The 72,089-nt window shown below is 34.3% G+C and overlaps 1 pseudogene; it reads right to left on the bottom strand.

Moving 5' to 3' along the window:
* Positions 1-51,819: 51,819 nt before the first annotated feature.
* On the bottom strand, positions 51,820-51,979 carry LOC116638415 (annotated as a pseudogene).
* Between the last annotated feature and the right edge of the window lie 20,110 nt (positions 51,980-72,089).

Here is a 72,089-nt window from a genome sequence, read left to right as displayed (position 1 = left end):
AAGAGAAAGGTCTCTAATCTCTTTTTTATCTTTTCTATATATTAGAGAACACACACACATACATACATATGCTGATTATATGCTATATATGCTAATTCTCTCTCTCACTCTCTTTGTCCATACATAGATATATATATATAACATATATAAAGGCATACCTCATAGATATTATGAGTTTGGTTCTAGACCACTACAATAAAGCAAACATTGCAGTAAAATGTGTTGAATGAATTTTTTGGTTCCCCGGTACACATAAAATTTGTTTACACTATACTGTACTCTACTAAGTATGCAATAGCATTGTGTCTAAAAAACAATGAATATACCTTATTAAAAAATACTTTATTGCTAAAAAATGCTAACCATCTTTTGAGCTTTCAAGAAGTTGTAATCTTTTTGCTGGTGGAGGGTCTTTGCCTTGATGTTGATGGCGGCCGAGCAGGGTGGAGGTTGCCGAAGATTGGGGTGGCTGGGCAATTTCTTAAAATAAGAAAATGAAGTCATCTATGTCAGTTAACACTTCCTTTCACGAACAATATCTTTCTGTAGCATGTGTTCTGTTTGAGAGCACTTTACCCATAGTAGAACTTCTTTCAAAATTGGAGTCACTGTTCTTAAATCCTGCTACTGCTTTATCAACTAAGTTTCTATAATATTCTAAATCTTTTATTGCCACTTCAACAATCTTCACCAGGAGTAGGTTCCATCTCAAGAAACTACTTTCTTTGCTCATCCATAAGAAGAAAGTTATTCATTCATTCCGGTTTTATCATCAGATTGCAGCCATGCAAATATAATAATGATGAAAAAGTATGAAGTATTACAAGAATTACCAAAATATGACAGAGTTATGAAGTGAGCAAATACTGTTGGAAAATTGTGCCTATACTTGCTTGACACGGGGTTGCCACAAACCTTCAATTTGTAAAAAAAAAGTGCAGTGTCTGTGGAGTGCAATAAAAGGAAGTGCAATAAAATGAGGTATGCCTATATATACTGTACATATTGCATATATATGTATATAGAATATAGAATATGGATTATGTATGCAATATTGTTCTGAGGGAAAACATACAAGAAATTAATGGGAAACTAACTTTTGGGAAGATGCTACTTGTTTTATTTACCTCAGTTTGAACTGGAACTGTCTGTGTGACTAGTTTTCATTATGGTAATCTCCATTTTCATTCCTCTTTAGTTGTATTTAGCTGCAGTTGAAAGCAACCCTAATATAAATATTTTGATCACATCATGCTTCCGCATGATTATTTTGACCAGTTTCCTCATTTAAAGAATGAATGTCTGGCCTAAATTATCTCCTTATCTCCCTTAAAGTCTATATTGATGCAAGCTCTATATCGTCTTTAAATACAAGATAGTCACCTGAAAACAGGCATTACTTTTCATCCCACGTACACACTGTTAAGAAGAATGTAAAATGTATCAAGTCCATTACATCAAGAATGGAATTGAAGAGCCTAAACAGATCAAACATTCAATGAATTTTTGAAAGACTTAAAGCAGATAAGCATATTACTGTAGAATAAGCCAGAGTTGAAAAAGCTGAGATCCACACAAGAGAAGGCTGCAGGAAAGATGAGAATCTGACAACTGGCAAGAAAGAAATGTATGCTCAAGAGAGGTACTGACTTTATCTTTGGGAGACACTTGAACTTGTTTAATTATTGATGGGGAGGATCCAGCTGCAAGAGTACGCTCAAATAAACAGAATACAAATTGAAAAACCATTTAAGGTCAATGTTAAGAAGTTTATGGTGCCACTGATACATTCTGTTACACAAATTTCTCCACTTATGGTTAGACACTCAGAAACCGGTGCAGAAAACAGAGATAGCAGGGATCATCCAGGTTTGAGTTTTTGCTGAGTAAGTGCAATGAAAAGACAGAAGATGGAAGTTGGTTATTGGCAATGATGTTCTTAAAATGCTGGATCGTGGGACTAAAGTGACATAAAGATATAAAGACAGACAGATACGAAAAAGGGGAGAAAAGGAGGGGTGATGGATTTGGACAAAGCAAAAGAGTTAATGAAGTGGAGGTTTTGTGTGTCTTTGAAGAATATAATTCTAAGAAGCCTCCATGACTAGTCAACCAAGTATGAAGGCAAATTAGTGAGTTTCAAATATGCAACACGTTGGAAATTGTACTCTAGCACATCTTTGTTAAAAAACTTATTTGGGGGCGCCTGGGTGGCTCAGTTGGTTAAGCGACTGCCTTCGGCTCAGGTCATGATCCTGGAGTCCCTGGATCGAGTCCCACATTGGGCTCCCTGCTCGGCGGGGAGCCTGCTTCTCCCTCTGACCCTCCCCCCTCTCATGTGCTCTCTCTCTCTCATTCTCTCTGTCTCAAATAAATAAATAAAATCTTTAAATAAAAAAAAAAAACCTTATTTGGTGTCTTCTAATAAATTTAACAAGGAATCTACGGAACTCAGTATCATAAGGATGTAGGAAAAAATGAAATTCACCCAGAAACATAAAATAATTCCCAGCTTGACAATTTGGCCACAGGTCTGAAATGTAAAAGAGAACAGGAAGCCAGGGGGTTCTTTGTTGGATATTTTCATAAAGAAAGAGAAAACTTTTTTTAAAAAAAGTATGATTAAAAATCTGGACATTCTTGGTTATATAATGAGGAAGGCAACTTTCTTGTCTAAAAAAATTACAAAGACAAAGAAGTTGATTAAAATTGCAGGCAAAACAGAGTTTCCCGAGATGAATCAAATATGAATAAGATGGAAATACAGCACATATTAAATATTTAATATATGCTACTTGATTCTTCACTGGATAATATGTAAAACAATAATATAAATAATGTATGCATTTTTTGAGGTCTATGAAGTTAAAGAATAACAAAACAATATATATGGTGTAAGATTTGACAGTGTAAAGTAGTATAGATAATTGAAATGTGTCTGGGATGAAAAGGAGAGTACAGTAGATAGATGAGACTATAGTAAAAAAAAATTTAAAAAACAGGTTCGATTTATGACTTAAAATATAGATACAGTTATTAGAAGAATTAAAAATAGTACCATAAGTAACCAAACTTGAAGTAAGGAAATAATGAAAGTAGGAAGTAATATATTTCATCTCACTTCCTCATCTTCCATGTAGAAAATGTATTAACATGATCACCTAGGTTTCCGCAGTCAAAAAGTAATATGTAGAATAATTTTTTGTAACTGACAAAATAAAAACTAAAAACATGACACAGGAAAGGAGACAAGGTGTGACACTGAATCTTACCTTCGATTACTACTTTTTTGGTTTTGGGGCATGTGTTTACAATCTATTTATACTCAAATAAAAAGATAGCATGCTTTTTTTTTTTTTTTTCCTTTGTTCCTTTTTAAATTTTCACTCTCTTTTAGTTTATTGCAACCCATTCTTTCTGGTACTCTCCCACAAATGCCACCCAAAACTTAGAGGTGGAAAATGGAATGACTGAGTACTTGCTCAATGGTTTAAGTTGTACTAAAGCTCCACATTAAGGAATAATTGTCCATTTTGCTTTAGATACAATGCACAGGGTAAAACTGTGTTTCCTAAATCCCTAACTAACTGGGTCCTAACTGCTTTTGAGACTGGGTTCCACACAAGGTTCACTTGAAATATTATGATTAGCTATGCTACTAACAGTTCCCCAATTCCATCCTTAGGGAGTTAGAGACAGGCTATCTCCCATGAAGGACCCTCTCTCATGACTGCATCAATCAGTACTCTCCAGAGAAACAGAACATACATAGGATGCACATATATACATGCATGTGTGTATGTGTGTGAAGAATGAGAGTGAGAGTGAGAGAGACAAACAGAGAAAGAGAAATTGATTTACATTAAGCAACTGGCTCATACGATTATGAAGGATGGCAAGTCCAAAATCTGCAGAGCAGGTGATCAGGCTGAAGACCCATGCAACAGTTGATGTTGCTGATTGAGTGCAAGGCAGCCTGGAGGTAGAATTCTTTCTTCCCTTCCTTTTTTCTTAAGGCCTTCAACTGATTGGATAAGGCCCACCCACATTATGTGAGGTGATCTGCTTTTCTTGATGTCTATTGATTTAGATGTTAATCTCATCTAAAATATATTTTCACAGTGACATCTAGATTGGTGTTTGACCAGATATCTGGGTATCATGGCTTAGCCAAGTTGACACATAAGTTAACCATGACAATGACAATTATTATATATGACTACTTTAACTTTCAAATTACCATTTAAGATATCTACCATAAAAGGCACAAACAAAGAGACAAATTAATTATTGCAAATAGAGCACTGAATTTCAGCAGTTATCATAGACAGCACCAAAATACCACAAACATGCAACTGGCGTAAGTCTTGCTCCTGGATATCAAAAGAACATATATATATATTTTTTTATTTATCCACAAAGATTATATTAGCCCCACTTCTCATGACTTCTGGATAAATTTGTAAAGGCTCTTTGAAAATGAGCAAAATGAACAAATGGAAATGTGTCCCACTTTTTATTTCCCACTGTAACTTTTATAAGGTTCCCATGCTTGGTTTCTCAGTCTCTTTTTCTTCTATCCTGTGTAAAATTAGCTAGTAAAAATTTGTGCTTAGATCAATTCTATCTTTTGACTTTATCTGTTCCTATATAATGCCATTTTAAAGTATATATACTTAAAACAAGTGTAGTATAGTTTAACTAACACACTTTCCTAACTTCCATTGTACAAATAAATTTTCACTGTAAAAATTTTACTTCTTAATGTGAAATGAGCAAAACTATTCCAGCAATAAGTGGCTATTATTTTTTTCCATTTGGTAGTAAATCTGACGAAAATTCCCACTGACCTGCCAGCTTTGTTTTATGTGCTAACACTGAAGCAGAGTTTGATTAGAGATTCTTATTTACTTACCCTCAATGCTAACTTATGTGTTCAGTTAAATGGATGTCATGTTCTGATTCTGGCTCAAGGGAATATAAGTTTTAGGGGAGTAAATGAGAGAAAAATGTATGTGCATACAAAGTATGCACATTCTGTGTGTGCATGTGTGAGTGTGGTTATGAAATACATGTGTAACTATACTTAAAACTACTTATGTAGTCTCCCCAGCCTCTATAAGATGCATGTATTCCATTTGTGTGCACACATTTGTGGAAAAATTCCACTGTTCCAAACGATTCAAGAAAGTATGATATTAGTATATAAATCTCTAGAGAGAGAGAGAAAAAAAATAGAACAGGCACCCCATCAGGTTTCTAATCTGTGTATGATTTATAATTTAGGACATAAAATTATTCAGTGAAACATTTATAAAAGGTGGAAGTTTGTAGAAAATACACAAACTACCTTGCCAAAACCATTCATCTTTAAGCCAAGGACTCTAAAGCTTATAAAAGTTGCATGATTTGTCCATGATCATACATGGAGTAAGTGGCAGGATTGGAAGTAGTGGCCCACTTTCTTGAAGATTAGTTCAGATCCACATCCCTATTCTGCTGAAACCAATTTTCATATTATGCTTCATACTTGGGAGATTTCTTGTGCAAAGAGATTTAGAATCATTCTAAAAGAACTTGGGGGAAAAAAAGAAACTGTCTCCAGAAGAACAGATACAATTTTTGTTTGATTCTTTAAGAATAAAGAAAAGATTTGTCAGATATATGATATAATTAATAAAAACTAGTGAAATCACATGCGACATATCAAATAGGAAATATCCAAGTGGAAAGATTAAAGCAAATCTTTTGTTTGTGTTGCCTGTTCCATTGTGTTACAGAAACAGTAATGCCTGTTCTGACTCATAAAATGATGATATCACCCACTGTCCTGAGTAATAGTCAGCTCTTCCACAAGAGGTGTGAAATTTAAGGTTCTACAGCCAAAAAGTTAGCTTTGAAAGGCAGATATTCATCAGAAAGCTGAAAATGTTATTATTAGTCAAGAAATATACCTTATTTTGATTTTAAGCTCTGAAAAAAACTTTCAGGAGTGAATAATCATAGTGGCAAGTGGACCAAGGGCCCTCATAAAAAAAAAGGGTGACCAGCTATTTTCTAATACCATATATAGGACATGTAGTTTTATGAAAATATAACATAATAAAACATATTTAAGCAATACCATGAGGGCTTTGTCAGTTACATGAAAGACACCAGTAATAGTAGTGTTTATTAGGTCTTATATTCAGAGAAGAAAAAAAGACTCTTCCGAGGTCTTCAAAGTTGGAAGGGAATTGAAAAATTGGAAGAGAATCTTGGTATGAGGAGGATTAAACACGGTCTGCTTAAAGGTATGACAGATGCCTCATGATCCTTTTGACTCTATGACTGCACCATACTTGAATAGTATTATGTCTCAGGAAATGCTTTCCAAGGTCTCAAATGGAAACTGAACTTTGTATGAACTGAGACAAGTTATTAAACTTCCCGGGTCTCTGGTTTTTCATCTGTAAAATGAGGAAGTCAAGCTAGATTGGGATCTTCAAAATGTGTCCTAACCAACTGAGTGAGGTTCACAGACTCTCCTTTATCTCTACTGCCTAATCCTAGCTTCTGGAAAAACTAATGTCTGAATTTCATTTAAATAATGATCTCCAAATTCCCTTGCAGGGGCAGTAAAGTACAGTGAAAGGAGTTCTGACTCCAGTTACAGACATGGATTCAGATGCACTTTCCAATGGTCTGAAATGGGACATAAGCCTTAACCTCTCAGAGTCTTGGCATCCTTGTCTATAGGTACCCATAACAGCATCTCTTGATGGCAAAATGCCATAACAAACTGAGAATCTCTTTACTTCTAGCCTTACAATCTATGATGCATCACTTGTGCTTTTCTCTTTGTCAGGATCACTAACATTTCTCTCAAATGTGTGAGGAAGAAGGGTTTTTTAATCCAACTGAGTAAAGGAAAAAAAAAAAAAGAATGTAACATCTTCTATAATTACAAGACCTGGACAAACACTGTTTGTTGGTGTAAGAATATATATCCAACGATGTTAGAATAGCTTTAAAATACAGTCTTTGAGGTAGAATGGGACCATCTTAAATATAGTGTAAAATAAATCTTTGAATTAAGTATTATAAACATTTATTCAACTACAATACAGCTATGGAATGGATTATATTATATTATTATATTTTGTCTGTGTATATAAATATAATATATATGTATACACATACGTATACCTCCTTATTGTCTCTCACTTTATTTTCCTACTTCTCATTTGCTTGAAAAGTTACACCTCAATTTTCAAGTACTTGAAGCAAAAGGGAAAGTAGACAGGGAAAAATGTATATTATTGGTAACAGTGGAAACCCCAAAAGTACCTTACTCACCCATCCTTTGTGTTATGTTTCTTGCTACCTCAAATCAGCTCTTAATGACTACTTGTGTTTAACTACACGTCTTCTACAACCTGCTGAAGCTTTAGTGAGTCATGAGTAATTAGTGCATGTATTATCAAGCATGGATTGAACAGAGAGAGACTAAAATTTCTGAGCCACTTGTTAATTTTAAGGGGAAAAAAAATACTCAAGCATTTTATAGAGGGCATAACCATTCTGAATAACTCTAACAGGTCATCATAAAAAACAAACAACCCAAAAAAATTTTTTCCCCAAAACTATGAAGGAAGATATTTAATAGAAAATAGTAAGAAATAACATGTCTTGAGGGCCTAAAAGAAACAGCATTAGTCTAGAACTCCTAAATTTTCAGGAAGTGTAAGAGAACCTGGGGTCCTTGAAGCAACCAACAATGGGATCTCCATGGACTTGGAATTGAAATGTGATTGTATCACCCCCAAAGGTGGCCTTACTACTAGAATTGTAATAAGTGGACTAGAATTTTTACGTGACTATTTTGATAAATGTTTTATTTCTGGTTTTGTGTGTGTGTGCACTGAGTTTAGATAAATTTCACTAATAATAATCTGACATCGATAATCTTCATGGGATAGTCTCATTTCTGTGAGTTTCTACCTGGATTCTGAGGAGGATCAGTGGATATGAAAGCATTTTACAAATTCTGGCTGACAATTCAGCTAAAAGGTCACTTCCACAACCACTTCAAATTCAGTAAACCATGTATCCTTCCTTTCAGCACTGGAAAATTCAGAGCCAGGCATATGGTAAGTGTTTAAAAACGTAATTGTTTCAGAACATAAATAATTATTATTCTGCTAATGTTTTAGATTATCTTTCCTCTAAAATAATCCAAAACTAACTTCATTATATAAAAACTATGTAATGAAATCAGAAAAAATTTTGGAAAATAGAAAAATGAGAAATCCTTCATAATTTTGTTTAGAAAACAAAAGTAGTGCACTTTTATTATTTGAATGTCAGTATTTTTTCATATGACTCTTCCCAGAGTTGGAGAGATAACACAGTAATAATTTCTATTTCCAGTTTCTCATTTTGTGACATCATTTCTAATATTATCATTTAAGTTTTCTATTATGCTCTAAGTGAATATTAACATTGTTTATTTCACCGTTGCCAAGAATTTTGCCATGAATAGATGCGTCTTTAGCTTTTCTTACCTGTACTGGTTTTTCCATTGGATATATTTACAGAAGTGGAATTATTAGATTACAATGTGTAAAAATTTATACAATTAATGACGAATAACAAAATTACTTTTAAAATGTTATATATTATTCATCAGCAAAGCAAATGAAAATGAAATCCCAATTTCATAGAAACTTCACAAAGACTGAAAATTACTTAAATTTTCTTTACTAATGTAACTGGAAAAAAATGCACTTTGTTACTATAACTCTATTTCTTTGGTTACCATATTACAAAATATTTGTTATTATGAGTTATATTTTGTCTATGGTAATTTATATGGGTGGGTGATGTATGTGTTTACCAGAAAATAATAGTTAATATTCATAGTTAAGAGGTTTGTATGTATCACCTCACTTAATCTTTACAAAACCCTATGAAGATAGCACTTTTTAAATTCATTTTATAGATAGAGACACTTAGGGATGTAAAGTCACATAGTTCATACATGTTGCAGCTCAGATGATTCAAAATTATCCAAGTATAGAGGATGGGATGGGAGTTATGTGTGAGGACACCTAAACTGAGTGAGGCTAGTTGATTCCTCATGGAGTCCTAGATGTCTTCTGATGACTTTTATTGTTTTGTTGCATTTGGTGTGTTTGTTAGTTTCACTGTTTTAAAGTTCCTTTATAGGGGTGCCTGGGTGGCTCAGTCGTTAAGCGTCTGCCTTCGACTCAGGTCATGATCCCGGGGTCCTGGGATGGAGCCCCGCATCAGGGTCCCTGCTCAGCAGGGAGCCTGCTTCTCCCTCTCCCACTCCCCCTGCGTGTGTTCCCTCTCTCGCTGTCTCTCTCTGTCAAATAAATAAGTAAAATCTTTAAAAAAATAAATAAAATAAAATAAAATTCCTGTATACTCTACAATCATTTCTTGAAACTGGCATGTCATTTGATATTCTAAAGAAACCAACATACAAATTCTCTTTACCCTCAGAACCAGTACTGTACTAATCTATAGTACCTTCTAGGTGGCAGAAACCTTAGTGATGGTTAAAGGTCAATGTAGTTACAAATTTTCAGTTGAGTAACTTCAGACCAAACAGGTCAAGTGATTGGCCCAAATCTCAGTAAGTAACAGAGCTGTGACATTTTGTTACCCCGCATTTCCTTTGTTGGCTTGCTATTGATTCTTCTTTGTATGGAAATGTTTGCTTTGATGATGGCAAACACAATGTCAGAATCCTTTCTCTATGATATGAATCAAATTTTATACACTTTTCTAAGCAAGCTGCTAACTTCCCATTATTCTATGGCCTCACCTGCACATTAAATCCTCATACAGAGGCATAATGTGGGAGTGTAACACATGCTTCCAAAGATACAATTAACCCCATTCCTATTTGTACTGCATGTCACATGGTCACATTAAAAGATTTTATTGTATTGCAGATAAAGATTGTTTGAGGCATCCGACTTTCATCTTGAATTATTCATGAAATATCATTATTTATTCATTAGTTCCTGAGCAATCTTGCTTAGCCCAAGTACCTATACTCTTTTGTTTCTTATATGATGTGTGAGGATATTAGCCTTATAGGAGACGTACTATATTATAGGGCAGCATCTAAACATTTAACGTGGCATGGATACTTAGAGACAGGACTCACTGGCAAGGAATATATAAAGGATGTAAGATATGGGATGCTAATCAGAAGCAAAGTCAAATCTTTTTGCACTAATGGGCAATTGTTCAAATGCTAGTGTCTCACAATTAACAGTGCTTATTTAAAATCTAATATCAGATTCTCTGGAAGGGCTGGAGAAACTCAAAATATTAATTTTGGATAATGAGAGTATTCAAAAGCTTTAGCTAGGAACATATTAAAATGCTCTCAAATAATGTTTTATCAACCTGTTGACTTGAGAGTGACATAGGAACTTTTGGGGGAGAATATAAAATAGAGTTTTATGAAGGATGATATACCAAGAAATGGTCTATGTGAATAAGAAATTAAGCAGTGATAAGGAAAAGAATACAAACAGAAACATAGGAAAAATGAGGTGGAAGGAGGCTTACAAAGGTGTTTTTGAGTTAGAAGATAGCCCCATTTATGAGAATAGGAATGACAGGATGACTCACACAAAAACCAAGCAAATGAGAACACAGATGGAATAACCATATACTATATTTTCCAAACCAGTCTCTTTTAAGAGTGAAAGGAGGTGCTCTATTACCCTGGGATAAAAGGCATAAACTAAGACTGTACTGAGTAAATCAAGGCATGTCATTATACTAAATACAGAGGACTTAAATGAATCCTTACAATAAATAGTATTTTGTATTTATCATGCCACACCGGAAGCTACTGAGTACTTTCAGGGTATCATACTTTAACAGAAATTAATGCTCAGTAGACTACAGTTAAAGTGAAAAGTCTAGAAAAAATATATATATATGCAAAATGCCTGAAGGAACACAGAACATTTAGCCTGGGCAAATAAAGATGTGAAATAAATAATCTTGATAGTCATTTTTCAATAGTTGAAGGCACATCACATTATCTGTGGATGAGATTTACTTGGCCTACCTACATAGGGTATGACTGGAACCAATGTCTGGGTGATGAATGAAATATTTCAGTAAACATAAAAAAAGTTTATGATGTGGTTTCATGTTTTAGGGAGTTTGAACTGACTCAGGTTGGAATCACAGTTTGGCTGTTAATTATCTGGATGATCTTAGGGAAGTTATTATCTGTGTCTCAGTTTTCTTATACTAAGAGAGTGACTGCTCTAAGGCTATATGTAGCCTTCCTCTCATATTCCCTACTACTAGCCATATAGGGAAAATCATTATATAAAGAGACACAGGTAGAGCATCAACACCCACTCTTGGCTAACAAGATGCCACTGGGGTATCTCTCTCTAATTACAGTTATCAACACACACTCCTTAGAGTTGGACACATTGCTTTTCCTTTAACGTTTTATCCCATATGTAAGTACATGGTCTTAGCTGATACAGGCTGGACATCTATACAAAACTTGAGTAAGGGGTAGATGTTAAAACAAGTAAGAGGGAATAACATAAAACAAGGTAATCTAGTTTTTAGGAAATTGGATATAGGTTCAACTTGGAGCCCTACAGTAAAAAATTCTCAGTCTTCCTTCATTGGAAAAATGCCATCTTTAACAAGACTATGTCTACCTCTGGCAGTGGGCTTTACCCTCTAGTCTCAAAAAAAAAAAACGGTCATTATTTCAATATATTATAAGGCAGAGTTTTACAAACTTTTTCAACCAAGTATCTCCGATAGAGCAAGAAACTAATAGGGCTATGTGTGTGTGTAAGCATGTGTGCACATGCAAATTTTGGGGAAGGATTATATGTAACAGTATGTGTGTTTGTGTGTTTATGTTTTATCAGGCTGAACTGGTCTATCAAAAGCATATTTCTTTGGAATCTTAAAGCTTTCTTTGAAATCCTTAAAAATATTGTATGTACTCTCTATGCTTTCAAATAGATATAATTATATAAAATAATGAGTATACAAAATTTGATGATGCAAGAAGATGTGCAGTTTTTTTTCCCCAGGGAATCTCATATAAGTTACAGTCCTTACCACTTGCATTGTGTCTGCTTAGTCAGTTAGGGTTGCTGTAACAGAATACCACAGACAGAGTGGCGTATGAGCAACAGTTCTCACAGTTTGGAAGGCTGGAAAGTCCAAGATCAAGGCACCTGCTGATGTGGTGTCTAGTGAGAGTTCATACCCTGGTTCATAAACAACTGACTTCTTACTGTGTTCCTCACATGGCAGAAGCAATGAGGGAGCTCTCTAAGCTCTCTTTTATAAGGGCACTGAGACCATTCATGAGGGCTCTACCCTCAGGACATAATCACCTCCTAAACACCCCATCTACAAAAAAATCTTATATTCTGATCTTCTTGGTCAAGTACTCTCAAAAATCTAGTCTTAGAAGTACATCCTTCGTTCCTGCCAATACATTCCGGCTAAATCATTCAATTCTTTAAAGAATAGTCTTTATCGTCTCTTATCATGCCCAGCACATCCTCAACCAAATTATGTTGGGATTTAATCCTACTTTTTGCCTGGCCACCATGAGATCAGGCAAGAACAGTTTCTGAGGGGACTATCTTTCACTTGTGGAAGAGAGACTACTGCAGCATCTTCTAGTACAGCGAAGTGTTAAGTCATACTAAGGAAGGGTGGACTATTTCTACAAGGCTTCAGGGTCCGGGAAAGTTGCAAAGTCAACATCCTTAGGGACATACAAACTCATATCTCCATATATTTCAAGATATCAGATTTCCCTCACTCTTTACAAAACAGATCCATTTTGCTGAGCAGTCAAATGTCTCTAGAGCTCGTTAGCCCTAACAATTAGGTCTTCAGTCTGCTGCTCATCTGTGCTAGCCTGTCCACTACAGGAGATAAAGCCCTTTGTGACTCTTACCACCTTAACTGCTAGTTAAAAGCGCTCAATCTGTCATTGTCCTCTGCGGGGCTTCAATACAATGTAGCAGTAACTAGCAACTCCACTATCTTTGTAGGCATTGTTACTTTCATACTTTTCAATTTTCCACTTTATACCTCCCATTGCATTCCTTTCATGGGGCAATTTCCCCAAATTACTGTTGGTAAAAATTTCAACAATTGAGCCACCACATTTTGCTGGGTAATATACATGCTTTACCTATCAACCAAAATGTCATCTTGCCTGTTGAGCAGTGAATGAGTCATTCCCAAATCCCAATCTTGTAGCCTGCTTTCTCAGACTATCCCAGGAGCTGTACCAGTTGTTAATCTAGGTCTTTCAAGAAGCAGACATCAAGATGAGATTAAATATATAAGAATTTCATTAGAGGAAATATCTGTGAGAAAAGACAAAGATGAAGTTTAAAAAGGCTGGGAGATCCAGCATACCACAGTACGGTTCTTATCCTAAGTGAAGGAGAAAGGAAAGGAAGGTTGAATGGAAGTATCAAATATGCCAAGAAGTTTAAGAATGATTTAGCAAGCCAAACCATGGAAAGAGCCTAGACGTCCATCAACGGATGAATGGAAAAAGAAGATGTGGTCTATATATACAGTGGAATATTAGGCAGCCATCAAAAAAGTGAAATCTTGCCATCTGCAACGACGTGAATGGAACTAGAGGGTATTGTGCTAAGTGAAATAAGTCAATCAGAGAATTGATTCCTTATATCTCACTGATATAAGTCACTCAGAGAATTGATTCCTTATATCTCACTGATAATAAGGAATTTGAGAAACAAGACAGAGGATCATAGGGGAAGGGAGGGAAAAATGAAACAAGACAAAACCAGAGAGGGAGACAAACCATAAGAGACTCTTAATCTCAGGAAACAAACTGAGGGTTGCTGGAGTGGAAGGGGGTAGAAGGGATGGCTGGGTGATGGACATTGGGGAGGGTATGTACTATGGTGAGCGCTGTGAATTGTGTAAGACTGATGAATCACAGACCTGTACTCCTGAAACAAATAATACATTATATGCTAAAAAAAAAAAAAATGAAAAAAAAGACTGATTTAGCAAGACTTTTCAGCCAAAGTTCACCACCAGAAAAAGTTTCCTATTTTTAAGATTGGTCCAGTGTTATCACTGATCCTCACTGTGCTTAATTACTGGCCAATTAGAACAGTGGCTGGTGTGAAGCTGGCCTTGTTGGAAATAAGGCAGTGGATTTAGAGTGCAGCAATTGAACCTTTAGACAATGATTCTCACTGGTAGTTGGTGGTTTGTAGGCAGTCTCACACTGCCACACTATATAGGGTATCATCAATTCAAGTTTAGCAATTTATTTTTAAAATTGATCAGGTTAGATTTATTATAGAGGTATGAGAGTATTTCAACTCCAGATAATGTATTAATATATCTAATTAATTTAATAAATTAAATAAGAAGTCAATCATGCCAACATTTCTTAATATAATATACACTATAAGAACAGAAAAAATGAATATACATGGAAAGCAATAATCTTATATGTCATTTCAAAGACAATTGAGATTGTCTATATAGATTATATAAATTACTAGACTAGTAGTTAGACTAGATTACTAAAAAGAGAATTTCACTCCAATGACATTTTCACAAAAATAGATCAAATAATCCTAAATTTTGTATGGAACTTCAAAAACTTTAAATAGTCAAAGCAATATTGAGAAAGAAGAAATCTGGGAGCATCACATTCTCTGATTTTTTTTTTTTTTTTTTTACATTTCCTCGGTGGGACCAGCCTGAAATAAGGCTCTAGTGACAGTTAGAAATGATTTGTCATTCCATAGTGTCCATATAGTACTATATTTTAATAAAGAGTCTTAAATGACTTTAGCTAAAGGAGTGGGTAATAAGGGGATTTCATGACCTGTGGCAGAGCAGGTGGGGTAATTATTTTAAGTGAGCAGTTTGATGACATCTCTCAGGTAACATCTCCAAGGTGGCTTTCTCTTCTACTTATTCCAGCACACACTCCCAGATTTTAAACTATATTATGAAGTTATGGTAATCCAAAGAGTATGGTATTATGTTAAAAAAAAAAGACACAGGGGTCAATGGAACAGAACAGAGAGCCCAGAAATAAACCCATGCATATATGGTCAATTAATTTATGACAATGAGTACAAGAATATTCAATGGGGAAAAGAAAGTCTCTTCAATAAATACTGTTGGTAAACTGGACAGTCACATGCAAGAATGAAACTAGACTACCTTCTTACCCCATACACAAAAATTAATTCAACATGAATTAAAGACTTGAATGTAAGACCTAAAACCATAGAGCTAGAAGAAATCATAGGCGGTAAGCTCCTTGACATCAGTCTTGGTGATGATTTTTTGTATTTGACTCTAAAAGCAAAGGCAACAAAAGCAAAAATAAACAAGTGGGACCACATCAAACTAAAAAGCTTCTGCACAGCAAAGGAAATCACTAACAAAATGAAAAGGCAAACTGCACAATGAGTGAAAATATTTGCAAATCATATATGTGATAATGAATTAATATACTAAATATATAAAGAACTTCCACGCAACTCAATAGCCAAATAAAAACACAAACAAACAAAAAATCTGTTCAAAAAATAGGCAGAGGGTCTGAAAAGACATTTTTCCAAAGAAGACATACAGATGGCTAACAGACACATGAAAAGATGCTCAATATCACTAATCATCAGGAAAATGCAAATTAAAACCACAATGAGATATCACCTCATACCTGTTAGAATGGCTATTAACAAAAAGACAAGAAACAAGTGTTGGTGAGGGTGTGGAGAAAAGGGAAACCTTTTGCTCTGTTGGTGGGAATGTAAATTGGTGAAGCTACTATGGAAAACAGTATGTAAGTTTCTAAAAAAAAAATTAAAAATAGAATTTCCATATGATCCAGCAATTCCACTTCTAAATATTTATCCAAAGAAAATGAAAACACTAAGTTGAAAAGATATATGCACCGATATATCTTTGTTCATTGCAGCATTGGTTATTTATAATAACCAGGATATGAAAAGAAACTAAGTGTTCATCAATGGATGAATGGATAAAGATGTGAGATATATATCTCTATCTCTTTCTCTATCTATCTATCTATCTATCCACCCAATGTAATACAATTCAGCCATAAAAAAAGAATGAAATCTTGCTACATGTGACAACATAGATGGAACTTGAGGGCATTATGTTAAGTAAATAAGTCAGACAGAGAAAGATAAATGCCATGTGACCATACTTAGATGTATAATTAAACAATAATAACAACAACAACAAAAGCAAAGCTTGTAGACACAAAGAATGGATTGGTGACTGCCAAAGGTGGTGGAATGGGAACAGGTAAAATGGGTGAAGGGGGTAAAAAGGTACAAACTTCCAGTTATAAAATAAACAAGTTAAAAAGATGTGGTGTACAGCATAGTGACTATAGTTAATAATATTCTATTGCATATTTAAAAGTTGTGAAGATAGGGGAACCTGGGTGCTCAGTTGTTAAGCGTCTGCCTTTGGCTCAGGTCATGGTCCCGGGGTCCTGGCATCGAGCCCCACATCAGGCTCCCTGCTTGGCGGGAGGTCTGCTTCTCCCTCTCCCACTCCCCCTGCTTGTGTTCCCTCTCTTGCTGTGTCTCTCTGTGTCAAATAAATAAAATCTTTAAAAATAAATAAATAAATAAAAGTTGTGAAGATAGTACATCTTAAAACATCTCAGCACAAGAAAACATTTGGTTTGTAAATTTACATGGTGAAAGATGTTAACTAGACTTATTGTGGGTTATCAGTCTGTGATATACACAAATATCAAATCATTATGTTGTACACGTAAAACTAATATAATGTTATATGCCAGCTAAAGCTCGATTAAAAAAGGGAAGAAAATTTAGCAATTTTCTATTAGGTCTATAATAAAAAATTCAACTTGTTCCTTTAGACACAAAATAATTAGAAATTATAAAGTAAATTCATGTAAGATTTCAAAAGTAATTAAAACTCTAAATAGGAAATAAATACTAAAAAATTCAAAAACTTTTATAAAGAAAATTTTACTTTTATTGAAAGATAAGAAGACCTAAATAAGTAGGAAAGGGAAACCATGTTCACAAATAGGAATACTTCATATTATTATATTTCTCAAATTAATCTCAATATTAAATGTATGCTCAATCAAAATTATAACAGATTTTTTATGAACATAGGAAAGCTAATTTTACATTTCATATAAAAGCTGAATAAGGTTATGAATTAATGAAACTAATTTTAAAGCAAAATAAAAGCAAAGAGAATTGCTCTATTAAGTTATCAAATATATTTATAAATTTATAATGGGAAGAGAGTGTGGAATTATGTAGTGATACATAAATGGATCAATGATTCAGAACCAAAACCACACATACGTGGAAACTTTAAAAATTAGAGATCTTCCACTTCTGGCTAAGAAATAATAACAGGGACTGGATTTATCCTCTGTTCCTAACACAACTGTAACACTGAAAAATACATAAGAAAACCATTTTCAGACATTAGGTAATACAGGACAGTGATCCCCAAGAGAGGGAAAAAAAAAAAAAAGGTGAGCCCTTTGATTGCTCAAACTTAATGCCTATAGGAAATATCATAGAGGCAGCAGGAAAAAGAAGACCCTGGTGGAGACTAGTAGTCTCCTTAACTTGAAAAAAAATAAATTTGTGAGTCCTAAGGGGCTGAAGCAGCCTGAATTGATAAGTCAGAAGACCAGAAAGAAGAGAGCTACATTAAGATAGAGTTCTATAGGACTACAGAAGATCACTCTTAAATTTTCACCTGAGTACTGATAAGAATTTCTGATCAGAAATTTCCTGATGCCCAAGAAATAGCCATCTAAAAAGACTGGAGGAAACAACCCTTGGAGCTAACCATCAACCAACACCAGTTTGTTTTCCATCAGCCAGAATGGAAAAACCTTGGAATTAATGAGTAACCAGGTAGTTATAAGTATAAGTATACTTATAACTATAAGTATACTATATAAGTATACTACTTATATAACTATAAGTATACTATAACTATACTTACATACATAAGTATATGCCTTACTAGTGAGTTAAATTTAGCTCTAACTAAATGCTGTCCTGATCGTGATCCTAACAACAAACTTAAATACAAACCTTGAAAGGAGCAAAGAGTTTCATGTAACTTAACTGCACACCAAGAAAAGGTTAAAGAATATTTATAGGAATTAAAAAATACCCATACCCAACAAGGTAAAATTCACAGTGTCTATATCAAATAAAAATTTTCCAGGTGTGGAAAGAAACAGAACAATATGACCCATAATAAAGAGAGTAGCTATTCAATAGAAATTATTAATTAGTAGGCAAGGGTATTAAAACAAATTATATGACTTATAAATTCCAAATGCTCAAAAAGGTAAAAATTGATTATGTTAAAAATAGACATGAAATATATGGAAAATCAAATATCTACAGATGAAAAATAAACTGAGATGAAAAACACACAGAATAAGATTAACAACAGATTGAATTTGCAATAGAAAAATTAGTAAACCCAGGGGCATCTGGGTGGCTCAGCCGTTAAGCGTCTGCCTTCGGCTCAGGTCATGATCTCAGGGTCCTGGGATCAAGCCCCACATCGGGCTCCCTGCTCCACGGGAAGCCTGCTTCTCCCTCTCCCACTCCCCCTGCTTGTGTTCCCTCTCTCGCTGTGTCTCTCTCTGTCAAATAAATAAATAAAATCTTAAAAAAAAAAAAAATTAGTAAACCTGAAGACACTGTAATGGAAAGTTTTCAAAATGAAACATAGATAAAAAGCACTGAAAATAAATGCATAGACATCAGTGAGCTGTGGAACAACCTCAAGCAACCTAATATACATGTAATTGGCTTCCCTGAGAATAAGAAAAAAATTAGGGAACAGAAAAAAAAATGAAGCAGTTGTCTGGGGGCAGAGTGGGCAAGGAAAGTTTAGAAGGAGAAATTACAGCGGGCCATGAAAAATTTGGGAGTCTAGTTTTATCTTTGATTTTAGTGATGATTTTATGAGTGCATATATACATACATATATATATATATATATATATATATATATATATATATATATATGTGGAAACTTAATTTACACCATTTAAACTAAATACATTTTGTTACATTTAATTACTACCCGAATACAACCGAAAACTTAGTGGGGAATAAGTGGTCTAATATTTTGGAACACCTTGTCATAAGTAAATAAAGATTTATTCACTACCTTAGTTAGCATTAAAAATAAATACTAGGCATATTTAATATCTAAGATTGAAAAGTAAAATTTGAAACATCAAGAAGAAAATATCTTTAGGATGACAAAGTAGAGATTAATATTTTTAATAAAGCTTAGACAGTGAAAACCGTAAGAGTAAAATATTTTTACACTGATTTAAATGAAACTGAAATATTCCATGCATCAAAAGACTTCATAAAAGGTACAAAAATAGACTGCAAAAAACTATTTACAGTGTAAAGGATTAATGTACAGAATAAAAAGACAACTTCTTTCCGAGTCATAAGACAAAGAGAAATTGCACTTACTAGATAAAAAATGAGTAAAATCTTAAAGTACTTGATTCATAATAGAAGAAATTAAATGTCCAATAAGTATAGAAAAGATCCTCAACCTCACTAGTGATCAAAGAACTGTAAGTTAAAATGACAGTGAGATTCCAGCTGTATTTCAATGTGTTTGAGAAAATGTTAAAAATCCTGATGTTACACATTATAAAAAGGTTTCAGGAAAACTATAAATGACATTACACGGCCAGTGCAAGTGTAAATTGGTTAAACACTTTGCAAGGCAATTTTCTGATAGCTATTAAAGTAAAAAAAATCGTAATACATATACTTTAACTTGAACTTCGCACCTAGTCCTATAGCACAGTGAATATTTCATGCATAATTTATCAGAAGACACTTAAGAATGCTTACTTCACTAATGTTTATAATAGAGAAAAAACAAAAAATACTCAATGTCTATCAGCAATAATGGATTTTAAAATTCAATTTAAAATTGAATTTATACAATGAAATATCCTACAAAAAAAAAGATGAACTAGTAATGTATAGCAACACAGAAGTCTCAAAGGTATAACAAGTTCTCATAAATCAAGTAACACAAGAATATGTAACCACAATAATAAGTAAATAATACTTTATACTTTCCCTTTATTTTCTGAAAAATATTTTTCTGAGGTATAGGATTTTATTTCATTTTATTTTGTAAAGACTGATTTATTTATTTGAGAGAGAGAGAAGGAGAGAGTCAAGAGTCAGACACTTAACCAACTGAGCCACCCAGGTGTCCCTGAGGTATAGGATTTTAAATTGACCTTTTGTTTGTTTGTTTCATTTTGGTACTTTAAATGTCAATTCATTGTCTTTGGGTTTGCATAGTTTCTGAGGACATGTTATTTGTATATCTTACTTTCATTTTCTCTCTGGCCACTTGCAAGATATTCCTTTTATCTTTTTTAAAGCAATTTGAAAATTTGAATATTATGTGTATATGATTGTGTATGTGTTCCTTCCTATTTATCCTGCTTGGGTTTCCCTGGGATTCTTGGTTTTGTCATTTAATATCTTTCATTATTATTAGAAATTTCTTAGCTATTATCCCTCAAACTTCTCTTCTTCCATATTCTTTCTCCCTTTTCTTGTGAGGCTCTAATTACATGTGTGAGACAATTTGATATTTTATTTCAAATTGTGTGCTCTCTTGTTTGTTAGTTTTTTTCATCTCATCATAGCTTTTGGATACTGTTTTTCTTTTTCTTTTTTCTTTGTGATTAAGTCTTGATAATTTTATTGTCTAATTTTCAATTTTAATTACTTTCCTCAGCTGTTTTGAGGGTAAGCTTTTTGAAGGTATTTTTCACTGCTGTTACCTTTTCCTTTTATTTCTATCATTTCATTTAACTCTTCTAGTTCTCTTCTCTCTGTTAAAATTACGCATTTGTTCCTGCATGATACCCATCTTTTCAACTGGACCCTTTAACATTTTAATCATGATTATTTTAAAGTTCATTCTGATAATTGAGACATCTGGATCATATCTTTGTTAATAACTTTCTTTAGAATGGGTGAATTTTTCCAATTTTTCTTTCTTTTTTGTCTTGTAATTTTTCATCTAGTGTGGATCATAATGTAAAAACAGTAGAGACTGAAAAAAATAGTATTTTGCCTGCAAATGAACATAGATCTTCTTTCAGGCTGGTAGTTTTAGCTGTTTTGTTTATCCATCTATCTACAGCCTGTCTGCCCACCTATCTATCTATCTATCTATCTATCTATCTATCTATCTATCTATCTATCTATCCATCTATATCTATTTTCCATTACTACCTCCAGGACACAAAAAGCTTCAAATTTCTTTACTGGTGAGGTTCTGTTGGCTGAACTTAAGAGTCAGAAGGATTTTCTCATGGTTCTTGCTCCATCCTGAGCTTTCATTCTTACTTACATGCTTGTGCCACAGACGTGGTCTTTCCACTCTCTTGCTTTTCCTGTGTGATACTCTGCTGTTGTTTGTTACTAGATGATTGCTCAGTTGATGGTGAGGAATAGGGACTTTTATCTGTTGCCCTGGTTCAACCTCAGTCCAGGCAGGCCTGTGTTCTTATGCCTCAAAAGGGTGGCTTTATATTTTGAAATACATGACATAGCACTACATGATATTTATTGACACATACATATATTTTAAAGTGTATAGCCCTATGTGAGATAGATTAATACTAAATACATGATTGTGGTGTACTCTTGCAGAAAGAAGATGAAGAATACATTTGAGCAAGGGACACAGAAATATCAATAGTATGTATAATATATTATTTCCTAAGGTGGTTAGTTATTACAAGAACATTATTATATTATTATATTTGTATGTTTATTTTATGTGAATATTATGCAAACATGATTTATATTTAATAAGATAAAAGTCCCTTGCTCAGCTTGAAATTTTCTTCTGGTTAGCTTTATTTTTCCTTTCTGCAATGACAGCCATCCATTATGCACAGATGCAATACTTCTTTAGAAAGACCACTCAGATTTTTGTAATGTGACAATTAATAAAATATAAATAAAACAACACATCTTATCCATCTGCAAATGAAGCATACAACTACTACTTCTCTACAAATACTTATGACTGTATTAAATTGAGTTCCATTAATTGGGAGTCATAATATCCACCAAAAAAAAAGAAGAAGAAAATTATGATTAGTTGAAAAGACTATTTGGAATACAAAAAAAAAAATAGACCAAATGTAAAGACCATATATATTTGAAGAAGAATGACTTTTAAAGTCAGCCTTAGCCAGGTTAGAATCTCCTAATACCACTTGCTGGTTGCATAAACTTGGGCAAGTTAATTAACTCTTAACATTTTTTTCCCTCAAATGTAAAATGAAGATAATATAACCTACCTTCAAATAGGTATTAAATAAGCATGACACTTACTGTGTTTAATTTTTTACTTTGTATAGAATAAAAATAAGTCACCAACCAGTTCTGTGATTTTAGAAAGATCACTTCCCTTTTATGTGTCTAAGTTTCCTTCTTTTTTTTTTAAAAAAGATTTTATTTATTTATTTGACAGAGAGAGACACAGCGAGAGAGGGAACACAAGCAGGGGGAGTGGGAGAGGGAGAAGTAGGCTTCCCGCTGAGCAGGGAGCCTGATACGGGGCTGGATCCCAGGACCCTGGGATCATGACCTGAGGGGAAGACAGACGCTTAACGACTGAGCCACCCAGGCGCCCCTCTAAGTTTCCTTCTTTATAACTAACCATAATAACATTTTCCACCTACTTACACAATAAAATGAGGGTAAAACAAGATAACGTGTAAAACCTGCTCAAAAATGTATGTTACCATGTGAAGTTAAGTCATTATGGTGAACGGGTATTTGCTTTCTTTCAGACAAATGAGTACTAGAATGGAAAAGCACTATATTGAGAGAGATTAGAGACTTACCATTCTTCAGTAGTGAGGTAAGCACATAGTTACATGTTTATCAGCCCAAAGGAAACAGAGCTGTGGACAAAAAAAATAAATGAATAAATAAACAAACACAAACAAAGCAAAGCAAAATAACAGAAATATTGTGTTTTGTTGCTTTCCTGGCCTTTATTTTTTAAAACATGATTTTATTTTTTGTGAACAGGATTCAAATCTTTTTCAGTTGAGTGGCAGTACAACGTGTAAACAGGTGCATAATAACTAACAATCATGTGCATGGGACTGTGATGTATAGGAAGGACTTCAAACACACTGCAAACTTACATATTTTTGAGCATCTGGAAAGTTTTGATTGCATGGACTCAGCCACAGATATAATTTAGAAGCAATATTAATACATATTTCCTAAACTTTAATCAAGGAATAAATTAATACTTAATAATAATGTATGATAATTCTCCCCCCTTGCAATCATTTCCATCATATTTAATCCCAACAGTATTTAAAGTCTATCCCACAAGACTTTTTTTCTTTTTCCCACTTAAAAAACTAAACCTATTCTTACAAATCCAAATCAGTGTGTTTACAGAGTTTACATATTTTGTTTGCCTTGCTCTGATGTTTGGCAGTCGTCCGGCAGTAGCTATCCTGAATAATCTCAATCCCATTCTACCCAAGATCATTAATGGTGGTGCCGGAAGAATTTCATGAGGCACACAGACAGAACTGTTTTCATTTTCTTAAAATAAAAAAGCAATCAAGACATTTGCGATTTCACAAGATGATAGTATTGGTCATAACATGAGCTCATAGTTTCTCCTAAATGCAAACAATACATGTAATGACTGACTCGGATACCATTTTTTAAAGAAGAGATAACATTTGATTGAACGTTAGATCACATTTCAAACCACTCTGACTTATCCCACTGCAGAAATAACCTGACTCTTGAGGGGAAGAATTTAGTTTAATTATCTACCACTTATGTCAGGGGAAAATTATTATGAAAAATTCAAACCTGTTTCTAAAGTTCACCACGAGGCTACAGTTGTAACAGGAAGAAGCATTAGCGACTTGAAGCTCAACTTACTTACTTTTCACTTTTGTGGGAATATGTGCTGAAAGTTGAGACATTTGTTAACCTTTCAACGAAATAACTGAGGTGCTGGCTTTTTGACCCTATTTGGGTACCCAGAGATGGAAAGAAGAAAAATGATTTCAAATCAGAGCCCCAACATGGGAGTGTGTTTTTCTCTTTTCCCTTTTTGGTTAGTGACCCTCAGGCATCAAAAGCATAAGGTATCTTGGCCTCTTCTCTTCACAGCATGAAAGTCAGTAAAGCTTTCAACAATCTCCTGTCCTTAATAGCTTTCTTTTCTATACACACACACACACACACACACACACACACACACATATATATATATATATATATATTTTTTTTTTTTTCCCCAAGCCTCAACGCAGCCATTAAAAGTCACCATCATCTATCCAGTTATAGAAGCAGCCTGGAGGGCGCCTGGGTGGCTCAGTTGGTTGAGCGACTGCCTTCGGCTCAGGTCATGATCCTGGAGTCCCAGGATCGAGTCCCGCATCGGGCTCCCTGCTCAGCGGGGAGTCTGCTTCTCCCTCTGACCCTCCCCCCTCTCATGTGCTCTCTCTCTCAAATAAATAAATAAAATCTTTAAAAAAAAAAAAAAAAAAAAAGAAGCAGCCTGGAAAAAGAGCTGAAGAGAACTGTTAGTTGTTGGCATGGAGCCAGGAATTCAAGCCTAATTTTTTGCATCTATTTCTTGAATTAAAGAGAATATGTCCCCAAATAATTGCAGCTTCAGAGGACCTCCCAAGCCATCACATAAAGATATAAGGAGAGAAAGAAATACACGTGAAATGAACTAAGAACTAACTTGATTTTCAGAATTTAAAGATCCATCAACAAAGAAGATGAAATCTCAAAGCTCTTTTGTCCAAGATGAGTGAATCTTTCAAATTAAAGTTTCATAGTGTTGCAGAATGTATCTATACCTGCTAAAGATACACCAGCTGCTGGTTAAGCATGATGCCTTAAACTCTATAACTTCCAGTTGGCTGAACAGCAGCTCTTCTGAATCAGATGAATACCTAGTAATCTAAACTACCATCCCTCAGGCATAAAATGAAATTTGAGGGCTAAGGTTGACAAAAGGGTCCCTTAAATATTCTTCAGATTCCCTAAAGATCTGTGCTTCTGAAGTAAATCTGGCTGTATTTCCTGTCAAATTTTTGCTTGTTTTTTAGGTGCTGAAATTTACATTTCCTCAAAATATGCTTCATTTGGACTCCCCCATCTCTGAAGTCTATTTGTTCTGCAGCATCATATGCCAGGCATGATCTTACTGTATTTTGTTTTATTTCTGTATGTATGTACATATGTGTATGTGTTAGCTTGAAATCTCCTCGGGAGCTTCTGAGTATAATCTAAAATCAACTTTCATATGAGGAGGGCAAGGCGACCAAGGAAACAAGCAGACCACTCCAGATTGGTAGATGTCAGACTTAGTAAGCAAGAGAACTTACTGGTCCTGAGACTTGCTCTGGGTGGCCACAAGACAAGTAGACTTCTACACCTGCCACTAGAATCTAAGTTCATATAGAGGCCTTAACTGGGTTCAGTCATGTACCCAATCCAGATAGCCTCAATACCACATTTCTATGTCAAGGCTGTATTCTTGAAGCAGCTTCTGGGAAGAGAGAAGGCAAGGGGAACACATATTTCAAGGGCAGGCGAAGGGGAGAGGAGCCTCTAATTGCCAGGGTCCACCTTGTGGGTCAACTGGTGGTCATGTCTCCATGATGACTTCTTCCAGTGGCATGTCTGTTTTATTGGCCTTCCCACTACCTAAGCAAATATGACACTGTCTGGAGCATAAGATAGGAGAAATAAGGTACTTCAAAACTGAATTTATACTTATTTTCAATGTTTTCAAAAACAGTGTGATCACATTACTCACTATAAGAAAAATAAAATAATTCTAAACTAGGTATTTTTATAGTGTGGACTGGTTCCTTGCCAAGTGATCAGTACTAGTCTATAAGGGAGGAGCTCAGATTGCCCGATCCTCTGAGAAATACCACTGCTCATTTTAGCCAGCAGATACCAGTACCTAGTCCGATTGTCAGTGCCTTTCTAGTACTGATTGTTTAATATTGTGATTAATCTTTTGGAAATACTCATACCTCCCTACTGTTCCCAATTCCTGGGCAAATACTACTCTGCTGTTCCAAAATCCTTATCCTATTTGAATCTAGATTGACCCAGCATCAAATATATTTATTGAGTGGGTACAAAATGGGAGTTTTACTTAATGTTTCATCTTTATGGTGAGATTCAGGAACAGTTAGTAAATATCACAGAAGAGAAAATCCAGAAAAAAAATATAAAAAATTATCAAGTAGACCAATTTTAAATTTATCCCCCAAATAGGCCCAATATTCTATATTCCAGGGAATATAACTTCATTACATCTAATTATTCAGGCACAGCTACTCATCTCACCCAACATGAGATTTGGATCATATGAAAGAATGCCGATTTAATGGAGATCTGGCCTCTTGTTTCTAAGCTATAACCCTAAGAAAGGTCACAGTGCAAGATTTTCATACTATTGGTCATATGCTTTATTTTTGTGTGATATCAGGGCTTGAGTGATATCCAGGCTGATATAAACTACATTTTTAAAAGAAGAACAAAACTTTACATGCAGTGGAGCAATTTTTTTTTCTCAATTACTTTATCATCATTAAATGTATGCTTTAACCCACTATAAAATTTAATATTCAAATATTCAAAATGTTTCTTAATTGAAATATTTCTTTAATTGAAAATACTTCAATACATGAGATAACCTTAAATTTACAGAATATTTTCACATATTGAATCTGTCAAAATAATAAAAGAGAAGCAAGGAATGAATTTGATGAACACAAATCCATGCATACAAAATGGTATTTATAAAGCTTATTTTTCCTTAGAAATTATGGCTAAAAAGTGAACTTTTCTACTATATTTGAAAAGCCATTACAGGAGTCTAAAACCAAATGAAACAAAACAAACAAAAACCAAACAAAAAGCAGAAACCGACCATAAATACAGAGAACACACCGATGGCTGCCAGAGGAGGGGGGCATGGGTGAAATGGGTGAAAGGGAGTGGGGGATACAGGCTTCCAGTCATGGAAAGAATAATTCATGGGAATAAAACATAGAGCATAGGGATTATAGTCAGTGGTATTGTAAAAGCATTACAATACCACTGATGGGGGTATTGGGGACAGATGGTAGCTACACTCGCGGGGAGCATAGCATAATGCATAAACTTGTTGCATCACTGTGTTGCATACCTAACAGTAATATAACATTGTATGTGAACTATACTTCAATAAAAACTAATTATTAGTTAATTTAAAAAACAAAAATTTAAAAATTTAAAAAAACAACTGAAGTTGGAGGTGCCTACATCAAATTACCATTGAAGTCATTAATATTTAAGAGCTCACTGTGCTGCTGCCTAAAATGTGTTTTCTTATTACCATTAACTTGTTAAACATGTAGAATAAACATCAGAGAATAATTTTTTAAAGGGCCACTACACACACACACACACACACACAAATCCATCACAGGAAATTACTAAATTTAACCGTTCTGTATAAAGGTCTCATTTTAAAAAAATTAACAATTGTCAATAATGAAATAAACCCAGATCACCATGTAGAAGCAAACCTACTAAGACCAAGAAACATCTCATCAAATTGTGAATTCATGTTTTCTTCAGATGCTGTAAGACTTCTCCAATATGTCTTTTCCACTGCTTTCCATAAAGTTAGATGATAAATAAAAAAGGCAACAAGCAACTAAATTCTAGGGGGTTTTTTTGTTTGTTTGTTTTATATGACATATTTCAAGCATATGTCTTGAAGGTAATGAGCTTGAGGTAAGGTGGAAAGAAATTAGAACAACTCCCTAGAACCAACATTTCTTGTATTCCAACCCCAATTAAAAGTTAATGAGTCTTCTTCTTAGGGAATTGGAGTTCAAATAGTGGGTTAAAAGTTCATAGAAGGAACAAAGTTCAGGGGGAAACTGGAAGGCAGTCAAAATAAAAATGAAGAGGGTAAGGTGAAATAGAAAAGCCTAAAGTAAAAAGATATTCCGAAATATATTGCACACAATTGCACGCACTTAGAACTAGACTAAAAACTTCCAAAAAGAAAGGAAAACAAGGTCATTCCCCATTGTCCTCTCTGGCAAGCGCTATTGATAGACACTGATAGACGTTGCTTAGATGAATATCAAAAGCTATTATTTTTATTCCAATGCCCCTCACGTTAACATGAACAGTCACCTCCTTCTAATACCATTTTAAAAAAGTACTTATACCAGTTCATTCAATTGGGGGATGAACTGACCATTGTTTTGGTTTCAAAGAGGACAGGATGAAAACAAAACACTGTAATTCCTAAATATTCTTTGCATAGAAAAATACACAGGAGTTTGGGAAATGTAAATAAATAAGCTGCATTTTTAAATTTTAAAATTAAGAACCAGCACAACTCCCTGTTCCTTAACTAAAAATATTTTCATTGATTGTTCGACTGGGTTGATGATGCTGGGCTCCTCCTTTTTGCATATCTTAATGTTGGATCTTGACTACCTGAAGAGGAACAAAAACAGTGCCGGGAGTACTGAAGTAAGCCTTGTGTTAAAGTTCATTGGTTCCAACCTGTGTACAAATTGAGTCAAAGGAAATTAATTATATGTGAGGAACGGCTCTAAATCCTTGTGACTGATTTTGAATAATAATTCAGATTTCATGTATCTAGATCAGTGTTATCCTCTTAAAAGGTGTGGTTATACATTTTTTCCAGTTATCCTGCTATTGTTCAAATATCTCAATACATTTTTTCTTTTTTTTTCTTTTTTTTATTATGTTATGTTAATCACCATACATTACATCATTAGTTTTTGATGTAGTGTTCCATGATTCATTGTTTGCGAATAACACCCAGTGCTCCATGCAGAACGTGCCCTCTTTAATATCCATCACCAGGCTAACCCATCTCCCCACCCCCCTCCCCTCTAGAACCCTCAGTTTGTTTTTCAGAGTCCATCGTCCGTCTCTCATGGTTCATCTCCCCCCCCCCGATTTCCCCCAATACCTTCTTAAGGAACTGAGATAAAGTTAATGCCAAATGCTACAATCCAAGTGAACTGTGATAATAGACATTATTTTTATTTCTTTTTTTCAGATAAAGATACTGAAACTCCATGCAGTTAAAATCTGTGTTTCTCCACCCTATGATGCTGAGTAGCACTGGGGACAAAACTGACCTCTGTGACAGACACAGACAGAGCAAGAGAAAAAGTGATAAAGGAGATCCGAAGAGATTCATAATCTCTTCATCATAACCGATGATCATACTAAGTATACTTAAAATACATATATTAACTTTGTAAAATCTGCGTATCTTTAAAAAATCATCATTGCTACTTTATAGTCATAGCTAATCAAGAATCGACTTGGCAAAAATCATATTTTTTTTACTATATCTGAAAATTAAATGTAATTTATATCTTCATGAAGTAAAATAAAACAACCTGGTTAATGTTTCCCGCCTTACACAGTATACCATTTGTTTAAAATTCAGGTCGATATTTTTTATTCAAGAACATAATTAATGAAATTTTTAAGCAGCATTATTAGCCTAACTTCCATGGACATTTTTCAGTATTGTTCCTGCCCACTATTTACCAGGGACCATTAAGGAAACGATCCTGAGCATATCCCCTGAATTTCTGATTTAAGCAAAAAATAATAAAGCAGTTTCCATAGCATCCCTGTCTCTCTTATCCCTCTGTCTTAAAAAATAGTAGTTGCTGGAATTCATGTATTTTAAGGAAAGTCAGGTACTAATATAGCTGTTTGCTTCCTCTGACAGATGGGCTGACTGTCTTCAAGTCTTCTGAGGGGGCCCTCAATGAATTCTGACCCGAAGTGAATTAAACTTCAACAGATAGAATAATATGTTCTCAGCAAATGAAATAATTCTGTAAATTTCAAGACGGCACTGCATATAATGTAGTACCTTATGTGGTCTTAAAGTGATCAGTAAAACTACTGTAGAGACCTTCAACTAGTTATCAAGTCAGACTTCATAAGAACTTTTTAAGTGCAAGTCTAGGAAGGTTTCAGCTCCAGGACACCAAGGTGTGCAGAAACAACCTGGACATCAGCAAGCCCAAAATAACCCACATGACATCCAGAAATCTAAGGGTCACCAATTTCTAAGTCTTTATGATCAATAGATGTTATGAGAATTTTTTAATTATGTAGAATTTTCAGAAATTTCATTTTGGAAGTTTCACATAATATAACATGCAGACCACAGACAGAAGGAGGTGGGGGGGGGGGGGATTACAACATTTGTCCCAGGTGGAAGCAATCTGAGTTTTCCAGACATTTAAACTCAGTGTTAGACTCTATACAGGTGGACTATCTTTAGCTACCTGAATGCATTATCCTGTTAATAAGGTTAAGCACCTTGATTTTGTTTTTTGGCTGTTCAAGTTTTAAGCTTATTTGGTCCATAAAATGGCCATTTGGATCCATTACAAGGATTATAGTAACATCCTTCATAGTTAGAAGTTAAATTTTATCTTAAAGTAAAATAAATTAGAAAAAAAAATAAACACTTATTGTCAGAATAAGTATCTCAATAATTGTTAAATATTTTTCGAAGGATATATTTTTAAAAAGTGAAAATTTGGGATTCTGCAAATAATAATAACGTGGATAAGAGCCATGTATATGAAAAATATAGTAGGAGTTGTTTCAGAGAACTGTTTCCCTGTTTACTTAATTATCTAAATATCTACAAATGTTTTTGAAAAGGTCAGATTAACTAGATATCTACAGATTAAAATAAATAAATAAATATTAAAATAAATAAAATAAATAAATATTCTTTACTTAAAAGTAAAGAAAGAAGTAGTTTGATTTGTCTCTTATTCAGCAGTATATCTTGAATACTAGCCTATACCTGATAATCATTATCATTCATCAACATTTCAACATTCTGACTGATTTCAGATTCTCAATTTTGCCAGATAAATTTACTAAATTTTAAAAAAGGAAATAGGAGGGCATGAATTTGCACTGAATAGATAAGAATTCTATTTAGCTAGTACATCCATGGAAATTCACATAAATTTGGAGAGAAATCCATTTGTGACCTATGTTGCCTTGGTTTCAAAACTTACGTTTGAAGATGGAGTGAACATTAGAAAAGACCTCATATTTTAAACTAAGTGAATGACATGTTTCCTAGTTCAAGGCTACTATTAATTTCATTGCTCCTAATAGATCCAGAAGGAAACTACGATCTAAAGGAATGTATAGAAAACATTCATCTCCAATACAAATGCCGTGAAGTAAGCTGAATAATCAGTGTAAGGAAAGCTCTTATTACCTACAAATATCACTGAAACTCCAGTTAATCAAGGCATCAAAGTAATTAAAGCATTTACACCGGTTTAATTGAAAATAAATCAGTTTATCATATACTCAAATGTATGCATGACTTTCTCCTAGAGATTTTTTTCTTGGTCTTCAGTAGTTTTTTTATAGAGTATCTCCTGCCCTCTTTAGTCCGGATTTCATAACTACATTTAGGAAAGAGATCTAACTCTAGAGCATTAATTCTGACTTCAGCTTCTCCTATTGCTTGGTGAAAATAGGTCATTATTAGCCATTTCTGGCAGAAACAGTTGACAGGAAACAGGACAGGAAATGATATAATGATTCCAGAATTGTATATTTCCCCTATGCCCTGCTGTTTGGGGAATGACCTTACAGTTAACCAGGAAATTGGGAGGTGGTACTGAACCGCAAACACTCATACTATTGAACTCCTTTTTTGTCCCTTGTTCCTCTTCACTTAAAGAAATAGATTAAAATTCTAGGACCCACAGAGGTAAAGATAAATTTAACAAAATATCTGTCTGTTAAATCATATATATTTCTAGATTTTTGAGCAGACTATTCAAAGCACACATTAATATCCAGTTAGCTAACACAAGCAGAGCATATAAACCACCTAAATATTAAAACAGCAAACTTCTAAATGCTTCAGTATTTATGGATTTTAACTATTTTCTCATGAAAATGCAATTTTGCTGCTATTTATTATTAAATACATTTTTTTATTTACAGTTAAATCACTATGTTTTAAAACTGCTCTTTTATATATGTGTGTTTTTATATGCCACAAAATGATAAATTACATTAATATGTGGTCCATTCCTCATTTTTTTCCTCTAAGATAGACGATATCTCCTGGATGAAATATACCCAATAAAAATGACACAACTTAAGCTCACACAAACACATAGGCACAAAGATACATAGCATAAAATGTAAACTTCTCCATTTAAAATTGTATGCAAATATAGTGTCAATAAATTCCATTTATACTTTTTGTGTTCTTTAAAGTTACTTTATATCTTTAAAAACAGGTACCCAATTTAGGACCACAACTAATTGCTCCATAAACAAAAAGTGCAGAATCCATTACACAGGTCTGATGCTCACAATGTGATCTAAACCCTCTTTGTTACTCCAGTGTGCTATCAAGCCTGTTAATATTTTAAAACACTATTTTATTTACATTCCTTTAGTCATTAACTTCAAACCTGTTTTAAATTTATGTCACTGGAGGATCGAGAATAACAAAGCTGTACAAATTTAACAATTAGGCTTACTATGTAATTGCTTAGAATAAACATACTGATTAGTCAAATCACTATTAAATTTTAATCAATGTGAGTGGGTGTTTCTATTTTTGATTGGGGGATTCCACATGGATTTTCTAAGCAACTCCTTTTTGTACATGAAGTTGATATGTTTTTTCTCTTCATATTATGTCTAATGGATCGTATCTCAATATTATATAATGTACTGGTAGTGAAGAGTCAGACATTTTTGTTTAATATGAGCTTTCGTTTTATGATTCTAATGACATATTTTTCTTTTTTAAATTAATTTTCTCTTGATGTTTAAACAAAGGTGTGTATAGATAGTAAAATGTGACAGTCTGTTATAACGACATTTTCAAAATATAGAATTTCATCTTATGCAAATATTTTGTGTTACTTTAGGTTAAAAAAATGACATTTTTTAAATAAGGAGCAATGCTAATTATTTGGAAAATAAGCATTTATTTTTGAAAAAGAAAGTATGCTCTGATTTCACCCACACAAAATATATCAGAAGATAAGAGATAATATCTAACAACTCCTAAAATTTTTAAAAAGCAAGTGATTTTTTTTCCAGAAATTTTAATTTCATTAAATAGGCATATGACTGTAGTTTGTTTGGTTTTTTCGGGGGGGGGGGAGTGGCTTGATAATCTTCCTATCAGAAACAGCCAATTAACATAAAATAATATTTTCTGTGTTTAATATTCTGCAGATATCATTTCCATGTTTTCTTTAACGAATGCTTATGAATTCTTCAGGTGTGTTGAGATGAATATCTCATTTCCTATATATTCTCTTATGCCATCATTGTGAGAACATTATCCCTTTAGTGAAATGTTCAGAACTACTCAATCTCTTTTAGCATTATCTGCTAATTCAATAGAGTCTACCAGGGGACAGGTAGAATGGCTTTTGGAGTAACAGGCTCTATTATAAATACAATCAATTCTGTAAAACAAGATTTTTTTTTTCAGAAATGTATTTGGTTAAAAACTGAAATAAAAGAATAAATATACAAATACTGCATTTATGAAAATGAATAAAATGTTTTCTGCTGACAGCAATCATATTTTGTAAATGCAATCTTTGTATTTTCCTTGTCTTTTATGACACAGCCAGTTTTGAATATGACATTACTTTGAAACTTATCAGAATAAACTAGGGAAATGACATTCTCCACCTTTGTTGTTCAATGTACAGCTTATGTTCCACAATTTCCATTTAGTCTGTTTTTCTTAAATACTTATTCTGCTTTTTGAAAAGTTACAGCTATAATATGCAACTGTGTAAATCTTTAGGTAACTAAATGTTTTCCACTGTAATTTACCATTTCTAAGAAACATTTGCATGGGAACAATAGAAATCTCTCTCTCTCTCTCCTTTTTAATATAATGATGACAAAGTTGTAAAACTGTATTACTTGCCAAAGTTAAGGACAAGTTTAAACGTGCTGTTTGCTTTTTGTTTGGATCATTAAATGGTTAATCCTAACAAGCGTGGGGGGAGGAAAAGAAATTAACTAAAGTAAGGCCCTTGTGATACAATGACACTTGCTCTATGCTCTTACAGAGAAAAAACATGATGATAAAACAGCACAAAGTGGAGTGTTATGAATTTTATTAATGACTAGGAGACAGTGTGCAAAACATCAAAGGTCTATGGAAAAGATTAATGACCCCGTGTGAGACTGTTTAATTACCTCCAGCTAATTAGATTCTTGACCAAATTTTTAATATCTGCATTCCTTCTACAGCCTAATTGAGATTCCACATTATTTATCAATCTTTCAAAAAGCCCTTAGTGGGCTGCTTTTTTAGTTTTTCCCTTTGCACTTTGACTCCATTTATGGTCAATTATTAAATAAATAGCAAAGTAACTATTCCCTACAAATTGTATATGCAGAACACTTTATGCCTGTTTATTTTGACTAGGAGACTATCATTGGCATCTTTTATACATAATGAAGCACTCCAACTAATAAACTGACTAACTCCACTGTAAACAACGTGGATAATATTTTTGTTATCTGCGCTGTCTGTGCTCAGAACTCCTCATGTGGTTTCTGTAAATTAGCCTTTGCGATAGTCAGTTAATCCTTATTTCAGTTTACCTTGGTCGGGGCCCAGAGACTCATGGAATGTCATCATACAAACTAGAAAGAACAAGTCAATCAATTCTTCTCCCCCCCCCCTTTTTTTTTGTAAATTTAGATTGCCTTTTAGTGTTCAGAAAGTCCTAACTGCACAACAGTTTTCATTAACAAATACCAAGCAGTTCTTTCTGAAACCGTGGAAACACAAATGCAGTTTATTAGATATACATATAATACAATATATATTTTGTTTTCTATATATTTATATTATACGCCATTTCTGAAGAAGAAACATTTGATATAGCACCACAATGGAATAAAAAGGCACTGTTATGGGAAACCTACAAATCACCTAGAAAATACTAATGACATGGATTGTCCTTGACACACATTGAGCAAAACAGGAAGTCCAAACTCCTCAGGGACCAGCTGAGTTATCTTTGTCCAAACAACTCCTTTTTCTGAATGATGCATAAAATCTTAGCTTTTAAATCCAAGTATTTTATATAGGATAAATTCATTAACATGCTAGGTCAAATATTACTCTATCATTTATGTACTTACAGAACCAATGAAAGGAAAAAAACTGCTGTAATGCAAACACATTGATAAAGTCAATCCATGTCAAACTGTGAATCTAATAATATGATGCTATTGAGGGATTCCATGTATATTTCATCTCTGATTATTAAATCTGGAAAACATATACTGGGCTTTACAATAATCCTACTATTAATAATCATCATCTTCTGTATGTTTCTTAGCATTAGTCTTATGTTCAAGAGAAAAAGAATAGAAAAACCATCATTGAGTCATCCCACATTTATAAAGAGGACAAGGCAACTCACTAGTTTTTTTACAGGAGTTGTAACTCCTCCATCAAACATGTAAGGATGACCAGAAGAGTCATTCACCACTTCTTTTCCTCACCATCAGTACTTGGTACAGTCCATTCTGCTCAATGTTCCATTTATGCATATTGTTGATCATCTTTATTTCTTTTTTAAATGAGAAAAAAAGGGGTGCCTGGGTGGCTCAGTCAGTTAAGCATCTGACTCTTGATTTCGGCTCAGGTCATGATGTCAGGGTCCTTGAGATCAAGGCCCCGATGCCTTGGGCTCTGCTCTGGGCCTGGAGCCTGATTAAGATTCTCTCTCTCCCTCTGCCACTCCCCACCCTGCACATGCACTCTCTCTCTCTCTCTCTCTCTCAAATAAATAAATAAATAAATAAATAAAATGAGGGGAAAAAATGACAAGATGATTTCTAAGGTCACTCCCTGTTCTAAAGTCCTATGATTCCAAAAGATTCTCACATCTCTACAACTCAAATACTTCCTTTAAGCGTCCTAGCAGGTTTCACATCAATGGCTGGCTAGACTCAGAAACCCCCTAATAACTTCATGTTAGGCCTGCCTTATACTGATGACAAAGATTCACATTCAGGTTAGACCACAATAAAAAATAACGAAAGGAGAACAAGCTCTTTATGAAATTTTATGGAGGTGAAAACAAAAATAAGGAGACTACTGTGCTCCTCTAGGGAGATAGAGCCCAATAACCATGATGAAATTTGGGGAAGTCCAAGAACGATAGACTACATGACCTAAACAGTGTGAGGCAGAGATAATCTTCCTACAGTGCCTGAAGAGCTGTTAAGATCTGAGACTGGATGTAGACCAATGAGTGAACAGGCAGCAGGCCAAAAATTTACATCAGTTAAGTCTCTGAATCCCAATACACCCTAATCCCGAAATCACAAGCAGGGGGAGGGGCAGTGGGAGAGGGACAGACAGACTCCCTGCTCAGCCGGGAGCCCTGCGACGGGACACTGAGATCATACCGTGAGTCGAAGGCAGACACTTAACCTAACTGAGCCACCCAGGTGGCCCTAGATTCTTATATTTTTAAAATCAAAGCAAAAGGCAGTTGGCCAGTAACAAAATTCAGATAATTTTGACATGACAACAAAGATAAAAACTCCCTTCCTCAATCTTACATCCTTGTGGGAAAAAACCTGCGGAGGACTTCATGACTAAATCAGATCCTCTAAGCCAACTCCCAGATCATTATGGGACTCCCTTTCACAGCATCTTCCTAGATGTTCCTTTCAGAGCATCACCTCCCAAGAGTTAGGCCCCTTCAAGCTACATTTTCACACATCGTTAGTCATAATTCTGCCATTTGTGCGTATATATTGTGCAGTAATTATTTAAGCACTCTAAATTTCTCCATATAATTGTTATAATTATAAATTCTTATAATTATGTTCTCAAAACCTGAAGTACTAATCTGGGAATAATTTCTCACCATTAGCTTTCTAGTGGCCATGCTTTTGCTCCATACTAAACCACTCAGTAGTTTATCAGGAATATCAATAGATTTTGGTGAGAATTAGATTGAAACTCTTAGCAAGATTTATGTTCTACCATCTAGTGCAAATTACAAAAGGTAAACATCAATAAAATCATCTAAATACGAAATTTCAGGGAAACAAGTACTTTTACACACTGTTGCTATAAATACTGTATTGAGTAATTACTTAATATATTACAAGAACTTGAAAATTTCCATGTTCTTTAGTCCAATATTTCCCTTTGATAAAATTCAATGCAAAGAAGAGGGAGGAAAAGAAGAGTAGGAGAAAAAGAAGAAAGAGGAGGAGGAGGAAGGGGAGGACAAGGAGAAGGAGAAAGAGGGAGAGGAAGAGGAGGAGGAGGAAGAGGAAAAAGAGATATTTCAACTGATATCAAAATTATAAAAATGTTCATTTCTATTTTTTAAAAGTTTATTTCTAAATAGTGCAATGGAGTATTATGAAGTTAAAAGAAAATACCATGAAAATATTACATAATAATAAAAATTATTCTAGTTATCATGATAAGTAAAAAGAAAAGCATACAATCTTATAAGTAAACATGAATCTATATGTTAAAAATACAAATAGAATAGGGGCTCCTGGCTGGCTCAGTCAGTAGAGCATGTGACTCTTGCCCTCAGGGTTGTGAGTTCAAACCCCATGTTGGGTGTAGAGGTTACATAAAAATAAAAGCTTAAAAAAATACAAATAGAATGTACTCACAAGTCCATATATTTTGTTTATTTTGAGGGTGAAAAAGATTTCAAAGTGCATGTATAAAATAGATCCACTTCTTTAAAAATACTTAAATACAACTTATTAAATATTTAAATACAACTTATCTAACAACTTGTTACATACCTTTAATCCATGGGAAAAATTGGTAAAACTATACAAGCTATTTATTAGTCTGGAAATGAAATGTTTAGAGATATTTATTTTTTCAGCATAAGTTTTTCTAATGTTTGAACTGTTTATAATAAATATCTATTCATAACCATAAAAATACATATTTATGGATAGAAAAATTAAGCTGGGAAAGATGGAACAATAAAATGTTACAGAGGATTTTTTGTGTGTCTAACATAACCATACATTATTTTATAATTACAAAAACATAAAATAAATTTTAATTAGGATGAAATTATCCAAATAAACATGGCAAATGGATTTATGGATTAAAATCTAACTTCAGATAAAATGCAAAAGAACCTTTAAGTAATAAATTACATATTCATTAATATCTAAAATATAACACTAAAATAAAGTATTTTTTTCCTGAGACTGTTATATATAACTTTTAAAGATTTCATACCAGTAAGTTTTGCACTATTAAAACGCTAGTCAATCAAATCTGGAAAGATGTGCTTATGGATATATAGAGCAGTCAGACAAGTTTAGATCTTTTTCAAGACTTGCTGGAAGTGACAGAACACTGAATGTAAATTACGCCTAAAATATGAAGTGTTCTATTAATTTTAAATTGCTCTAGATCATGCCTGTTCAAGTTGTCAATTTTTCCTATATTTTCCCTTAAAAATATATATAAAACACTAAAATGCACCTTTGCAATAAAGCAGATACTGAGTTTAGATCCCTAATGTTGTTGACATTACTATTTAAGGGACTCAAAGGAAGGTAACATGTGTGCAAGGGAGTGTGTAATATGCCAGGTTTTCACTGGTTGTTACATTGCATGGAACAAATCTTCAAGTCTATAAATAGAAAGAACACAAAACCTTAATCAATAAACTTGATAAAATGCATGTCAGTTACTTTATACTATTTGCTCTCCAGTTTGGATAATTGCTGCTACCTGCAGCCTAAACCATTAACCTCTCAACCTTAGTAAATTGAGATTTCCTAGCAAAAAAACCACACTACCAAAAGGAAGCCACAATTCCAACAGGAGAGAGAGCAGTTTGTTAATCAAGAGTCTGCACCACACTGCATTTGAGAGTTCATGAAAAATCGTGTTGGCGTTTTGTATTTTCTTTAAAAAACAGCTTCTTATAAGCTCCTCAATGGGCTCTCCTTAGCCCCAGCCATGAAAAACAGCAGCATTTCCAACTTTTCACCTTTCAACCAATGTGTCCCTGAAGTATTCACAGTACTAATGAAAGAGATTCTTGACAATGTCACTATGGACCACCCCAGAAGTGGAGTCCTGCCAATGTAAACCATTATTACAGTACTGGCCGCTCATCTCTTGCTGTGAGGTCATTCAGAAACTTCCCCTGCTTCCCTATTGCTCACACTGTCTCTGAAGAGTGACATCCTCCCTTGAACCACAGACATTGAGGCGAAGCCCCCTGCTACTGATTCCCATCCAGATCACTATGGACAACATCCACACTTTGATGCTACTGAATGGACTTTCTTTCTTTCGGGGGAGAATCAAAGAACATTCAAAGAAAAACAACTTGGTAATGACAAAGAAATGCCCACAAACTGATGCAGTCTTTGCTTTGGAATTTTCCTCACATCCCGAGCTTGTAACAAGCAATGAAGCTTCTTGAGCATAATTATTTAATAATAAAAGTGCCAAATAATATAAGAGCTATGTTTTTGCCAGAATCACATTTAACTTCTGGGAATGAAAATGATTTGGATACAAATTTAGTCTACAGTGACTGACATGGGAGGATTTAAATAATATGGATTATGGGAATGAGGACTATTAGTCTCTATTAAATAACTGTGACCTGTCACACACAATTTGCATGAGGCGCACAGAAAGTTTAGAATGCTATATTTTGAGAAACTGCAATGCAAAGATAGGGAACACAGATAAGTGCTCGATATTGCTAAGAAACAATTCACCTAATCATTTTTCCCTAAAACAACTACCAAATATCAGACACATTCATATAAATGTCCAGACCATGCCAGGTTGCCCTTATGAAGTCAGAGAACAATGTACTCTCAGTCTTTAATCAAAGTGCCTACCCTCTCTGCCAGATTGGAGAACTTAGTCCTTCATACTCCCATCTTACACCTTTGCCTTTTAGTTTCCTGTCCTTATTAATTGATAGTACAATGCCACGGATGTCCATGTCACTCATCTGCTAAGAGATCAATTCAATTTAGGTTCAGCAGTTCTTTATATTCCATCTAATGAGGATAACCATTATGGCCTTGGATGGAATGATTCACTAAAGGGTGTATCATCAGGAGAATAAAAATATTTTGTCCTTGATCTCATGGAAATAATCACTACCTAGAAAAAATACGAAGTATAAAGAGAGAAATAAAATACAATGGGAAGAGTATTGATACAAATTATGAATAATTATTTCTATCTATAATTAGAGAAGAATTCAACGAGGGAGATGATGCATAAAAAGAGTTTTAATAGATATGTAGGAGTTTTTTTTTTTTTCTTTTCTTTTTTTTAAGTAGGAGTTTTCCAACAGAGGAAGTGGAAGGTGAGTATTTCAGTGTGGAAGGATAGACAGCAGCATATGCTAAAGTACAAAAAATATGGAGGGAAAAATGCCTAGCAGGCCTTGGATGCAGTGATGTTCAGGTAAATGTTTAACAATCAGCTCTTTGGAAACAAACAAAAAAAATCATGATTATCAGTGAGTACAGAGTTGGAAAAAGACACCATTTGCTGTTATAAGACAGTGGAGCTGGACAATATGGTAGGTGCCCAATCTCCTTTATACAAGACATAAACATAACTGGATATTTATGAAAATACTTAATTTCACCAAGTAGTAATTCTAAATTTTTAGGTTTTTTCTTTCTTTTTTTTTTTTTTTGGCAGGGGGTAGTTTCCCTTAAGCATCAAAGTGTGTTTTGTCACTTTTCCTTTTACAACTGTCCTACTGTTTAAAAATATATATATTTCTACTTCACTCTGGACTGAAGAAAAGAAAATCAAGCTTGTTAAAAGTAATATGCTAAGTAAGAGTTACTAGGACCCTCACTTGAGGTCCAAAACATTACAATCCATGACTACCAGGCAGAAGTTTCTGACAACTGTCGCAAGGCCAAGGCCTTATTTCCAGATTCAGGACTATGATTTCAATAGTAAAGGTGTCCTAAATATTAATCCCCTGATAAGAAGACTTCCAGTGTCTGGGTAGAAATATCATAAATTAATATATTATTTCTCTGATTTAAGCTCCAAAATGTTGGTTAGCTTTTTCATGTTCAAAAGAAGCAAAGCAACAACAAAAAGTCTGCCGTTATTTTATTAATAGAAATAAAAAGCTACTGAAAAATGATGACTTATTTAAGTAAATTGTTCATCTCATTAATGCAGGAGCCCCAAGCAAAATCTTTATAGTGTCTAGCAGGTCATATAAATGAATACAATAGTGCCAACTGAAATACAGCAGAAATAAAATAGCATACCCGGGGCTGTGATGAACTGGAAAAAGAGTGCTACCACTCATGCATTGTTGCCATGGAATATAGGCCCCTTTAGGAAAAACTGGGATTTCATTTAAAATTTTCTGATTCCTAAAGTTTGGCAAGTATTTCATATTTTAAACACACTGTGTGGGCCAAACAAAACATGTCAGTGGGCAGGATTTTGCCTGTTAGCCACCAGCTCGAGACCTTTGCTTTCATTCATTCTAAACAGTGCAATGTGGTTTGTATTATGTGGTATTGGCAGGCAGGTAGTATGTGGGGCTAACATGCCTGGATTTATTTTACTTATTAATTACTTTATATCCTGCCTTGTTCCCAGATGTATTTGAGATAGCTATTAAAAAATCATACAACCCTATGATAGAGTAATTGAGGTGAAGGGAGAAAGGACTAAAATATAAGAAGAGTCTTAGGGAGAGGTAATATAAAGAAACAAAGGACATAATGCACAAAATTATTTAAGATGAGATAACAGTGCTTCATTGAGCTTCATAGCAGCCAAAGCAAAGAGTAGGGGAAAAAAAATAAGAAAAAAATAAACCAAATTTATTTACATCATGTGTGAAGTAAAATATGCAAGATAATCAAGAGAAATGTAGCTTTACAAAAGTCTAAGGTCAGTGAAAAATTTCTGCCAGGAGTCTTTATGTTTTCTAGCAATGGAAGAAATTTTCTCCTCACACAAATCGTCTGGTCACCTCATCTCCAGTAATTGATGGCAGTGAAATCACAGTCGATGCATAAAGTACAGCATTAACACACTATTTTTAGGGGTCTTTGTCAAAGAATACTACCTCTTCCTTCCTGCCCATACAGATATACAAACAGAGGAAACTGTCCCTGCCCCCACCAAAGGATTCAGCCATCCTTAGTATCAGTAAACACTGTGGCCAACTTTAGTTAAACCCAAGACAGTTTTCAAAATTAAATTCCATTTAACATTTATTGAACACCCACAATAAGTCAAATATAGTGCATTACAAAGATAAATAGAAACCTGCTTTTAATAAACTTCCCTCCTAGAAAAGGAAATAAACAGGTTTTGAAACAATTATAAGATGGTGTGCTAACGCACATTAGAAGAATATATACAAAGCCCAGATGTAACAGAGAGGAGTATGATTATTTCTCTTGGAGGTATGAGAAAATAATCCCAAGATTATTTTAAATGACGAGTAGAAGTTTGCAGATGTCTTTGGGAAGGATAAGAAGCCTTCTTTAGAAATGCAAAATAGTTTATCTCTAACCCAGAAAGACCTTTCCACCAGTCTCTCTCAGAGATGTTTATACCATTGGTAGCATCTCATTCTCAATTATATTCACATCACTGCATTTAACAGTACATTCTGGTCCCTCCTCTACATTACTCTGATTGTCTCCACGTGACTCATCCCTACCACCCCACATTTAAGAATTCTATGCATTCCTACAAAAACACTAATTCAAAAAGATATATGCACCCCTATGTTTATTGCAGCATTATTTATAATAGCCAAATTATGAAAACAGCCCAAGTGTCCATCCATAGATGAATGGATAAAGAAGATATATGTGATGGAATATTATTCAGCCATAAAAAAGAATGAAATCTTGCCATTTGCAATGACATGGATAGATCTAGAGAGTATAAGGCTAAGCAAAATAAGTGAGTCAGAGAAAGACAAATACCATAAGATTTCACTTATATGTGAAATTTAATTTAACAAATGAACAAGCAAAGAAAAAAAAGAGACAAACCAAAAAACCGACTCTTATGTATAAAGAAAAAAAACGGATGGTTACCAGAGCGGAGGTGGGTGGGGCATGGGTGAAATAGGTAAAGAGGATTAAGAACACACTTATCATGATGAGCGCTCAGTAATGTATAGAATGTATAGAATCACTATATTGTACACCTAAAACTAATTAACACTGTACATTAACTATACTGGAATTAAATTTTTAAAAAATAATTCTATTGATTTCAACTAATTATCATTCTTCTGGCATACATATTGTTCCAAGAAAATTAGTGTTTTCTATGTTGGCTTCCATACCCTATCCCTTGTGGCTTCAAGTTCAAGTTACACAGCATAGGTAGCAGAGATACTCTAATACCTTGGAAACTCAGACCAGTTGTAACTATCAATTCACTAGTGGTCAGATTTTTGGGTCAGATTTTCTGGTTGTTTTGATCAGATTCGCTGACTTTCTTTTGTTCTCTTCTCATATCTTTAGTTTGGGGCATTTTTTTTTCCCCCTTACTGATTATACCATCCCTTCTTTACGGCTAAACAAACTCTCTCTAATACTCCCTTTAAAAACCCATAACAACAGGGCACCTTGGGGCTCAGTTGATTAAGGGGCCAATTCTTGATTTCAGCTGAGGTCATGATCTCAGGGTTGTGAGATCAAGCCCTACATGGGGCTCCCTGCTTAAGATTCTCTCTCTCCCGCCCTCCCTACCCACCCCTGCTCACGCACCTGTGCTCTCTCTCTCAAAGAAAAAAAAAAAAAAAAAGCCTGTAACATCATGAAAATCCAATTACTTCTTTGCAAATCCTTCCACTTGTCCAATGTGATGGATCTTACTCCTCTTTGGGAAACATTACAAACAGTTTCTCATGAGACTTATAGTTTAATCAAACAACTATGATTTTCCAAAATAGTATTCCATGTATTGCTTTAATACACCTGGTCTTGCCATACTTACCTCTGTAGTATAAACTCTGCTTATGGAAGAAAATGATCTTAGACAAGAAGAAAAGATATTTAAGTATAGCACTCAATTGCATTTTAACTCCACATCCTAAGAGAAGGAAAACAGATGCAGAAGAGTATTAGAGATACTTCCGTGATTATTTACATATGTAAGATTCTCTGTATATACATTCTGAAATCCACAGGGACAAAGAATCAGAAGAGCAAACAAGTAATTGTAGACCAGACAGACAAATAAACTCAAAGTCTCAGGAAAATAACATAAAAGTTGAAAAGAAAATAAAAAACATGATGCTGAAGGCACCAAGTTCAGTTCTATAACCTCCATTTTGAGGAACCAAGGAGGGTTGCACTCTTTAGTTTTGAGCTCTGCTCTCAATGAGAGGTGGGAGATCTCACAGGTCTTTTTAGACACGAAGAGGCAGAACCTCTGAGGAGTTGGTATATTTCAATTTTTGTCGGGGTCAAGGATCTAAACCTAAGAGCAGTATCTTCCCTCAAACCCAAAACTTACAGAGAAGCACCATGCTCTAGTGAATAACACATATTTAAGTTATCAATTTTTTATCTCTTGATTTGGATTTGTGTTCCTTATATATTCTCTCTAGTTATCCATCAGAGCAGTATAGACCTTTTCTCTAAAAAAATTTTCCAGGGCGCCTGGGTGGCTCAGTTGGTTGGGCGACTGCCTTCGGCTCAGGTCATGATCCTGGAGTCCCTGGATCGAGTCCCGCATCGGGCTCCCTGCTCGGCGGGGAGCCTGCTTCTCCCTCTGACCCTCCCCCCTCTCATGTGCTCTGTCTCTCTCATTCTCTCTGTCTCAAATAAATAAATAAAATATTTTAAAAAAAAACAAAAACAAAAAAAAAAAAAATAAAAAAATTTTCCAAAGAGGAAGAAATTTTCTGAAGAGGAGGAAGGTTGTAAGAAACATCAGGAAAGGCAATGGGTAATTTCTTCTTCCTCAAAGGCAGTGTTACAGGATTTTTGTTCCCTTAGTGTCCAAGGTTCTTCGTCACGCCACTTGGAAGAATGAAGAGGTAGACCAGATGACGACGAGTGGTGGGCAGCAAAGCAAAGTTGACTGAGCGATAATACAAAGCTCTCAGAGAGGGAGGGGACCTGAGAGGGTTGCTGTTTTGGTGTTCAGATCTAGGGGTTTTTATAAGCTCTTTCAAGGAACTATCTTGAGCACCCTGAGTTTGGGCCCCCTGTGGACTGCCTGCTGAGGTGTGCCAATCAGGGCTTTGATCATGCACCTGTCTACCTATCGGGTTATTGTTCGCATGTTGATGGTCTTTTGGGCTGACATCTGGAGACTAACTGCCTCAACCTGTGATAGTGACCAATGTTTTATGGTTAACTGTTTTGTTTCAGGATGTTTTGCAAAAGTCACTTCTTCAGGGGCTGCTAGACAGGATGCTAATGTGGTCTTGTCTAAGCTGTAAAACAGGATGCTCGTGCAGTTTTGTCTCAGCTGTCCCAGCTCCCTGTTTTCTTGTTGGGGGACCCTGACCCTGGCCCTGACAGCCTAAGTCTCCAATTAACCTCTAACAGAAAGGAACAGAAAAGGGAGATTCAAGGAGTTAAGAACTATAGGAGAATATAAGACCCTTAAAGTATAGAGGAAGAAGATTCCTCATCAAATGTTAGGTAATAAAACAGCACAGAATGATAAGGAATTCAAGCAACAGTAAAAGAGCCCAGTACCCTTCCAGAGTTACTTTACTTTCGTGAAGAATTCATTCTCACTCCCATTACAATTTCATGTACTTCTGTCAAGGTCAGTGTCAGGCATTTCATACAGAGCAAGAATCCAAAAGGAGCTGCGATCTTTGAGATAACAAACACATACTCCCCAAGGTTATTAATAGATCATCCTCAGATCCTAGATTTGCACCCTTTTGGTGTGAAAGTAACAGCCCGGTACTCTTATTTCAACAACTTCAAAAAGGGGTTGAGGCATAGAAAAATTTGCTGAGTCAGAGTTAGGAGAGACATGTAGGAGGGTTTTATTGACCTGGGACTTTGCTTTCATTTTTTTTTTTTTAAATTGGTTAAAAATAAACCCCTTAATTTAGGTCTCTAAGAACATCTTGGATCTTAATAACAGAGTTGGCAAAGCTGCAGTGAGAGAAACAAAAAGAAATAAACTTAGTTTTCCTTTTAACATACAATTATTGTCTTATTAAATGTAAATTTAATCCCTATTTGAGACATGTAATTTAAATTGTGACCAAAAATATTAGAGGCATGCTACTTCTAATTACATCAGGTGGCCTTATTTTAATGAAGGGAGAATTTGGAGGCGGTACCAATTGCAGTAACAAGATGATGACTTGTTTTTCACAGTCAACATTATCATTAGCATTTGGACCCCAGAAAGAGAGTAATTATTTTTTTAAATAAACTTTTAAAATTAAAGACTAGGTATGCATAACATAGTCCACCCCTGAATTTCTTTTTTTCTTTCCTTTTTAAGTGCTATTTAAAATAGACATAGACTAAACAAATTAAAATGTGCAAAAACACACCTGGTCCTTATCTGACCAACAGCTAAACCTTGGTATAAGAACTACATAAACTTATCAGCTGCTTCCTTTGCTGAGTTAGCATTGTTTTCTGCGTTTATTTTGTAAGAGTTGGGATATGCATGGTAACCACTTAAACATTTAGGGCTTTGTTCAGCTTATGGAATAAAATATAAACTGTTTACTGAATCAGGGAATGGAAAAGAGAGCTAAATTCTCTTACTTTTAATATTTCTCTTTGATATCTGCCCTCCTGGACAGAAATTTCAAGCAACGGTTCCCACCAAACATATGGGGAAGCCCATCAGAAACACGGGAAGGTAAATTAATAATGGCAGATGCCGGCACGTCTGGATGTTGTTTATGCTGAAGAGTTCTGCATTCTTTATGTTTTGAAATTATTCTGTTGTAACAATTTTCAGATTCGTTTAGTTTGGCAATGTATTCTCCTCTTCAAAGGTGTCTGCATTTATTTGACTACAGAAAATATTTACTTTAGTAAAGGGCAGCTTAACCTTTGTTTAAATTTGAGGTGAGTTAAAGGTCACTGTAATTATTTGCTGTATTATTTGTGTCAGATTTGAATTACTATGAATACAGCACATGCATTGCCCTTTATTATAAAATAAGCAAAAAGAAACTCAACTTCTGCATACAGCCAGCATATTTTATGGAACCAATCAGTGTTGCAGAACATTTTCAAGGTTCTCTCTTAGACTGTGATTGACTGAAAGTGCTTGAGGTTAAGGTCCTTTCCCAGAGGGAGGGAAAGAGGCGATTTAACATGGCAGCTCACTCTCTCCCTGCCACCCCATCTATGTTTTTGATGGCTAGCAGCCAGCATATGGACAGTGTGGGGTTCAAGGCTATTAGTGAAACACTACAAGCAGTCACACTGGAAAAAATATATAGACAGGGGACCAGAAGGGTGGAATTGCTGAACAGAGGAAGATTTCAAAACAGATACAGTAGAATCCCTGGGTTTTCAGTGAGGGAAAATTCAAAGTTAAAAGATGAATATTGGAATCCAAAAAGTCAGTAGAAAATAAGGAAAACATGTTGGAAAAGTTTTGAACTCAAATAGGTTAGGGCATAAAAGTGGGTGAGCCTTCATTATTGGTCTTTACATTGCAATTATGGAGAGAAAATGATGTAATATAACATGTTGACCTCCCCTTTAAACACTACCCCCCCCCAAACACACACACACACACACACACACACACACACACACAACTAGTCAAAGATATTGATGCATGATTCTGGTGACAAAGAAATATCAAGGTTCAAATAGCAACTGAACTACACTAAAATGTGGGGTTTGTTTAGTACAGTGAAAACAATGCGATTTATACTTACAAAGTAATCAGATGTTGCAAGTGAAGACTATACTTCCTTTCCTCATACGGAATTAATATTACATTTCTTTTGTGTTATGTGTATTAAGAAAACTAATACATTTATAGTAAATAGAAATTGGCAGACAGTAAGCATAAAATGAAAATTAACTACTTATTGTCACTTTCACTATCATTATTATTATTACTCAACTATTTAAAACTAAAAAGCACACCTACAGAAAATTCAGACTTTTGGCCAAGCTAAAGTGAGGGTAAAACTGAAGTCAACCGCAAATCTGTACAGCAAAGGAATTCGGTATGAATAAGAAATGGTGAAAAGTCTTATTCAGAATATGGGCAAAACATACCTACACAATTTACAATATGGTGACAAAAATGGGGATAATATGGTCAGAGCAGGAAGCAAAAATTCCAAACATCATTCAAAAAAGCATCTGTAAATGTTGATGATGATGATAATGATTATACTCCAACAAATCTTAGCCAGGATTTTATTTCAGTTCCAGGATGGATACTCTGTGTTCAGTTACAGCAAAACTTTCTTCCTTTCCGATTCTTCACTTACCACTCCCTATCACAATAAATAAATTTTCTAAAGCTAAATTAACTGTTAATAGTTCATATGATTTTTAAAAGCAACTTTCTTGAGGTTTTTTTTTTTTTTACATACTATAATATTCACTGTTCTAAGTGTGTAACTCAATGATTTTTAATTAATTTACAGAGCTATGCAACCATTCCCTCAATCCAAACATTTTATTGGCTTTATGGAGATACAGTCCACCTACTATATAATTCACCAACTTAAATTTTACAATCCAGTGGTTTTTGGTATATTCACAGAAAGAACTGTGCAACTATCACCACAATCTAATTTTAAAATACTATCATCATCTCAAAAAGAAACCTCGAACTGATTAGCAGTTACTCCTCCATACCTCCCAAACTCCCCTTCCCCTACTCCTAGGCAACTATTAAAAAACATCTGTCACCATATATTTGACAATTCATATATTTGACATTTCATATATTTGACATTTCATATACAGAGAAGCATAAAATATGAGGTCTTTTGTGACTGGCTTCTTTCATTTAGGATGTTTTCAAGGTTCATCCATGTTATAGCATTTAATCAGTACTCCACTCCTTTTTACTGCCAAGTAACATTCCACTGTATTACTACATCACATGTTTATGCAGTTAAGGAACATTTGAATTGTTTCCACTTTGGGCTATTAAGAATACTGCTGCAATGAACATTCAAGTGTAAAATTTTCATTTTCTTATAAAGATACCTAGGAGTGGAACTACTGAGTCATAAGACAAATTTACATTTAACGTTTCAAGAAAGTGTCAAATTGTTGTTGTCTGTAATAGCCATTCTAGTGGGTATGAAGTGTTATTTCATTGTGATTTTGATTTGCATTTCCCTAATGACTAATGATGTTGAGCCTCTTTTTATGTACTTATTGCCATTCGTATATTTTCTATGGAGAAATATATATTCAAATCCCCTGCCTGTTCTTAAACTGCATTGTCTTTTTGCTATGGAGTTCATATATATATATATTAAGATTATTTATTTATTTATTTGAGAGAGAGAGAGAAAGCACACAGAGGAAGAGGAATAGGGGGAACCAGACTCCCTGCTTCCCCACTGAGCAGAGAGCCCAACATGCGGCTTGATCCCAGGACCCCGAGATCATGACTTGAGCCGAAGGCAGACACCCAGGCACCCCTGGAATTTATATATTTTGTATACTAGTCACTTATCAGATATATGATTTGAAAATATTTTCTCTCATTCTCGGGTTGTCCTTTCACTTTCTGATAGCGTCCATTGATGCACAAAAGTTTTTTAATTTTGAAGAAACCCAAGTGATCTATTTTTTCTTATATTGCTTGTGATTTTGGTTATGAAGAAACTATTGCCTAATTCAAGGTCATGAAAATTTTTACCTATGTTTCCTTCTGGGAGTTATATAGTCTTAGATCTCTCTTTTAGGTCTATGATCCATATTGGATTAGTTTTAGGATGGCATGAACAAGAGTGTCCAACTTCATTCTTTTGCACTTTGATAGCCAGAATTATTTGTTGAAAATATTATCACCTCCCCCCCCCCCCACACACACACACTTCATTGTTTTGGCATCTTTGTTAAAAACTAATCAGCTATAAATGTATAAATGTTATTTCTGCACTTTCAATTCTGTTCCACTGTTCTATTCAATGCCACTACCAAATCGTTTTGATAAATGTAGTTTGTCCCAAGTTTTGAAATTAGGAAATATGAATTCTCTATTGTGCCTTTATTTGGAGATTATTTTGACGATGCAGAATATATTGCATTTCCATGTGAATTTTAAAAACAAATTATCAATCTGTGCAAAAGAGAGAGAGAGAACATGCAATGGGATATTGATAAGGGTTGTACTGAACTTTAGATCAATTTTGAGTGAACTGCTATTTTATCAATATTGACTCTTCCAACACATGAACATGGGATATGTTTCAATTTATTAATTTCCTCCTTTAATTGCGGTTTTCAGAGTATAAGTGTTACATTTCTTTTGCAGAATATAACGTTATAACTATTGCTTTTTTTCTTTTTTATGCTATTATAAATAAAATTGTTTCTTTACTTTTATTTTTGGATTGTACATTGCTAGTATATACAATTAAAGATTCTGTATGTTGATTTTATACTCTACCAACTGGTTGAACATGTTTATTAATTCTAATAAATTTTTAGCAGATTCCTTGGGATTTTCTTTCTATAAGATCATGTTATATGCAAAAATAATCTTACTTCTTCCTTTCCAATCTAGGTACCTTTTATTTCAGTTTATTTCCTAATTGGCTTGACTATAACCACTAGTACAGCATTGAATAAAAGTGGCAAGAGGGGACATTTTTGTTTGTTCCTTATTTTGGAGGCAAAGAATTCAATCTTTATTAATTAATTATGATGTTATCTGTGGGGTTTTTTAAAGATACCCTTTACCAGGTTGAGGAAGTTTCCTTCTTTTTCCTAGTTGGTTGTGTTTTTATCCTCAAATGGTGTTAGGTTTTGTCAAATGCTTTTTCTGCATCTATTAAAATGATCATGTGCTTTTTGTTCTTTTTTTCCCTGTATTTCTGTACTTATTTTTTTTTTATTTTTATTTCTTTTTTAAAGATTTATTTGACAGAGAAAGCGACAGCAAGAGAGGGAACACAAGCACTGGGAGTGGGAGAGGGAGAAGCAGGCTTCCTGTGGAGCAGGGAGCCTGATGGGGGCTCAATCCCAGGACCCTGGGATCATGACCCGAGCCGAAGGCAGACACTTAACGACTGAGCCACCCAGGCGCCCCTAATTTTTATTTCTTTTTAAGTTTTAAATTTTAATTCCAGTTATATTAGTTTCAGGTGTACAATATGGTGGTTCAACTCTTCTATACATGACTCGGTACTCTCTGTTGATAAGCTGTATTATATTGAATGATTTTCAGTTTGATCCAATCTTGCCTTCCTGGGATAAATCCAATTTGATCATGATGTATAGTCCTTTCTATATGTTCTGTCTTACTACATTTGATTTGCTAGTATTTTGTTGAGGAATTTTTGTGTCTAGAATCATAAAAGATATTGTTCTGTAGTTTTCTTGGCATGCCTTCAGTTTTCAATTAGCAATAATTGCGCCTCGGATAAACCTCATTGGCTACGATACTGCCACTGCACAAAGCTATGTCTTCAGTTTTGATATCACAGTAATAACAGCCTCAGAGGATAAGTTGGGATACGTCCCCTCTTTTTTTTTGTCAAGGTTAGTCTGCTAGCAATGAAATCTTTCCGTTTTTGTTAATTTGGGATTTTTTTAACCTTTATTTTCACTTTTTGAAAGATAGTTTTGTTGGATACAAGATCCTTGATTGGCAAGTAATTTTTTCTTTCAGTACTTTAAATATGTCAATCTTCTGGTTTGATTGTTTCTGATTAGAAGTTAGCTCTCAATCTTATTGGGTCTCAATTCTACCTGATGAGTTGTTTATCTCTTTCTGATGTTCTCTTTGACTTTATTTTTCTACATTTTGACTATGATGTTCAGAATTAAGATCTCTTCATGTTTTACTACCTGGAGTTGCGATTCTTGGCTGTATAGATTAATATTTTTCATCAAATATGAGAAGTTACAAGTCATTACTTATTCAAATATTTTTCTGCCTTTTTTCATATTCTCCTCTCCTTCTGGTGCTTCCATAATGCATATGTTGATGCACTGAATGGTACCCACAATTCTCTGAGACTGTTCACTTTCTTTTCTTCTCTGTTCATCTCTATGGACATATCTTCAAATTTGCTAATTCTTTCTTACATCAGATAAAATCTACGATTTAGTCTCTGTGGTAAATTTTTATTTTGTTTGCTGTACTTTTAAACTTTAGAATTTCCATTACTTTTTTTTTTTTTTAAGATTTTATTTATTCATTTGACAGAGAGAGAGAGAGAGAGAGAGCACAAGCAGAGGGAGCAGCAGGCAGAGGGAGAGGGAGAAGCAGGCTCCCCGGGGGAGCAGGGAGCCCAATGCGGGGCTCAATCCCAGAACCCTGGGATCATGACTCGAGCCAAGTCAGCTGCTTAACTGACCGAGCCACCCAGGCGCCCCTCCATTTCTTTTTCTTAAAGAATTTCTGTCTATTTTTGAATATTCTCTATTTGATGAGCCACTGTGATCATACCTTCCTTTACTTCTTTAAGCAAAGTTTCCTTTAGTTTTTTTTCAATTTATTTGTAATAGTTGTTTTGAAGTCTTTGCTAATCTCACATTTGCACCTTTTCAAAGGTAGTTTCTGTTGGCAAATTTTTTCCTCTGTGTCATAATTTCCTGTTTCTTTGCATGTTTTGTTGTTTTTTTAATCTGGACAATTCAAATAACATATCATAGGAACTCTAGATACTGATCCTCTATTTCCCACCTCAGTGTGTAATTATTTTATTATTATGTTATGTTAATCACCATACATTACATCATTAGTTTTTGATGTAGTGATCCATGATTCATTGTTTGCGTATAACACCCAGTGCTCCATGCAGTACGTGCCCTCTTTAATACCCATCACCAGGCTAACCCATCCCCTACCCCCTCCCCTCTAGAACCCTCAGTTTGTTTTTCAGAGTCCATAGTCTCTCATGGTTTGTCTCCCCCTCCGATCTCCCCCCCTTCATTCTTCCCCTCCTGCTATCTTCTTCTTCTTTTTTTTTTTTTTTAACATATCAATGTGTAATTTTTAATGATTCTCCTCAGAGGGTGAAGCCTTGCACAGTCACCCAAGGATGACAATGACTTTAGTAGAACTCCCTACACTGTTTCTCTGTCTTTCATTTAAGGTTTGCATCTCCATTAGGATCACACCCAGATATCAGCCTCCACTAATTGCTGGCTTATTGCTTTATTGTTTTTGATAATGCCCTGGGACATTATTGCTTAACAATCTGACCCAATTAAATTTGGGGCCCTTTGCAGAAGTAATATTTGAAGAGGGCTCTTCTTGATTATTTTTTTCCTCTGTCTTCTTGCTGCTTTATGGTTTAGCTTGTGGCTCTATGTAAGTTAATAGCCTTCTCTTGATTGCTTACCTCCATATTCTCCATTTTGTTCAACAGTAAATTTAGTCTTGAACTACCCCCCTCTCTGCTCAAAATAAAGACAACTGTTTTAGGTAGAAGGTCAGAGCCCTCTATTTTTACTGCCTACCTCTTGCCTGCATCAAACCTCCACAACACGGCTCTGGAGCTAGGGGCATGGAAAGTGTCCCAGTTCAGTAAGAGTAAGACCACTGTTCTATCAATAGGGCATTGATCTGATAGGTAGGTAAGCCTTCTGTCTTTTTGACTTGCTTTTCTGTGTGTTCAACCTCTGCACTGCAAACAAGCTGGGGTAAATACAATAACAGTCATGGTATTCTCAGCCTGTTGCACCCGGTATAGAGTTTCTGCCCTTCGATTTGGAGCTGAGGGAAAAAGAAAGCACCAGACTTCTCAGCTATTCTTGCCTGGAAAAGAACATCTACAACCTGGAGCTGGGTGGATGCTCATGTCCTGCCTTTCTCCAGGCATACTATATAGCTCTAGCCCAGGACCTGAGAGGAGAGAGAGCTTTATATTCTTGGATACACCTGTGAAGAATGGAGTTTCTGCCATCCTGAGTTGGGAAGAGAGAGGAAGGTAGCTACTTGTGGCTTGAATGCTAAAAACTCTTGCTGTTCTTTCTGATATTTAGTATATTTTCTTGGTCGAGTATTTCTTCATTTTCTTTATGACCTTAAGACAATTTCCAGAGACCTTGGTTATCTTTAAAAATAATTTTCACTAGTTATGACAATTTCCCTAGGGAGAGGATCTGCAGACCTATTCACATGGCCATTCTGGAAGTCATCCTTCTATCAGTACATATTTATACACATTGCATCTTAAGAGAAATGTTTAGTCTGATGAAATAGAACTTTTTTTTTTTTTTTTTTTTGGAATAAAGCTCACAGAAAGTCAGGCAAGAAATTATCACAGGAAATCACAATTCAGGTTGCCATGGTGACTTAATGTGAATAGGGTAAGGCAATGTTCTTTGCCTCAACTATCATCTAGCTTTTTGTGTGAAAAGTCCAGATTTTTGAACACCCACCTCCCTTGCCATAGAGTGAGTGGGTTTTAGGAAGAGTCTACCAATTTACATCTTTAAGTCAGTGTCCTAGTTGATATTGAATGATGTGGACAAAGGATTCCACTTTGAGTACTATGAGATTAGGAAAGATGTTGAAGATAAATGAGCTAGATTCAAACATCTAAGAGATATGTAAAGGAAAATACCAAGTAAATTAAAGATAGATGTATTTCTAAGAAGACAAGAGAATTATAAATTATGGAATTTTACTTAATCAATGATTGATGAGCCCTAGAACTCAAAGAGGGAATGATCTGGGCTGATTTAGGATATCTTTAATTAAATGATGGACCCTATACTAAAGTAAACTGTAAAGTGTCAAGCATATGAAAAAACAAAATTAGGACACCTGGGTAGTTCAGCCAGTTAAGTGTCTGCCTTCGGCTCAGGTCATGATCTCAGGGTCCTGGGATCGAGCTCCCCAGTCAGACTCCCTGCTCAGCGGGGAGTCTGCTTCTCCCTCTCCCTTAGTCCTTCACCCACCCTGGCTCATGCTTTCTCTCTCTCTCTCTCTCAAATAAATAGATAAAATCTTTAAAAAATAAACAAAACAAAAACAATACAAAACAAAACAAAAACCAGGAATGCCATCACCAACCCAGAAATATATTATGAGGAAAGGGAGTTTGGGATGTAAATCAATGACCAAAAGATCAGTCTGACAGCTGAAAATAGTAATAGTCTTAATATGATGAACAAGCCAAAAAAGAATTCTACATGTAAGTTATTGATCAAGCTGGAAATCTAGAAATCAGAGGGAGTTCAAATAGCATTAAATCTTCACAATTTTAAAATTAGAGGAGCTTTAGATATTGTCTAATTGTCCCAATATTCATATAATTCAATTTATTCATGTACTCGTTTAATAAAATTTTTTAAACAGCTACTTTGGCCAAGCACTAACCTAGGGGCTTAAAGTATGTCATTGAACTAAATGAATGAAGATCCTTCCTACAGTGAAGTTTAACCCTAAGGCCCACAGAAGTACAGTAAATTCTTATGAGTTAATTATTGGCACAAGAAATGGTAGAACACTAAATTATACTAATTCAGTGTTCTAATACCAGTGAGAACAGACAGAAAATGGCAGAGACACAAAATGATATGCGGTGAAAATGGTGAGTATTAAAACATTCTGAAACTCAGGTATTAAGGTCCAAAAAGGACTACCAGAAAGAATAATTCGGAGCTCAACTAAAATTGTTTTTAGTTACTCTTGATCTTACAATAATGGGAAGAAGTCACTTCCTCAATTACATAAGAAATAAAGGATTATTAGGCCAGAGCAGACCATCATAACCTCTTGGAAATAAAAGAAAGTAATATAAATTCTGTTTTGGCACTCACTGGCCTTTCTATATATAATAATACAATTTTTTAAAAATACATGGGTGCTCCAGAAGCCACTGCGCTAATGATGATAATAATCTTATTTAATATTTATTGATTACCTACTATATGTGAAGTATAATGATGAAGACTATACATATATTACCCTGTTTAATGTTCATAGCAATCAAATGTGCTGTTGAAGAGTATTTCTCCAACTTTACCAGTTGAAGAGTATTTCTCCAAATTTACCAGTGTGGAAGCTGAGTTTTAATTTCTCTGTAGTCACACATAAACTCAATGACAGAGGTAGGGCTGATTTTAGAATGTTGCTGGTCTCACCACTCCACCATCCTAAGCATCACTCTACCTAAATTATGCAACAGATGGTTCTATACTCCATAGTAGAGAAAAAGTAGAATATTTGAAGGGTGGAAAGCAAACAAACAAACAAAAAACTAAACCTTTTAGGAAATAATAATTGGGTGTATGCAAAAATGCCAAAAAGTCATGAATCCATCTGAGTAACTAACGATACGAACATACAGACTAAGTGTGTTTAACAGAAACAACCCTATAGTGATGATACGATTATCAGATCCCTCAAGAGTGAATTAATATGAATTCAAATGGTTAACAATTATGTCCTTTAAACTTCCTTAAATGCCTTATTATATAAAGAAAAAGATACAGATCGATTCTCTTCTCTTACTGGTAAATATTCATAATTGATTAATAATGATTGAGCAGCCACCGGACTAAGCTAAGTAGTAGATTTCAGACCCCTGAAGCTCTGTTCAGTTTATTAAACCATACTTCCACCTCTGGTTTGTTTTTTCATAAACTGAAAATTTGAGCCCCTAAATAAATATGAGGCAATTTCAGATCCCTTAGCACTGAGAAAAATGACATCTATCTTGAACTAATTGCAGTCTCTTTGGGAAGCTGGGTGAGTGCTATGCCTTATTTAATATTCCTGAGTTTAAACTAAGACTACATTTTAATAAATGCTCACAGAGCAGATTACCAAAATTTGTCATAGACAGGTGGGAGCATTCCATTCCCTTGGCTGGAGAAGGATATTCATTCTAGAAAAAGAGATCAGTCAATTTTGTCACAGGCTGCATGGATGGCTCCATTTCATAGTAGTCCTGGCTAGGAATGGGATATAATACCATTGAGAAAATGTCTTCTGGTAAAATTGCTCTTTGTAATTTTATTATCTATATCTATGTATATAGGAATTTGAGACAATGTTCCTGGTTTTATACTTGTCATTTTCAGAAGGCTATGTGGTACAAAGTTATTCATTCTTCTACCAAAGCATGAAAATCACATTTAGAGGATGGAGAGGAAAAGGGTATAGGAGGATATGTTAGAATGAGACAATGGCATTCCCATGTCAGCATTTCAGATTCATGTGTTTTGTCTACCTTGTATCCCTCAGTAAAAATACAATGTTTAATAGCACATAGTCACATTATATTTTGCCCTATTAAATTTTAGGACATGGAACCAAAACATAAATTTGCCTCAGTGTACTGCTGTAGATGAAATGGGAACCCAAACAGATGAAGAAGTCACCTCTTTCTAGGAGAGGTCATGGCACATTTGACAAAAATGTACATCTTTTGCACTACAGATGAGCAAATGCTTAACTACAGGATGGTTTCTCACACTGTATACCAAGGTTTGTTAAAATAACAGTAGCAAAAAAAAAAAAAAACCTTTGCATTATGGATTTAAACTCAAGGTAAAGAATAAAAAATAAACATGTTAAAAAGCTTTTAGCAGATAGAAGCCCATTCTGAATTTATAAGGATGCCCAAATGGTGTAAAGGGAGCAAAAATGATAAACTGAGGAGACCCAGGTATTGTTTTATAGACAATCTAGTGAAGAGAAAATAGCCTAGCTCACTTTGTAACTTGGTTGGGCAGGGAGGGGAAGGCTAGTAGTGTGAAGTGCTGATATTATGGAACCCTTTATCAGATTATTTTGCTAGTGTATAAGTAGGTTGTTTAGTGCTAGGAGATATAATGGGAGACATAGGAATTTGTTAGCTAAGCAAATTATTAGCCATTCAAATAAGCTCACTTGAAGAAGTCTTGTGAACTGAAAAGAGGTCAAAAGGTTACACCAAAAACAAATTATGTCTTAAAACCACTATCAGTTGTTTATAGTGCTGCTTAAAGAATTTTTTCTCTTATTAAAATTAAAAAAAGAGGCACACAGGACACAGACTTTAAATCAATTTGTCCAGCCATAAGGAAATGGAGCAAGGTAAAATGAGAAAATGAGTCAAAATTCAAATTGTACATTAGCAATAACAGAAAACATTTCTTGCTAGACTATTAGACAGCCATGAGGTTGGCAGCTGCCATATCCATACTTTACGTTATAGCAGTTATTCTAAGAATTAGATAATAATTATAATAATGAGATTAGTTGATAGAATGAAGAATCTGGAAATGAATATAGTCTGGAAATTGAGAAGTTATTTTCAAGGTTGCACAGAATTGTAAATGGCAAGGAATCAGATCACTGCATCACTTTCTCAGCCTTCACCAGCTATTCACATTTTTCTTTTCTCAATCTGTGAAGGAAAATTAAAAAAAAACAAGAAGATACAACCCTTCCATATCCCTATTCACCTGAGTGGATAAAGGGTTTGAGCTTTCATCTTGAGGTTCCCTCTGCCTATAACAAGCCTCTGATTTTCTTTAATTTGACAACCCTTCCTCAACCATTGAACATTTAGTTCAAACATTATATCTAATAGGAAGTATTTTCCAGACTCCACAGATTGTGTTGCATATCCCCACTCTAGAAACCATCTTCACAGGGTTATCACATTAAATAAAAATTTAATGTTTATATCAGTCTTTAGAACCAGCCTAGAGACCTCTTGAGAATAAGGGACGATGCTTTATTACCTTGGTACTCCTAGGTACCAGTACTTGGCTTATTATAGGTCTTCAATAAATAATCAGTGGATAGTACCAGAGTTTAGAATAGTCTTTTGGGAAACAATTAACCCTATATTGAAATCTTAGAAAAACATTAGGACTGATGTGATTTTTTTAGTCACCTGATTGAAAACATTTTGGTTGCTGACAATGGGAACAATATTCTGGGATTCATATTCAGCACCAACAACTAAGCTATTATGGTGAAGGGATTTAACCTTTCTGATACCTGGGTTTTTCATCCATATAATAATGATATTGATGGGGCGCCTGGGTGGCTCAGTCGTTAAGCGTCTGCCTTCGGCTCAGGTCATGGTCCCAGGGTCCTGGGATCGAGCCCCGCATTGGGCTCCCTGCTCAGCGGGAAGCCTGCTTCTCCCTCTCCCACTCCCCCTGCTTGTGTTCCCTCTCTCGCTGTGTTTCTCTCTGTCAAATAAATAAAATCTTTAAAAAAATAATAATAATGATATTGATAATACTTAGTTTACTGTGTTCCTCATAAAATAATCATTACAATGCCCTTATCTGACTCATCATAAGCACCTATTAAATAATGGTTGCTATTCTTAATAGTTTTATTGTTGTTAGAAATGGTAGTCAATGCTCCACAGGTAGTAATAATTAAGACTTGGAATCTACAAATGCCCTGTGTACATTCAAGATGGCTAACAGAGTCATTTAATATGCTAATCAACAACGAAAAAAACAAAAATAAAATCAACAAAAATCTGCAAGATGTACTTTTTTATTGAAAGTTTTACTTTGAGAGGTAGCTTTCCAGTTTCTTCTTTCAGACTGAGCATAAACTCCATCCTCCAGCCACCATAAAGTGAACAGAGTATGTTCAACCTCTTTAATGATTTGATTTGTATATTTTAGAAATTTTAAAATTAAAAAAAATCTAGATGCTATCTTCAATATCTAAAACAGGCTATAAATCTATAAACATTGTCCGTTCAAAATTTAAAGAAATAAAATTAAAGACATGTTGAATTAAATATGCTCATATGAGTCAATATTTGTAGGCAAGTAGTAAGGATTTCACAAACTAAGTGATGAGTGCTTTGGATTGCCATTTATTTAGATAAAACAAAACTTTTTCAATTAATAATGCACTTAATTACATAATGAATCCAATCAATCTGTGTGTGAATATTCTCTAATTCATTACTTATGGAAACATTTCAAAAAATGTTTGTCAAACATTAAGGTATATTTCCCTTAAAAAAGTTATTTTTCAGTACTTACAGGATTTTTTTTAAATTAAAGGACACATTTGTTCTTCCCTCCCTTTGTGATAAATCCATAGATAAAATCAATTTTCTTTTATTAAAATATTAAAATATCTACTTGAAGAATTTCAAAATAGCAATTGCCTACTAAAACATCGTAGGCAAATTGCTTCCTTCAATAACACAATCTGCTTTAGTGACATAGTGTTTATTTTGCTAAGATTGTTATAAATCCCAGTGACTGGATGGCCACTATATATATACTCACAGCATGAGTATGATATGGGACTAAATTATCTATCATTGGTTTCAAACATATTGGAAAATGGAAATTTTGTGCTTAACTGTAAATTTATTTTATTTGTATTAATCACAATTGCATATTCCTGTCTATCTAGTCTTGGAAGATATAAACTCAATGAATTTACATCCTGTTTCATTCACAAATGAATTGTGTTCCTGAATTTTAACATGCTATTCCTAAAACTATTAGCTGTGTTTCTGCTTTATGGGATGTTCCTACATAAGCTGGCTGTTCATCAATTTGGTGTCCATACATTTCTTTGAAAGTTATATTATAATTAGAGTTTAGGTTAATACTATTCAGTAACCATAAAACAGGCATAAAATAATTATAACTCATTTAGTGAAATTAGAAAAGGAGCAATTATTAGACTCCCATTGTGAAGCTTTGCTGTGAGGGATAGATAATCTATCTGCAAGATGTACTTTTAGAACACCATTTTCAAAGAAATAAACTAGATAGATTACTGCTTTGTCTTGGTGCACTTGAGGCAGAGGGGGTGGAACTGAAAACTTGTGTCGTATATGTGAGTTTTCTGAACTTTCCTGAATGTTTATAGGCAAATTAAAAACAAAACAAAACAAAACAAAAAACTAGAGGTGGTAAATGCTTAAGATTCCTGTTCACTCTAATATTTGTAAAGCTGAGAAAGCATGTTACATAAATTGATTTGTATTTGTAAGGTACATTTCCCATAGATTTGAAAAAAAAAACCTTTTTATAGTCTAAGGCACTCAAACCCTGTCTGAAAATTTTAATGATCAGTGTTTTTTTTTTTCCTAGTGTGCTCCAGAGTGTTTGATTTGCTTGAGTGCCAAGAGAAGTATACTGGGCCTAATAATTTGCCTTATTATTCAATCATCCCCCTCTTGGCAAAGGTATGTTCATTCATTCACAGATAAATAAGAAGAGATGATGTCTACAACTTAGAAGTTCAAAGTAGAACAAGTAATAGAATTTCTCTGCACTCCCTTTCATTAAACTTTGTTTCATCTAAGTAGTTTTGCAGTGATATGGGGCCTCCAAAGTCCAAGAAAAACATATCTAGAGATAAAATATAGAAAATAATAAGTTTAGTAGAATAATAATAAGTTTTAAAGAAAATAAATCAGAAAGAACTAGTATATCTATACATTTAATTTCTTTGCATCATTGCTGAGAAAAATGTCTGGTGGCAAGAATTCATTTTTCTAGGCTGGGGGAAATGGCACATTCTAGAAAATGAAAAGGACCTGGTGATAATATCCTTGCCAACCCCATGTGGAACTGAGAGGGAAAATAAAATCTCTTGGCTTTAAGAGAGACAAGATGAAGGTCCATTCTTTCTTGTTTTCCTCAATGATCTGTTAATATTTGCCTGATGTTATAATATTGTCAAATCTAAATATAATCCCAATACAACAAAAAGTAAACTTTGTCACATATTGTGATTAGGAAGGCAGTGGGGAAAAAAGGCAAAAAAGAGTTGAAAGTTCATCACTAATGTTATTTGTATAATGACATAAAATTCTGTTTTGATTCTTGTTCAATGAAAGCAAAGATACATCCAGAGAATTTCTCTGACAGCTACGAACAAAAAGAAAGAAAAGGTTTCCTTCTGAGAGTACTTTTCTGTCATTTAAGCCGTTTACATGTTTCTTTACTTTTACCTTTCTTGCTTGCTTTCTGACCACCAGGGATACAATGTTAGCACAGGGTCACTGGGGCTCTGTCCAGCTCTAGACAGATGTTGCTATAGTCAGAGTTTTACGATGACAGAATGAGATTTCCAGAATGCACTGGTGAGTTCTATGACAATTGTTAAGCTTGTCATTTAGAGGAAATAAAAGGAAGTCATTGATTACTTTCAACACTCACTACCTTTGCTTTGAGTGTGTGAAACGCTTTTTTTTTTCCCATCCAAAAATAACAGACAGCAGCTCCCCAAAATAGGCCACATTATTCATAGTCCAAGACTCTCAGGCATCATAATTTACACTGAGCTGAAAGGAATTATGACTTTTAAGAGGAGTTCAGTCTTGCTAGACAAGTAAGGGGAATTAATTGAATGAAAATGCAAAATTAAACGCAAATGATGAATTTGGTTAATTTCTTCTTCTTCCAATGTTCCAGTATATTCCTCTGACCATTCTCCAGGAACATTGCTTGAAATAACAGCTGTGAATTATAGGTTTCCAGTAAAGTATGGAGTTGTGGTTTTTTTTTCTTTTTAAGAAAAAGCATCTGATGAACAGTTGCCCCAATGATTTAGAGGATTCATTCCAGTTCTTAATAATCCCATGTGGCTTTAAAATATTTTAATACTTTTTCTCAACATGTTTCCCACTATACCGCTGTGAAATTAGTAAATTACTAGGACAATTGAAATGGGGAGAACAAGATCCTTATTCTTTTGTATAACAAGTATTTTTAGGGATCAGGTAAGAATTTAATAGCGAAAAAAAATTAACAATGTGTATAATAGTTTGGTACTTTAATCAAATGGATCAATTCTTTATTAAAAATAATCAACTTGTCTGATTTCTTTGATTTTGGAAATTAAACTCACTGTCTGTATTTGAAATATCAAGTCAGTTTATTCAAAATCATCAAACAGATTAAGTGTCTAAGATACAGCTTAGAGTTAGAAAATAACTCTCAAAAACTGCCTAATGTTTGCCATGGATGTTTTCCCTGCCATATTTCTTTTAGATAAATAATGTTTTAAAATTGATAAAATTTAATTGTCAGGTGGAGAGAAGTTAAAAAGAAGGGGGAAAGAGGAGATTGATTATATTGATTATCCAAATAGCTTTATTAATAACCCCATATAAATCACTACTAAAATCCTTTAATAAGATCTAAATTTAAGTATCTATGATAACTCACATACATATTGGAGTCATGGAAGGAAGGAAGGAAGGAAGGAAGAAAGGAAAAGAAAGAAAAGAAAGAAAAAGAAAGAAAGAGAGAAAGAAAGAAAGAAAAGAAAGAAAGAAAGAAAAAGAAGAGTGTTCGATATTAGAAAAATCAGATTATAATAAAAAAAAGTTCCATGAAATATCTAAAAGATAATTCTTACTATAGGTAATGCATTTCTTATGTTATGGACTCTTAATGTTACCCTATGAATCATTTTAATGTCATTACCAATGAGGGAATAGTAACTTTTTTTTCTGAAAGTGAAAAAAACAAAGAGTGCTATATCTGGGGGAGGTAATTTTGAAAACCAATATCACCTGACCTTTTCAAATTTTCAGATAATTTAAACCTTAAACCTTTCCAATTTAAAAATAAGAATAGCAATATTTATGAAAAAATAGTATCCAAAGATTTTTGATATGAAACTATAATTTTCTTTTTTACACTGCTTTAACTTTCAAATGCAATGCCTTTCCCTCAGTATAACAAATTATTAAGAATATTTTAAAATCTGTGTTAAATTTATTTGTATAATTTATAATGTGTATAATTTATTTGTAATAAAATTAGTTTTCATGCTGATAGATGTTCCTTTCAACTATTCATGAAATTTATATAGAAAAAGAATGGGTACATGCAATGCATATATAAATATATATATATGTATATATATTTTTTTCTAATAAGCATAGAAAAAAATAGCACCTTAATAAAATGTTGATATTTTGTCTTTAGCAAAATCTCAAAGATTTTAGCATAAGACAATATTAGTTTTCATTGTGAATATGTGAGAACTGTGCCTTATAGATTTTAACTGAAATCCTAACATAATAACATAAGCATGACCTTCTGTCCCTCCCTTCTATTTCCATACCGCTTCAGAGCCCTGTGGTGCCCTTCAACCTAATCCTTTGGAAAGACTTTTTGTTAAATCTTTTTAAATTTTCATAGTTTCAGTTATTTTTACTCTCTGTTACACCTCAGTAAAATATTTTGAAATTTTTAAGATAAAAAAACAAAACAAACCTATGAGGAAATCTGCAACAGTATGCAATAAAAGGATAATTTATAAGCCCCAATACTTGGATGTCCTTTCAGATCATTAGAAGTAATACTCTAAGAATGCAAATCTAAGCCTATGCCATCTTGAAACCAAACAACATGTTCATCTTTTTTGGTGTCCTTAGGAGAGTTCTTTCTGGAAAAATAGTGTTATTTTCTAGGTTACTTAGTCAATGTGAAAAATGAGATTGAAGTCAAAACTAACCAAGCTGTAACTTTAGTCATGAGATACAAATAAATCTCTAACTATATGCCTTTATAATTAATTACCAGTTTGGAAAGCCACATTTTTCTATCAGAATAAACTTCAGCCACAAGAGGGATAACTGACACAGCAATACAAAATTTGCTGAGCTACCTAAATCTAAAACTATATGTTTAATCTGGTTAAAAGTAAAATAAAAGCACAGACAAAAGCTGAAAAAAAATTCTCCCACCATAACATACAAACAACGTGAACATAAGGTAAGATGTAGTTATATTTGCCTTTTTGAGGTGATACAATGATTTTTTTCTCCAGAGTCCATTATATGGACTATATAATAATTCTTTTAAATCATGTCAGGTCCACAAAAAATTAAAGAAAGAAGAGAATGAAGTGAGGGAGAGATATATAAGAAGGAAGAAACAAAGAAGGACAATTGTAAATATCAGAGAAAGAGCAGAAAGTTGAACAAAATTGAGTATTGCTGTAATTTTGTTATGTTGGTCAGTTGGTCAGGTAGACACTTTTGTTACATCAAACTCAGAACCTTAACACTTGTCTTTGTAGGATGATCATTCTGATGATATTTGACTAACATTCTTTCTCCAAATTAAATTTGTACACTTTGTTTACCTGAGCATATTTTTCCTATAACCTCTCTCAATTTTTATGGCAGTAAATTAGCACAGACGCCTGTAACAGAAGGAGCCTCTCCAAAAAAATGAAGACATCTGTCTTTTTGAAGAGGGACAGAGAGCCTACAAAAGGAATGAAACAAAAAGAAAGATTCCCTAATGCAGCAGAGCAAAGCAAGAGGTAGAAGTGATTCTGACTTCAATCTATTCAAAGCCCACATGTTTATTGCTACATCAACACTACTACAGGGAAGGAGGAAAAATTAGGTGGCATGTCACATACAAAAAGCTGTCCAAGATAGGAGAAGAACAGAGGAAAATATTTCAGTACAAATGTAGAAATCACTGTACATCTTAGAATGACTATGAATTACATGACTTCTACCCAGATTAAAAATCAGACAGAAACTAGATATTCAGTGTTGATATAATCCCAATAATGTATTAATGCCACACTCACGTGCCTGACTTAGCATTGACTATGTCCAAAAACATTTTGCTTAAGCAGCAAATTTCTTTTCTATGACCAAAAAACCCCATTTGTAAGAACTAGATATTCCTGAAAAGTTGTGGTAGAAATGATCTTAAAGGGTATCAGAGTTCAAAGACTTTTAAAAGGCAAAAGGACTTTGCAAATCACGTAGTCCATCTTCCATATTTTACATATGAGAAAACTAAGACCCAGAAGTATTAAAGGTTCTTATCTAGAAATCTCAACCACTGATAAAGATTGATAGATAAGACATACCTGTATAAGTTAGAAAAGACATAGATGGCAGATAGATAAATTTATATCTCTCTCTCTCAAATAAATAAATAAAATCTTTTTTAAGAAATCTGAAACACTAGAGAGCTCTTCTGTGTCAAGAATATATCTATCTGCCTATTAGAAAAAAGGACTGAGTTCTAGTTTCTAGTATCATTCACATTTCTCCTGACTCTATCTGCAATCTATATGATCTCTTACCTTTTGCCTATTAACATCAATAGCACTTCTTTTTATTAGTCTCTTGGTACTCACTGATGTTTTATGCATAATGATGCTTAAATTTAATTGAGCTGTAAGTTTCTGTTTAATTATGAGTCTCCGTGATACCTTCAGTGCTTTTTCCTTCTCTGATTACTGTAACAATTTCTCCATAACCCCTTTAAAATTCTTCACCTATTAAACTCCTAGCAGACAAGCCATTTTTAAGAAAAAGACTAATTGGAACTTTGTAATTATCTTAATGTATTTTTGTTGTTGTTGTTGTTTAGTAAAAACCTTTCTTTAAATACACATGGTGGAATAATCTAAGACCTGGCTTTTGATGGTCTAGTTCTTATAGAAACGTTTTTGGCTTGAAAATCAAATATATATTTAACCACAAAGAAAGTGTTATGCTTCAATTATGCTTTGTTTTTCACCCTAGTCTAGTTGTGTTCAAGTGGTGCTTACTTTTTTTCCACAGTTGGTATCTCAGTGTGAGAGCTATTCTGATAAGTTAGAGGCACAGAATTTTCTACTGTGACAGGTATTCAATTAACCACCTCACAGTTAAACCTGTGAAATCTTCGTTGTATCTCAGGTCCACAGATAAGATTTCAAAACTATAGGTTAATTATCTAGATAACATATCTTTACATTAGAACATTCCCAACCATTTTAGCATTATGTGAATATCCTACTTCTGTTGAAGGATGAATATGCAGATCTCCAACAAGAAATAGAAACTGAAATTTTGAGACTTCAGATCAAAACTTTGAAAATGATATTGGCGATAAAGGGAATACTGCTTCCTATGTCCTCTCTTGCTAGGCCATATTTCAAAAGCTACAACATTTCCCTTAATCTGTCTCATTAACTGGATTTTAGGGAATCACTGTGGCAAGAAAGTTCTTTCTTATTTCTTCCATGAGAATCACCAATTACTTAGTATTTCTTAAATTTTACCTGAAGACAGAACTTACAGTGAAATGGATCTTCTGGATAAAATCTGGAGATAGTATTCTATGACTTTTGTGCCACAGAATTTTCATGTATTTATTATTCTTCCACCACCATTTGTGCAAAAGTGCCCTAAGAATGGATATGAATATGCATGAGTGAAATTCTTGGTGTCTTCAGTTGGGTTTCCTAAAAGCAGAGTTTAAGCAGGGATTTAATTTCAGATATGCATTAAGGGAATGTTCATCAGGAAAAACTTGTAAAGAAGAGAGAAATGCATAATAAAGGAGGGAACAGGGACTAGTACAAGCAAGAATGTAGTTTCTGAAAAGTTAAGCCTTAGCCTACCCCATGGTGATGAGGCTCCCCTCGTAGTTGTCCCATGTTGAGGCAAGGGCATTTCAGGGATTTGTATCCTATCTAAGTCGCTGTTGGGGGCATTGAGGAGGTCATGTAACCTTCTATTCATCCTCTGTGAGGTGGGTCCTATCAAACTAGATCAATTTTCCTGACAAGCTCACAAGTCTAAGTAGTTAGTCACAGAAATTTAAACCTATAGGAGCTAATAAAATACACCTGGCTTTTAACCTTTTAAAGCAGTGGTTCTGGGGGCCCCAGGTGGCTCAGTCAGTTAAGCATTGGACTCTTGATTTTGGCTCAGGTCACGATCTCAGGGTCATGAGATTGAGCCCTACGTCAGACTCCATGCCTAGCTTAAGATTCTCTCTCTCTCTCCCCCTCTGCCCCTTCCTGCTTGTGCACTCTCTCTCTCTTTCTCTCAAAATTCTTATAAAGCAGTGGTTCTTAAAATGTAATCTTTGGAACTGCAGGAACAGTAATACATAGAAACTACATATTATGCAGTGACAGTAATCAAAATATGGTACATTAGTAAAAGGAAAGCCATATAGATACATGGAGGGAAAGCATTCAGAAAGAGACTCACACATTTATGGTTAATTGACTATGGTTAATTCAACCAAGTTACTGAGGTAATGCAATGGTGAAAAAAATAATCTTTTTAACAGAAGGTGATGGCATAATTGGCATATTAATTATCAATTGCTGCATAACAAATTATCCCAAACAGTGGTTTAAAATAACAATATTTATTATCTCACAGTTTCTGTAGATTAGGAATCTGGGTAAAATTTAGCTGAGTGCTGAATACTGTAAGAAAAGGTAAAGACAAGCTATAGATAAGGAGAAGATCTTTACAAAGTGCATATTTGATGTAAGACATATAGTCATAGGATACAAAGAATTTTTACAACTCAACAAGAAGTCAAAGAACTCAATAAAAATAGGTAAAAAATGAACATTTCACTGAAAAAAATGTAGATCGTAAATAAGCAAAATGAAATGATTCTCAATATTTTTAGATATTAGGTAAGTGGAAGTTAAAACCACTACATACCAACTAGAATGGTTAAAATAAATTGAAAATACTGAGTGTTGGTGAAGATGAGCAGCAAGTGGAACTTGTACACACATTGCTAGTGGGGAACAAAAATATAATACAGCCTTGTTGGAAAATAGTTTGTCAATTTCTTATGAAGTCAAATATCTATTTATTATATACATAGTAATTCTTCACCTAGGTATTTACTCAAGGGAAATAAAAACATGCCTATTCAAATACCTATATGCAATTACTAGCTGGAAACAACCAAAGCCTCCTCAACCCACTCCAAGAAGTCCAGAAATATATGTCCCCATATAAAGACTTCATTCATTGTTACCAAATCTAAGAGCACCACAAATGTCTGTCAACTCATCCACAAGGAAATACAATTGGAGTGGTATTAACGAATGAACTTCCCGGTTTATGTAACAATATGACTAAATCTACAAAGCCTTAACCTAAGTGAAAGAAACTAGGAACAAAAGACTGCATGCTGTATGATCCTCTTTATATTGGATTTCCATTCTGGAATAGGTAAAACTAGAAGAAGAGGATTTTATGCCTGCCAGGGACTAGTCACAGAAGGAAGTCATTGTGAGAAAGGTGCACAGGGAACCTTTTTGAGGTGCTGGAAATATTCTCTTTTCTCTATTATGGTTGTGATGGTGATTCCATGGCTGTATGCATTTGTCTAAGTTCATTAAAGCACATACTGAAAGTAAATTTCACTGTATTTAAATTGTATTTTCAATAAATCTCACTTTAAGAAGGAAAAGAAGCTACCTTGGGAGCTCCCACTATGAGAAGAATGTGATAGGCTGCAACAGATAATGCTTTCACGGAAGCAATTTTAAAAAGCTGAATATATTTCAAAGGTCATTTTCACAAGCATTATTTTTTAATTTTTTCATTATTGTTTTTATTTTTTTAATTCCAGCAAAGAGTTAACATACAGTGTTATATTAGTTTCAGATGTACAATACAGTGATTCAGCAGTTCCATACAACACCCAGTGCTCATCAAGATAAGTATACTTTTAATCCCCTTCACCTATTTCACCCATGACCCCATGCACCTCCCCTCTCTTAACCATTAGCTTATTCTCTGTAGTTAAAAGTCTGCTTTTTGGTTTGTCTTTTTTTCCCCTTTGTTTATTTCTTTCTTAAATCTCACATATGAGTGAAATCATAGGGTATTTGTCTTTCTCAGGCTGGCTTATTTCACTTAGCATTATACTCTCTAGAGCCATCCATGCTGTTGGAAATGGCAAGATTTCATTCTTCTTTTATGGCTGAATAACATTCCAGTGTGTGTGTGTGTGTGTGTGTGTGTGTGTGTATGTGTATACCACATCTTCTTTATCTATTCATCTGTTGATAGACACTTGAGCTGTGTCCATAATTCGGCTATTGTAAATAATGCTGCAATAAACATAGGGGTGCCATATATCCCTTCGAATTATTATTTTCATATTCTTTGGGTAAATACCCATTAGTGCAATTGCTGAATGGTAGGGTAGCTCCATTTTTTTATTTTTTGGGGAACCTCCATATTGTCTTCCACTGTGGCTGTACTAGTGTGCATTTCCACCAATAGTGTATGAGGGTTCCTTTTTCTCCACAACCTTGGCAACCCTTGTTGTTTCTTGAGTTTTTTATTTTAGCCATCTGACAGATGTGAGGTGATATCTCATTGTGCTTTTGATTTGCATTCCCCTGATTATGAGTGATGAGCATCTTTTCATGTGTCTGTTGGCCATCTCTATGTCTACTTTAGAGAAATGTCTGCTCATGTTTTCATCCATTTTAAATTGGATTATTGTTTTTTGGGTGTTGATTTGGGTAAGTTCTTTATATATTTTGGATATATATATATATAAATCCCTTTATCAGATACGTCATTTGCAAATATCTTCCCCCATTCAGTAGGTCGTCTTTTAGTTTTGTTGGTTGTTTCGGCCAGTGTCAGAGAGATTACTGCCTTATAGACATTAAGTTTTAAAAGTACAAGTATTAGATAAACTAAAACTCCAGAAAGTAGAGAACCTTCCAAAGAGACTTCATGTCCATCAGATATTTCCCTCTAGGGAAATCTGCCAAATTAAGGGCATTTCCTAGTTATAGGTTGATGCTCAAGCTTACTCCAAACTTACATACTCTGATGGCATAAAGAAACCAACTAAAGTCTCAATGTTCAAATAGTACAAGAGTAACAGGTTAGATATTTGAGAAGCCTCATCACTAGGCCAGTGTTTCCTTAAAAATGTATTGTAGAATTTCAAGAGTGTACAGAAAGATTGGGAGTTTATTTGGAAGGTCAAAAGGCACCACAAAACATCCAATGTCCTATAGACCTTGGACAAGAAAGACCTGCTAGGAGAGTGGACTAGTTCAAATATTTGGCTGGCCTCTCCTTCAAGATATTAGCTAGATTTTAATGCTGCATGTGTTTAGAAGCATGAGAGCTGGGCTGGGAACTCTAGAGGGTAAAACTTAGTTTCCTGAAATCTCAAAAAGATAAAGACAGAGGGAAAACCCAGGCTTTCAATAAAAATTTCAAGAGGGTCATTCCCAAGAAAGAAGACAAACACAAGAAAGAATGTGTCTCGGTAAAACTATAACCAAGTTTCTGTGACAAATTAGTCATGATTTTATTGAGATTTCAGCCCCTTATCTATCTAGCAGAGAGAAGAGGAACACCCTCAGGTAGAGGTAACAATAACTTGAACTTCTGTGTTTCCTTTACACATGATATTTGGCATACAATAAAATATATATATATATATATATTCTAGCGCTGAGAAAAGGCAGAAACTTTAGCAAATCAAGAGAAAACATAAGACATAAGACATTTACCAACAGATTAAACAGATAGTAGAATTAGCAAGCAAAAACTTCACATATACATGATTATAATGTTTAAGAGAACAGAGAATAAATTTGGAAAAAACAAGTGAAGGCAAGGAAGTTTCAACAGACTATTGCAACATATAAAAACAAACATTCTATAACTTAAAAATAAGATATCTGGAATTTAGAACTCAATGGATGGGTTGGACAGCAGACTGCAAGCAGAAAACCACTGGACTTGTAAACTGAAAGGGAATTTAATAGAAAATATACAAACTAAAGCAGAAAAAGAAAAAAAAAGATAAGAAGAAAAAAAAGAACAG

Source organism: Phoca vitulina, unplaced genomic scaffold, assembly GCF_004348235.1.
Source record: "Phoca vitulina isolate PV1807 unplaced genomic scaffold, GSC_HSeal_1.0 scaffold1, whole genome shotgun sequence".
Classification (NCBI taxonomy): Eukaryota; Metazoa; Chordata; class Mammalia; order Carnivora; family Phocidae; genus Phoca; species Phoca vitulina.
Note: the sequence above shows the minus strand (reverse complement) of the source record. Positions and strands in the feature narration are given on the sequence as shown.